The 72,089-nt window shown below is 37.1% G+C and overlaps 1 protein-coding gene across 1 annotated transcript; it reads left to right on the top strand.

Moving 5' to 3' along the window:
* Positions 1 to 19,130: 19,130 nt before the first annotated feature.
* On the top strand, positions 19,131 to 46,338 carry LOC150089503 (uncharacterized). The gene is made up of 3 exons (XM_090368628.1): positions 19,131 to 19,639; positions 39,875 to 40,109; positions 45,859 to 46,338. Exons 1-3 carry the CDS (start codon positions 19,246 to 19,248, stop codon positions 46,220 to 46,222), a joined length of 993 nt encoding a protein of 330 aa, XP_090224754.1. The 5' UTR covers positions 19,131 to 19,245; the 3' UTR covers positions 46,223 to 46,338.
* The last annotated feature ends 25,751 nt before the right edge of the window (positions 46,339 to 72,089 follow it).

Genomic DNA, 72,089 nt, shown 5'->3' with positions numbered 1-72,089 from the left:
TATTTTATTATTAATAAAAAAAGTATTTATTATTATTAATAAAAATATTATTTTTTATTTTTTTTATTTATTTTTATTTCGCTATGTACATTTTTTTTTTTTTTTTTTTTGTTGGCACAATTGGTTGGGCCGCCAAAAGTATGGGACTGTGGCACCTTTAGGGGATTTTACCACGTTCTATAGATAAGGGATTTAGTCATATTTAATATGACAGTACCAGAATTAGTTCGCCTGCCTCTTCGTGGTATGGACGGGTATTGGGAATCAGTTATCCTAATAATCGCTTTTTCCTAGTAGTAAAGTGCCCAGAAGCATTTTGTATGTTCCTTCAACATACAAAATACACACTGTAGGAATATTGCACTATAGACTTCTAGCCCTTTTACAGCGCTCTGTGTCGTCACAGAGAACAACGGCATAGTTGAACTAATGTTCACAGACAGCTTTACACAAGATAAAATACAATCTTACTTTTACTGATGAAGGAAGGTTTGTCGTGCTAAGTGCCAGTATTATGCTACGAGTAGAGTACGTCCACTATCTTCCTTCAGGTTAGTTATTTTTGCTTAAGTAACCTACTGCTTTTGCAGTTCCTGCACAATTTCCTCCTCCAGAGACATCCATTAGGTCTGAATGTATTGAGACTGTCACGTGGCGACACCTTGATTGGAATTAAACCAAATGAGGTAGCCTTTGAGGAGATACTCAGATTGCGCGTGACTGGTGGTCACGACCAGCAGAGAGCTTGATTTAAGTTAATTAGTATTATTCTCGGGAAACCAAACGATTTCTATATTAAAAATGGCGATAGACGCCTACAGACTGGTTTGTTTTAATGAACGCAGAATTAGGAAGGACTGACGTTCCATTCGGGGTGCATCCATTCTCAACCTTTTTGGGTTGGAAAAGTCATCAGAAGATCAATGCAAATTCATAGAAGCTGGATTTGCAGCCTTGACTTATGGAAAATATTCGCAGTCCATTGTTCGCCCCTCGCTCCTTGTGGCCCTTGGGGTTAGCTTTGAAAAACGGACATATCAATATACGAATATTAAAATATTTCCTAACGCGACTGACAGTCATGCTTCATCTAATTGAGCTGTAAAATAAACATTACTAAATAAGTCTTACCTGTTAAATAAAATATATACAGTATATGTATTTAAGCCATACTTATACAAATTGTATAAGCTGACTGAAAACGTATAAACATTATACTACTAATTTTTTTAAAATTCAAAATGTTCTTAGGAAAATGGAATACTAGTAACAGTTAAAATCTTCAAAATACAGTGCCTATGCGCAAGCGTAGAGCCCTGTATTTTTCAGCTTTATAAATATCTGTTCACTAAGAACTATGCATATAAATGAACAAATGTCAAAACATTAACAAATAACTAGAACTCATCTGTTCTCATTACACATGCTCAATTGCTATTGTAGTTATAAAACCACAAATATTCAATCCTTCAACTCTGTTTTACAGAAATTACTCTAACACTATTAACTATACAAAAAAAACATGAGATGTCTTCTTGCTAATCCAAACTACTAAAACCCTTGGAAAAATCAGTTCCTTCAACAGTCATGTCTGAATTCGGGGAGCATAAATCCCCACGAATTCATATTTCGACCAAAGGGATATCAACTAGAAGTTCAACCAGTTCAACAAAAGCAAATCTGAAGCCATTAAAGCCTACATCGACAAAACAATCAAGATCGGGAAGGCATCGTTTAAGGCAAGGCATGATGAATTCACTCAACAACTTAATCCAATCGAATGGCTAAACTACATCACAAGATTTAAGCCAAAGTCAGCGTCAGACCTTAAGAGCATTCACAACAGTTGTCAGCGAGATGTCCTCGCTTCAATCATCATCACAAAAAGAGAGCTTATCCAGGCCATCAATGATATCCCACCAACGTCTTGCACTGGATATAATGGGGTCCCACAATTCATTCTTAAGAGCGTTAGTGTTTTCATCATTGATGCACTCCTAGGTATCTTTAATGGAATCCTCACAACGCAAAGTTTCCCAACAGCCTGGAATCAATATATTGTCCAACCAATCCCCAAAACACAAGGAGCGACATCAATTTCACAATTCAGGCCAATGATGAAAGCCTCATGTCTCCTCAGAGTCATGGAGAAGTGCCTTCTTCCCATCCTAACCAACTAGGTTCTGCCATGTGAATCACCATTCATTCACTATGCCTTGAAACGCAGGTCCACCATTACCAACCTACTGCAAACCACCAACGCCATTCTGGGGGCTCTACAAGATAGGGCTGAGATGGCAATTGTTTATTTGGATATCCAGTCTGCATTCGACAGCATAGACATCCAGCCCCCTCCTGCAACTTTGTGAGGACAGATACCAGATAAAAGGCAATCTACTGGAATTCTTGAAGTCGCTGCTTACTACCAGAGTCCTTCACTTGACTGTGAATAAAAAAATTTTCACAAGGAAAGTTTGTGTAGGTGTTCCCCAGGGCTCCTCTTTACGGCTGCCATCCACCCATTCCTGTGCCAGCAAACAGAATTTATCAGTTATGCAGATGACTTGAAGCTCCTCTATCGGATCAACGGGACCGCCCGACCTGATTCTGTTTCTGAAACCATTATCAACAGCCTTAAGAATCTGATTACATACTTGGCACAGTTTTCTGTTAAGATAAATCCAAACAAATCTGCACAAATGGTGTTTTCACTCAAATCAAACCCAGCGCAACTAAACCTGGAAATTCACGGAACCCCATCACCCCAGTCTCCACGCACAAAGATCTCGGCGTTATTTTCGACCCTAAACTCAGTTTCAAGCACCATGTTGCAGACATTCACAACAAGGTCTGCAGATCAAGATGGTTTGCCAAACAACACCTTCTCCATTTCACTGACCCTGAGTACACGCTCCAATACATATACCGGTTTCTGCAGCCAGTCATCACCTACGGTTCAGAAATCTGGGCGTCGGTAACGAAAACGACGCTAAAAACCATTGCAACCGATGAGTACTGGCTTCTTCGGTGGATCCTCTTCAAGCATAAACTGCCACCACTTACACATACTTCAGATATCACCCAACTTCTAAATTACAGAAAAGTCTCCAAACGGATATTCATCCTTCGCTTGCTCGTGTCAATTAAAATGATAGCGGGTAAAGTCAATACGCCAAATTTTTGGCAGATGTGCAATTGGAGGATCCCCCCGAAACCCTTAAGAGCCCCTCCCCTCTCTGCAGTCTGTGGCGTGGAGGCTCAGGATAGGGAATAGATTCCTGCCCATGGAGATGCTCCACAACGTCCAGGAGATAGATGTGGACTACAAAACGTTCATAGAGGACAAATCGTACAGAAGACGCGTCATCAGGGAACAGCTTTCGTCTTCAACCGAGTGACTGCCATCGTCTTTTCATCGCTTTTCATTTCCCATGTTAATATCAGTTTTAAATGTAAAATATGTAATTATACGTTTTATGTTCTAATATATGTTTTATGTAATTTTTCCTGTATTAGTTATTTCATGTTAAACGCCTAGCATTGTTGCTGTTGTTGGTATTATTGCATCAGACAATCATGTAACCATTCACTGCCTGCAATAAAGATATTAATTACCAACGCCATACTACAGGCATTTAAACAAAGTAATGAGCTCGCAGTAACTTATCTGGATATTCAGGCCTTGTTCGGTGTAATAAATATTACATCTCTTTTACAATCTTAAAGAATGCTATAAATTTCATGGGAACCTATCGTGACTCTTATCAAATCTCCTGGCGAAGATAACAACCATGATGAAGATCGACAACTCAATTATCCGGGTCGTCAAACCACGAGATTCCTCACGAAACGCTTTCTCCGGTGCTTTATTTTCAGGAGCTGTAATCCTATTTATAATATGCCGTTCTGACATCTTAACTTACGCTGATGGCTTGAAATTCCTCATTCAACAAAAATCCATCCTCAACGAAGAGAAGCAATCAGCTCAATGATGCCTAAGTGAACACCACCAGAGACATGCTTTGATATTATACGAAATTTGAAATACGAAGGTGGAAACAAATACCATGCATTACACTTTTTAAACATAATCACCAGGCAAAATGACACATTTTGCCACCTCTCAATACACTTCCACAGGTCTGCTTTGTAGAAGTCCTCTGAGTGTCCTTGTAACCACGACTCGGCAGCAGAAAAGTGTTTTCCACGGGGCAGGAAAGAGGAAGAAATCCGAGTGTGCAAGGTCTGGAGAATAAGCAGGATGCGACAATGTTTCGAGTCCACATTAATGGGCACAACGCAGTGCAGCATGCGAGGAATGCGCAGGGGCATTATCGTGGAGGAGGCGCACGCCTTTTGGCAGCTTTCCCCGTCTTTTTTTATCTTATAGAAGTACGTAGCTTTATGGGGAGATTGAAATAATACTTAACCGTCAGAGTACAGCACTTCTGTAGTTAATCAACTAGTACTATACCATGCTGATCCGAGATCACTAACAGCATCACCATGCCAGCATTTGGCTGCATCTTTACCTTTTTGGGGGAGGCAATTCTGCACGCCTCCATTGTTTTGATATTTCTTCAGTTTCGGATCATAGTGATGGATCCAAATTTCCATGATGACGCGAGTGATGAAAAACAAAAAATCTACTCTTGCTTTTCCTGCCACATCCGACATTTCGTGTGTACATGGTGCCTTTCCTTATCCTTGTTAAGGGGTCAGCAGTGTGGGAACCAATCTAGCAAACACTTTACTCATATGCATGGTTGATATTCTCCACAGACCCTATACTAAGTTGTAACTCTGCAGCTAGTTCTTTTACGCTAATACGACGATCTTCCAGGATTAATATCCTCAATCTTTACATCACTCTCTTCTGTTGTAGCAGTTGTTGGGCGTCTTGGAATTTATTCATCATGCACTGAGGTTCTTCCAAATTTAAATGGTTCATACCAATGTGGAAAATATTGTAACCTGGTTGGTCTTCTCCATAAACAGAGAACTTTTTTTTCGTGTATTGTTTTGGGTGTTTTCCCTTGTAGCAAGAGGAGCCAAATCACTGATATCTTATTGTACTTTGTTTATCCATTGTGACACTTCACTTCATTCAGCACTGCAAAGAAAAAAAATGAATTGTTGGATCAAAACCAAAATTTGTGTGGTTGCTATAGTTTAAGATACCAAACAAACAAAAACATTTCTATCGCAACTACTTCTGGGTGAATACAAATCTTTTTAATATTCCTTCAGGATTAAATGTGAAGGCTCGAGCTATATTTTGTGCATCCAATGGGCAACGTGGCCACGAAGAGGACTTCTCTTCGAGAAGTGCATCAGTAACATCAAGCCAATGGTATCTTTAGTCTTTTGTAGTGTGAAGACAAAGGTGTATCCATTCAACCAAAGAATCTGTCCACATTCGGCACTATGATGATAACAGGCTCCTACGTAGGAGAAAAACTGTCCTGACAATTGTCAGAGTACTAATCGTGGCTGTGACTCCATACTACAGACTGAAGCTTCCATTTAAATTTAACTAAATATCAGTTCCTTGCTGATTAAAAAGAAATACGAAATTCGTGTTAAAATTAAAAGTTCAGTGATAACTGAATCTTTTGTAATCAACATACAAAGTTATCTGAATGATTTAATGAAACATTTTACGTTGTCGGTTTGCTAGTAATATTATAGTTTAATGCTGTATGTTAGGTGAATACTTCTTCAGCTGGGAGCTGGTTTCAGATAAAAACATCTAACAGAGGACCAACTGTTTGGATAACCCGAGTTTAGAGCAGTATTAACCCAGATATGGACAGGGGGTTTGCTCCAAAAGAAATAATTTGTTATTTCGTTTCCATCCTGTTTTATTAGCCAAAGAAACATCTGTCGTTTTGAGGTTAGTTTGAAAATTAATTCCCAAGGAATAAAGAAACATTTAGTTCTTAAATACATGAACATGCCAAACCAACAGTGTGAGACAGGAAACCTATTACATAAAAGCACAAGTCGCAACTTACCAAATTCGTGTTTTATCAGTCTAAGTTTTAGTTAGGGGAAAAGTATATTTCTAACATCATTAACTGCTCCAAGAACAGTTCATTACGAATGCTTCCACCTTCTAAAACACAAGGGCGGAAGCACGAGCTTATACCGCCCACATTTCCTTCGCTCTGAGCAAAGACAAAGGCCACTTCCTATCTAGCCATTCCCACAATTACTCCCTCACCCTCTTGCTTCCAGTACAGCAATTCACGAGCAATCAGGAGCTCCGCTCACCTGTGATTCCGCAAGGCCTCTTTTGTCTCTGAGTACCTCCAGCTTGTATCGGAAATTTAGGCAATTGACCCTGTCACTAGCTATTTCCTATGTTATCCTTGGGCTCGCTGCTTGCTTCCTCTATTAAGAGCTTCTGAGAAATCGGTTGTTCTTGCGATAGCTAAGATTACACCTTTCCAAAATCTTCATAGCCAAATAGCTGTCACATGTTTTCAACGTGGACACGATTGAAATAAGAAAGAGATAAAGGGTATATTGAAAATGGACTAGTAAATTGTTTTATATTTGATTGTGAAATTGCACGATGGGCAATTTAATAATCGGGATGCTGTTACCAGCGTCGAGGTTAAACTTCAATGATGTTTATGTGGTAATATTAAATTTTATTCAGAAAGCTTATATAACCAAATGTAAATAATATAAAATTATTTATATTTGGAATACATTCATCATATTATTATTTATGTTTATATTTGAATTGAATTCAAATTGAATCGAATGGAATTCAAATTGAATCGAATGGAATTCAAATTGAATCGAATGGAATTGAATTTTATAGAATTTAGTAAGAGACACAAAACATCAAAATAAGAGTAAACATAAATAGATGATAATAAACCCCTTAAATACCAGTGTATTTCATGCATTCACGATACTTGAAAAGTTGATACAGTTTTGTCATATTTTCAGAAATTTCCCTCGCCACTAAACAGCAATAACTATCAAAATAAATAAATATAACAGTTTTTTTTTTGTTTATGAATGCTTTATGAAGATTACACTTTCATCATCATTGAAGAATATTTTTGTTGCTTTTATCAATGATGAAAGAGTAGTCTTCCCTCCTATTGCGCAATATTATCTTACAAAATCAAACAGAGATAGTTAAAAAGCCTCCATTTTAAATAATAAATCATTTCAATAGATTTTGGTCAATAAATGCTGAATAGCAAAATTTGCGTCCATGGGATGACATGGATTTCCCTTCTTGTTTATCGCAACTTTTACATTTCCAGGATTTTGGATAAACCACAGAATGCAGCCCAATTTACATTTCGTTCTCAATTTGTTCTAAATATTTAATACCATCACTGGGCCATATTTTCTTTCCTTTCATCATCTACTGTTTCTTCCACATTGAAGATTCTAACCAACGTTTTCCAAAGCTTTAAAATGATTCCAGGAATTCCGAACGATTCATTCCAAGAAAGAGCACATCGTTGACAACCTTGAGGTCTCCTGATTTAAAACTTTCTAGCAACTCAAACGAAAGCACGAACCTCTCTCTCTCTCTCTCTCTCTCTCTCAGGATTCGCCCCTAAACCTGCGTCATAATTTCCAACACTTTAGACTTACGCTATCATCACATGTAACTTATGACCTAAGAATGGCCTTTTCGCTCATAGCGGCAGAGCGTACTCTGTAATTCTAACACCGCTCCAGCTACTGCGTTGTGCGATCGTTGTCCTCCGTTGATTGCGGTCAATGTAGCGTCTCCAAAAGAAGCGCAGTTAAAAAAAAAAATAGGGAGGGAGGGAGAGAGAGAACTTCTGTCTATCAAGGATTATCGTGATCGTTCGCAACGTGACAAACAATACATGATCAGGCCATCTTAAGATAATCACAGCTCGCGAAACCGGTCATTCCCATTTGGTGCAATTATCTACTGTCTCAATAGGAAATAGTGAGAGATCTTATTGCTCATAAAGACATTAAAATGATATTGAGTTATATCATGGGAGTCGATTTGTTTTTACAAAATTACAAAAAAAAACAGAACAAGTGTATAATCACGGGTAATTTGAATATTCTTCTGAATGTTGAGATGATGCAAATCATGTCTAAAGTGTTTTAAGTTCAGACACAGTTCTATTTAAAATAACATTGAAAGATAATGTTTATGCATACATTTGATCAATTTAATAGTTGGCTGCAGGAGAACAGTTACGGTTATAATACAATAATTGCTGTCTGTCATCGTAAAAATGATGGTTAAACTGTTTTTCATAAAATAAGTATCAAGGATAGGTGAACATTTATACAATTAAGATAAAAATTGACACTAAATTTTACTTCATGAATCAAATTGTCTATCGAAAACAGGGTTCATTGATTGGTAGTGAAACTTTAAATTTTCTGAGAATAGGTCAGTTGATGGGGAGGGGAGATCAAGTAATTGGTGATTTTTGAAAGTGAGGGTTCTAATTACGAATATTGTGTTACCAAAAGTATTTAACACCAAACCATAAATTATAAAATGTCGCGCAAATTTGCTGTTTAAACAAATATTGTTCGCAATACTGAGATAACACAAAAGAATAAATTAAGCTAAAAAACTAGGAATGATGTCGTTTGCATGACATCCAATGATCTTATCTGAACTTATTTACATCCACACATAAATAAGTTCGGCGAACTCGAAGGTAAACAGCCATGTGTGTGAACATGTGTAAACAGCCAACCAAAGGGCAAGACAGTGTACAATGGATTTAGAAAACCATCTGGAACGTTGTATATACAAGGTTTGGCTATACCAAAGTTCATCAGGAGACCGTATAGTCTGACAACAAGATCTCCCAAGAATGCATTGTGTATAGGATACTCACACTGCACACAAAGCGCATCAACAGGGTTGTAGGAGAAAATATGCCATCCAAGAAAGCCATCAAAAGCTACTGCGAGTTAACCAACGGCTGCAACTGAATCATGTCGAAAGAACTGGCCACCGGAGGAGTGGCAAATTTCACTGAAGCGGCGAACATACTCACGTTGTTTACACATGGCCATGGTCTAAACTCGAAGAAGTTTTGAAAAGCATTACACCATCCGTAATGCAAAGCACGATGGATTCATATAGGTATGCTTTGCAGAACATGCCGTTTTGACAATGACAATGTGGATGGTATAACATCCGCTCCTGAGGCTTTGTCATCTACAGAAAGAAGGATCTCTAAGTAATAATAATAATAAAAAATATTTTTATGCTGGCTACTATATAATATTTACTTCCATGTTTCGTTCTTCTATTTTAATGCTAATATCAAATTGGAAATATTTGAAATTGACAGTCTGTTATATGATGTTTTAAGGAAATAATAATTTAAAAGTAAATCTTGAATTGGAACCACTTGCAGAAGGAGCCATACTGTGACATCATTCGATGAATTCATTTTTCCAAAAAATGATTTAATATTGTGAAGTAGGACAGTGTTTTTTTTTTTTTTTTTTTTTCTTGTTGAAAAGCTCAATCTCTGAAGAAGCTTGGTGGTGAATAACGGGACATTGATAGACTGACTCTCTGATAGCCCCAAATTGATTCCAACAGAACTACTGTGGGACCAATTTAAAATAGGTTCATGGCTCGTCAATAAAGGCCACATTTAACTGCCCAATCAAAAACTGTTCTGCTAAAGAAATAAGGATATATTTCGAAGAACAGTGTCATAAATTTCTGTAGAAATACGCGACACCAAAGAAATTTAGATCCATAAACAGTTCTCTCTTATTGTCACAATACTTTTGGTTTTGAAGTAAGTATTATAAAAAGTATTGTAACAGTATGACACAACATAGCAAAAGTATTGTCTTACTGTCACAACAGTTTTGGTGTAGTGTAAAGTGCAATACCTAATTTAAAACAAACAAAACTACACTATGCGTTATTCTATTTTATGCAGAAAATGTAATACTCGTTCATTTTAAGCAATCATACAAAGTAAAGTAACAGCGGCCTCATCCAAATGTATTAAAAAAAAAAACTATGTAAAGATATTTGGTTTTCAAATTTCGCTTATAATTCCTAATACTGACAAATCTGGAATTAACTACAAAGTAATTTTCAAAAAAAAAAAATTGTAACGAGGGATATTCGTATTGAATTGTTTAATGGAAGAGGCTGTACTACTGCGTTATGACTCACGAACAACAAACGAAGAGCTGTACATTTTGTGACAGCCTACGATGGTGGCCATACTTCCCACCTAATATAGAACAAATATCATTAAGAATTTGAATTGTTTCCAAAAAAAATGAGAGTAGAATCCAAATTATGGGTTGCACTCTCATTTACAGTACTTTAATTATGACGAATATTTTATGTTATGACATTTTATTTGTATTAGTCTTTTAAATACTGAGAAAAATAAAATAAACCTTTGTGAATGATTACTTTTCTAACTGCAGCAAAAATGGTTAGTATTACTAAGAGAAACGAGATATTTGCTATTCTTAACAAAGACCGAAATATTCTACACCGGATATGTATTTAAGTAGGGGTTCGTGTCTAAGATGGCACCCGAACAAACCTTCATCCCAACCTGTATATTTTGTATCCAAGTAGGACTTCTACGAATGGGCCTGCACTGCCAAATGTGTATATTAGTGTTTGCGGTGTAACAAAATAAAAGCAGGCCTCTTCGCCACCAGGGAGCAGACTCCACCAAGGAGGGTCTGTACGTGCTGCTAGCACCATCTCCGCACCCACAGGAGGTAGTGCAATACCAGTGGGTGCCAACTCTCTTCCGGCTCCCAGGCAGCCCAACCTGGAAGATAAAATAAAAAAAGAAATAAAATAATAATAATAAATTTACTTTAAGGGCAACAAAGTCTTCTGATCCTTAGGATAAATATCCCTTATGTCCGACCGGGTTAATAATCCCATACACCCAATTTAAAAAAAAAAGGGAGGGGGTTACCAGCAAAAAATATTTGCACAGGAGACACTAAGCAGCCATTATTAACATATACATTTGTCTGCGCTTACGAAACACAGATCTAGCAAACTCCTGCATGTGCGTTAAATCTTTCCTTGCTCATTAGGCAATAGATCTCGTTACCACTACTTAATTGTGGTACGATGAATTTTTCATATATAAGGCAGGACATGCGACCAAGACTCTTCACACGAGCAAAAACATCTTAGATCCACAGCTAGTCTAAAACAAAACAATTTAAAATTAAAAGATCCATAACCAGTTAGACAGTATGATGTTTTCATTTCAGGGAAACATCATACATTAACTTTTTTATGTAAACTAAAAGATACCCTATGTATGAAGAGTTTGATGTCACATCCAGTGTCACCAAACCTTTCATACTTCCAGCAGTTAACTTTTTTTTGCCTTTCCATATTCCATCGTTAAATCCCCTTTTAATCCTATGAATTCTAACAACAGTCCCTTTCTTATATTATAAATAAAGGCACTAAAAGCCACATACAAGTCAAGCGGTAGAAAGCCTGAAAGAACCTGCATAGCGTTGGTGGACACTGTTCAGCAAATTTTGAACAATGAAATGATCATTTTTCTCTCAAGTGAAAGAAGTTTTTGTTTAAATTTCACATTTGCAACGTTAACATGCTAAACATTAGAACCATATGTTACAATAAGCAGGAAGACGACCTTGTAAAATAATACCAAGTCCCCCCTCAACCCCCAATTAGTTCTAGCTATCCAGATAATAGCCGAGAAAAAAAAAAAATAATAATTTTTTTTAAATGTTCTAGATGTAGCTTAAAGGACAAGTTATTGTTAATTACTATAACCAAATGTTTTGTACGAGCAACCATTGGCATACGTTTGCCATCTAGAAAAACTATTAGAGGCCTCTCTATATCTAATTTACCTTTGAACAGCATCATGACTGTTATCTTAGCAGATATTTTAAGTTTGTGATTTTCGGCCCACAAAGATAAACTAATCATTGCTGTCTCCTGCGCATCCCGTCTGGACCTTCCAGGTACACAAACCACATGATCATCAGAATAAGCACCACGATGAGAGTTACCAATATTTTCCTGCATCCACAAATTTAACACTGAATTCTAGAATATGGGTCCCGGGACTGAGCCCTGGGGGCTTCCACGACTTAACATTTTGGAAAATACCGTATGCTGAGACCTAATAACCACTTTTCTGCTTTTTAAATAACTGGCCACGACTCTATATAAAATATCAGGACATCAAAGCTGTCGCAGAGAGCAGAGTATGCTGCCATGCCATACACTGTCGAAGGCACCCTCGAAATCAATATACAGCGTAAGAATCTACTGATTTATGTAATCCACCAGATTCTGGGTACAGAATGCATATTCCTGAGCATTTAGCTCATTTAAACTCATATTATCCAAAGAGGTAAACTATAAACTTATTCCAAGTAATAGACGAATTAAATATAACCTTTTCCAGTAATAATTGTTTAATACCATTCTTATCAATATCCAACTTAATTTTAAACACTGTTGATCTGTGGTCACTTGTGGAATAATTAGAACTCACTTTCCATTGACATAATTTTTGTGATAACCTGTACGCATCAATAGGTAGGTCAAACATTGCATCAATGTTTGACCTACCGATCATTATCAAAGGAAAACAGTTAATCGTGCATAAAAATAAATTCTTCAAGGCTCATATGTCTAGTATCAGTGGAATTTGAATGCCACAAGTGTAATCTGGCATTAGCATCCATTGCAATGATAATATTTTCTCCACCTACAAATGTAATTAAAGAATCTATATATTGTAATGCTACCTCTATGTTGTCATCGGGGGAACAAACTGACACAACATAAAATGAAACACTCTGTGTGGTGATATGCACACATGTAGCATTTTGTGTACAAAAACCTGACATTTAAACAGCTATTCAGAACTATTATTGCAGTTTTTGATTTACTACTTTTATCATAGACAACCCAGCTTCCTATCGGAAAGCCAATTACCCTATACTGACCTGACATGTCTTTAATAAAATCTTCCCATGACATGTCGACGTCATATATCAAAATTGAGGGATTATTTAACTTTGGCTTATCATACTTAATCCCTTTGTTAAATAAAGATTCAGAAGTTATAATTTTTTTTCTAAATCTTCAGACCTTTCAGTCTGTACAATTACTCCCTTATTTCTAATCGTTCTTAAATTCTTAATTTTAATATCAATGAAGTCCTGTCTCAACGTATCAACTATTTCCTTCACCTCCTGACTCTCGTTAACTTGTACGCCTTCTGCAGCCCTCAAAATAACTTTATTCATTTGCCTGTTCTTTATAATGATCCCCCCCCCTTTTCCTATCATAATCAGAAAATTTCTCCCAATACCTTAGCATTCTAACACTAGCTTCATCTTCATAAGCCTGGAACGTAAACCAATTCAAATTTAGGAAAGGTAATTGTAGACTGAATGTACGAAAATTTGCCTTTCTTAAAAGTAATCCACCATTCGAACTATCAGCTATATAGAGTGAAAGAGATCGCACCTTATATCTTCGTAGTCTCTACCAGAAAACGAACACCTCTATGCAGGATTTTTTTTCTTTTTGGACAAACATGTTGAGCTTTGCTTCTATACAATGTTCAGTCATTTTGTTACTAATACTAAACCTGAAAAGATAATCGAAATTTACCATAATTTATTAGTCTTCCATAAAGTGTTTTAAGGTAGAAAACGATATTTAAAGGTAAATCTTAAACTGGAATCTTCTAGTCAGTTCACACAACAGAAGGACCAAGCGTGGATTATCACTGCAAAAGCAGTTACCTTAGTCCTCCAGAATATCAAGGTATCTATAGAGAATGGGCGGAAGGGAAAGGTGCCGGATGCCTTCTGGAAGCTGCCAATTTTCGTGCAATACCCGCCTGATGGAACATCGACAAAGATGGGCAAGCTCGGACGGATTCAGACATCGTCGTTTCAACAACGGTGTCCATTTAAGAGTCAAGTCAAGAACTTGCCTTGCAGAGAAATCGCAATTGGGCTTTCTTACTTGCCAAATCCTAAGGAATTTTTCGTCGATGACACTTTGCAAAGTCGCGATATCGAGCTGAGGAGAAACACGAAGAAGGAACTCCGCGCACAATATTGTACTCTCCTGGAAAATGAGATCCTCTTCTTCTTCGGAGTCGCTGTCCTCAACGAAAAGGAGCATCTCTAGACAGAACAAAATAAGCCAACATATACGGCATTTTGCACTTGCCCAGCTACCCTTAAAACTGTTGGAATTTAGAGTCCCTCCCAGTCTCAATAATAGAAGCATTAGAGTGGGCCTCAATCTCATAATACTGAATAGAAATACGTCGGGCACGCGATGACATATAACATCAATGAATCTTTCGCCGCAGCCAAACTCCAATTTATTTTCGTTGGCAGCGCGGTGGAAATAAGAGAGAGGGGATTCCTGCATCCTCGTGCTAAATACTTCTTTTCCGGGCCATTCCCATAAAGGGTATATCAAGTCGGGATAAAAGAGTTCTTGTTTGTAAATACCTTGGAAGCGATCGCAGTCGTACAAACAGATCAGAACATCCCCTATGAGGGTCATATCATCGATTTTCTTCCAGAAGCATACTTTCGCCGGAGCATAAATGAAATAATCAAATTCGTAGTCGGTGAATTCCTCGCGCGTCTCTTTCTTCCACCTGAAATATAAATCCACAACAGTTCGGATCTTGCGTTCGTAACATTGCCGTTTCGATCGCTTTTCGTTTTCAGAGCATCGCAGAAGCGAAAAAACAGCCGAGTGAATCTCCTCTCTTAAATTCCTAAACTTTTTGTAAGAAGCACTGCGACTGAATACCTTTCCCATTCCATAGTTTATGCTACCGGATTCTTTGTTTTCATTGCGATTGTCATTCTTTCAACTGGTGGATTGTTTGGCAATAATTAGAATTTGCTCAGTGTTGCTCGATTCGAAAATATCATTCCCTGGACTGTTTCTGTACACCCAAATCTTTCAGTGGTGTTCGTTTTCTAAATACGTATGTAATAAAGCTTAAGTGGACGCGATATCCATTTTTATAAAATTTATAATAGAATGAATATAAAATAAAATAGGAAATTAAGGGTACTTCTTCTGAGGAGGGAGATTGTGAAGCACGCTACCAGAGAGATTGCATCATTTGTTATCGTACAGATGACATGAGTAAAAGCAAATGCATATATTACAGTTTGGTATAAAGACTGATGTCAAATTAATTTTATTAACCCTAGGGAAAACGGAGAGTGCAAGTTTAAATTATATTATATTTTTCGAACGAGATATTTTCCAAAGGTTACAATTCACTCTTAACTGTTTATCGTGTAGAATTTGGTTATGAATTTTCTTTAATTCCTGAATTAGAATTACATGGTTGCTGCAAATAAGTACATATCTAATCCACTGCACAATAATATTCTTAAGGATCTTCCCAGGAATATTAGAATCCCTGTGATAAAAGGTATGGTAGATATCGATAGTCAATTTATCTAAACGAATTCAAGAAAGCATTCCAATTTCTTATCTGTCAAACACAATCAAAACTCGATCTAGCACAATAACGCTGTACATAATTCCGTTAGAATCGCTCAGTAGCCAGATTCGCTGTCACCTAGGATTAATCGGTGGCGTGGAATCTACATCCCCCAGCAGGGATTGTATAGACTGAGTTCTTGGCAAAAGAATGAGTATTAGATATAAGTATATGAATGGGAGTAAAATGTTTTATAAGTAGAACCAAAAATGGTTTTGTTTCTATTCGGCTTCAGTAATTCTAGGCAAGAACCATTCCTTATGACAACTCCAATCATCTTACAGTAATTTACAAATAATACAACATCCAGAGAGACAGCTAAGTTACAAAGTCCAGCTTTTTTTTTTTAGTGACGTCTCGTGAGTTGCTCACAGCCACATTTTGTTCAATCGGATGATTACAGACAAATGCATTTGACCTTAAGTTGACCGTTGTATCTGAAACTTTACGAGAGCGATTAAGACTTTGATTTATACCTGGATTGAACCTGGGAGTTAAAAAGTGGTTCAAAATTAGGGGGAAATGTCAACCATCATCCGCTGACTACTGTATACCCTTCGGCAAATAGGAACAGTCTGCCGACAAACCATTGATCTCTATTGCCACACAGTCGCCGACTTGTGGAAGGGTGAAGCAGACAGGGAAATTACACAGAACAAATAACAAAATTAGTGTAGAGCAAACGCTCAGCGAGTGAGTTGTAACAGCAAAGCTTGATTATAGAGATGAAAGTTGGGCTTAGCCGAAGCCAGAGGGTTGGGATGTGCGACCCACGTGAGAATTCCCGCACCGCACGGGTGGTCTCGGTGCAGTAAATGACAGGGTGGAATTCACGGAGACACGGATGAATCTGTGACCAAGAGGGACACACACATACGCACACAGACAGAAATGGGAGGGTATTTCTTACGGCACGGCAAACCAATACTGAAAGTTATTGCACTACCAATATTCTGAAGCAATTTCAACGGGTCACGGCCATAATTAGAAAGTCAAAGTCTGGTTTATGAATTGGTAAATTTGAATAGGTTAATTCCCCAATGCAATTCTAGCGCCTAATGTATAAAATGACATACTCGCATTAGACAGATTACCCATTCCCAGAAAATGAACATTGAGTAGGTGGCACTGTAGTATTTGCGTAATTTTCATGGGTGTTTGCATTTCTAAAAAAAAAACAATTGGATGACCTTAAGTTCCGAAAGTAAATTGACATAAAGAAATTGAAATATGATTTACAACTGAACTCTTTACTTGGATAAATAACACTGCTGACGTCAACAAACATTGATTATGAAATATCTCAAAAATGTCTTGCCATCATATGATAAGAATTAATCTATATTTCGTAATTAATTTTTGGGAAAAAACTTTCACTGCAAGCTGACTTTGAATTTTCTTCTTCCATTGATTTTGATTATCCCTACATTAGGAAAACAGTTCGATTTAAGTACATGATAAGTATCAGACTCCCCTAAATGGAAGACTTCACCGTTTTGAGGTCTTTTTACCACTAATTCCAGTGCAGAAACTATTAATAACGTATCTTTAGAATACGCTCGTTTTTCCCAGCGAATTCAGGCTTTCAGTAGTCTGCTTCTGTTGGAGAATCACTATATCTGAATTTGTAAGTGGTAATTATAGTTTCGATGGTCTTGTAGTCTAAACTACTCAAACAAAAAAGAGAGAATGCAGTAGGAAGTTTCCAAGACTTCAGCCTAAACCCAATAATTCAGACATCAATTGCAGGTTCTTAATTCATATTAGGAAAACCATATGTAGAATTCAATTTAAAATGAAATAAATTTACGAAGCCAATTTAATCTAAAAAAAAGATTACATTTAATGTAAGCCAGTAGGTAATTGGGTCAAAAATACGCCGTTCGCACAGAGTATTCTGTTTGGAAATTATTCGTGTCAAAATGGTTCCACATAATGCCACAAGAGCAGATATGGAAGGGCCGGGGTTGCTGAGATCAGCTCCAGGAAAATCAAGAAACAATTCGTCAGTGAAATGGATAATATGCACGTGTGTTCTAAGTATCATTTTAAGTGGGCCCATGTCTGTTTCTATTTGCTAAAAGAGTAACAGGACATGACTTAAGTATTTAAGTTCAAATGATATTGGACTTTAGAATGGTAACTGGAAGTTTAAGACAGAGAGGCATACAGAGAGTACAGTTACTACAATCACGCTGTGTTGAAAAATGTCTAGACTCGTTTCCAGTGGAGACGGGAGGATCTTTTATGGGTCAACCCTCTCTTCCCCTCTCAAATCATTGTGTCGAGTTGTCGGTTTACCCGTCTACAGAATAGATGCAATTTAGAGAAGCTATAGAATCCAAAGAAACAGAATGCCAAAAAAAAAAGGGGGAAAGAGAAATATGAAGCCAGATTTTTTTTTCCCACCGCTCTCTGCTATAACTAAACATTTTACTTTTCCATATATTGTAGTATCTGTACAAATAAAATGAAAGTAACAGATGGGAATTGCAACCAATGTTTGTTAGATCTCCATTCACTTCCAAAAAAAGTAAAGGACATCCACCGGATATCCTTTACTGTTTCTGTATGTTATTGTATTCGCTTATAAGTAAATGAACTATGAAAAAACAGCATCAACATCGATTGCCCAGACCAAAAGTCTCATTGGATTCCCGTTTCATTTATTCAACATTAAAATTCAACCGAAATGTTGTACACACAATGCGAACAATAAAGAACAACTGTTATCATTGATAAAAAAACATAAATCGATTTTATATTTTCGATATTTTTTATATCGGGTAGATGAATGCCCCAGACTGCATTTTCGTTATGAAAGCTTGCATTTTCATAACGATTATGCTTGAAAATATTTAAGTAGTACACAACATCGGTTCTCTATCATTATCCCTTTTTTCAACATCTGATCTTTTTTATCGTTCCATTATACAATCGAATTTGTGCCTTCATTAATATGCATCCGAATTCAGCACTGATCTCCAAGCCCTGCTGTGCTGTATACACATTTAAATAAATAAATATGCTTGCATTTTCTTAAAAAAAAAATTGCCTATTTTGAATGAATGGAGGTGTAGTTAATCTTGCAGTATTTGATAATCCCCCCCCAGTTAAAACAATAGTTGAATTATTTCTAAAGAAATGTCCAAATAGAAACAGCAATAGAATAATTTCAAATTAATTCCCGGGTGGTTTATTTATTTTATTTTTATCCGGGGGAGAGTTGTCCCCCTTTGTTCCTCCCATTCTGTGGCTCACTCCTCGAATCTCTGCTTGTTTATCCTTTCGTACGTGACGCGTTTGTACTCTTCTTACATTCTCCATCTATCCATTTACTCAGCCTAAGCTCACGATGGAATACATGATGCTTGCAGATAGCGTGATTGGCTTCTCTCTGTGGTTATTACTCACGCACGGAAACCCAGGGCAGCCATTGGTTAGAAAAGCGGCCCTGAACCATGGAACGCAGAAATGGTAATTTAAGCGTCACACGTGTGATTTAGAAGCTGGTTTTAGTATTAGTGCCAGCTGCCAGTTCTGTCGGAGTTTAAATCAGCGCAGGACGTTCGGTGCAGTGCCACTTAAACTATACTTGCGGGCTCAGCTCGCTTGTGTACATTACCGTATCAACTAAACTGGATTCAGTTGTTTATTCTTTGCTTTCTACAACATTGGCAACATGGCAGTGGACTTGGCATTGCCTCACTCGCGACTACAGCAACAAACGACCGTGGAACGTCACACGCAACCTCCCCACGAGGCACGTGCTCAGGTTGAAGCGTCTTCCACTTGCATCAATATGTCCATTTCGCCAAATGGGGGTTCTCCATCGTCTTCGTTTTTCATTCGCGATATTCTAAGCGAACCACGCAACTACAGAACGGACTGCATGCAGATGTTGGACTCCTCGGCTTCACCACGAGCTGCAGATTCTCCGGATTTTGAAGAGAGCGTGACTTTTCACGAATCGCAGAACTTTTCGGCAAAGAGTGGCGATGGCACGAAGAAAACCTCGGAAGAAGAAGCCGATGATGAAAAGATGGACGGAAACGAAGATGAGGAGCAAGATACTGGTAAGTCTCTTGAAATTGGGTATTCGTAATTTAAAATTTTCAAACTATTCTGGCCAAATTAAAACAAATTGAAGATACAATCTGTTTAAAGAAGGAATTCATTTAAACGTATCAGGAGAAGAGCCAAAGTTAATTTTAAAATGTGAAAATTTTTACCGATTCTAAAGAGTTGGAACTTAGTTATCCTTGACCCAGAAACGCAGTGGTTACTACAGCTTGTGATGCCTTCCCCTCTCTCTCCCTCCATATACACACTTTGCATGAAGACGTATATATAAATAAACTTCATAGCTGAACTATGATTTAGTATGATTTTTATAAAAGAAAATTGCATTAATGAAATTTAAATTTATTTGCTGAAATATACGACCCACTCTGCTAGTTCTAAGTTAATTCATAGAGTTAATTAATTTAATAAATGTTAATAATTTAAACACAAATTTATTCTAACCATTTTTAAGACAGAACTTTTAACCGGAGGAAAAACTATAAACGTTTACAAGTTTTAGAAAATATGACTATTCAGAAATTAAAATATAAACATATGGAAAAGACTTATTAACAGTGAAAAAAATATGAATATATTTCTAGCATAATTTAAGATGAATTAGATCAATCAAGTCGGTAAGCTCTAGTTAACTGATTGGAGAACAATTTAATAAGCAGAAATATATAATTTAAATCAAAGGTTTTTGACATGGTTGAGCAAGAGAAATCTCTCTTGTCAATCATATCACAAACCTTCGATTTCAACTATAGTTTTCCACTTATTAAATATTCCCAATATTAGGGGTTTTTCCAACTCAACGGTTGAGAACTAAAAATGCAAGTACATCAGTTTTTGGATTTACCATGCTTCGTGTACATGACGAGATTTATGACAGTTATGGGAAATTAAGAACACGCGCTTAAAAATTAATCACATGATAACTCGGAACTGAAAAGATAAGATGGCTTAAAGTTACGAACTCGATACTATGGTAATCCGAAACAGCTTAATTATCACCGATGTTCTTCTTTTCCAATAGATTTGGCCTAATAAGTTTATATTTACAATGGACGAATTTTCAGTATTTTTGTTGAATCCATTAAAAATACTGAAGACCGTAACTGTGGTCTGGTACCGATGACTGACCCAGAGTTTTATGGTGGAAGTCGATCCTGAAAACCGCAGATAAGATGTAGAAAATAACCTTAACCTACTCCACCTTGTCTGTAATATGGTCTATTCAAGAATATTATGGTTTTTGGAAAGAGGCAGAAAATGCCAAGAAAATTACCCAACTGTCTGGTTTGACAACTCAATAAATGAGGCTGTTAGACAATTTAACACGCTTATATCGGGAGGAAGGGAGGGGAGATTGAAATCTAAACATATAACACCAACTTTATAGTTGGCTTCTTACTCTGGCCTGATATTTTCCACCTGTATTTCTACTAGTTATCCATCTGCAATGTAGAACTAATAGAATAGAGGTGACAAACGTTTTCTGATTGTAAACAGTGCTCGGTATATTTCTATAAACACTGATCATTAAATAAATACCTGCCCTATATTTGTGTAGAATAGTAGGCCATGGCCGTGAGCTTTAATCTGGAGAGTATAAACACGTTATCCTACAGGATATGACGTGCCAGTTATAGAGTAACACAGATGCAGGCATTGGCCGCTGTTGTTCCCAGAGGGAAGGTGTGGGAAGAAGATAAGCAGGAATTATAACCGATTCCTTAAAACAATATACACGTCTAAATTTGGCGTTAAATTTATCACTTCCCCGATCAGGTATTCAGTTAAGACACGTTAACGGACAATATGATGAGGTGAGAGGGGGGTTGAAAACTCTTAGATCTTTCGATCAACATGTTCTCATCCATACAGTCGACATCCTACTATTAGTAACAACAATGCGATCCTCCCCCACTTTTCCTTCGCTATTAACCATTTCCGTGGGAACCCCGAGAGCATGTAGTTCCTGACCGATTAGTGTGAGCAACTCCAGCGCCACCTTCCGGTCACGAATTATTTTGATTGTCAAGCGACATGTTTGTTCCTTTCACCGTTAGACCTTATCTAGGTTCGCAACGTGACACGCAAAGGTATGCACTTCGAGCTTTATGTGCGCACGCTTGCCGACACGAAAGTTCGCACGCTCCGTCGTCCGTCACGCTATAAGTGACACCATAAATGACCACTTTTACGAACCTTACGCCCTCTTGCGTTTTTACCTGTTAGAAAGATCAAAGACCTCCCCTCTCTCTCTCTCTCTCTCTTTCAATCTCGCGTGTGAGCAGCGCAGCTTAATTTACTCCATTGGCCCAAACAAACATATTCGGATAAGTTCTAGAACAGCAGTTAGTGTGTTATGCTTCTGTTATGCCAACTATTGTTCATTTATTTCTATTTATTTAATTTTATTCAGTCACTCCTAAATCCTGTCTCTATAGGTGACTGTCTGTTAGGCACCCGAGTTTCCTCGATTTATGTATCCCAGAAATCCTTCACCGACACAATGCAAAAACCTTCTGTAACGCATCCTTCCCCCTTCCCCTTTTCTATTAGCTATTGCTCTCTCCTCCTGTCTGTCCCCTCATTATTATACGCATTCGTATTTTGCCTGCTGCTATTATTGCAGTCCCAAAGGTAGTCTGCCGCTGTTTCATTGACCGGCTGCATTCATGGAAATATTCATCCCTGCCCCTTCTCTGTCTACCCCCCATTGGGTCTTACGCAACTGTTAAGTGTCGACAAGCAATATGTAAAGACAAAGGCCACGTTTTTCAAACTTAACCTGCCCTCGAGCGTAACAACTCCACTTCCCCCCCGAGTCTACCCTCCCTTCTTCCTTCTCTCCGCTAAGCACCTGTCGCAAGGTGTGAGGGAACCTTCACCATCATCAGAGGTGTCGAACCTCCTCGTAGTTGGCACGCTACTCATGTACATAATGGACCCTTAATTGCGGTGTTTCCCTTTCATTGTTTAACCAGTTTACTTGCTGGGTATGAGACTAATTAGATTTAACGCTTTTAAGTAAAGAAAAAATAAAAACGAGCAGATTTGGACATACATGCCCGGTATAAACGTGACGTCAGCCGCGGGCAGCTCTTTTTTTTTTTTTTTTTTCCTTGGAATTGCGACTGTTGCATGACCTCATTAGCGAATAGGCCTCATGCTGATGACGGACGTGGGAAAATCGATTCGGTGCTCGCCAGAAGAGAAATGGTGCTAATTGAAGTTTAATAACAGGTTGGACGAGCCTAATTGGTGCTTATGATCAACAGTGTACCCTTGTCAGCATTCTACAGAACCGCTATGACACCCTTATTATTGCTATTATTAAACAATATACAGTAAATCTTAAGTGATGGGGGAACACTGAAACGATGATCCCTAATAGGAAACCCTTTACCGTTTAGACTGCGTACACAATTATTACGGTTGTGCTAACCATAAGCCCTTAAGGCCAACTTATTGTTCATTACTTGGATCCATCAACAAATTGCCTTCGACTGGTTTCCGAATATACAAAAATAATTTGGATAATAATTCTCTCGTGTTAACACCACATAACTAAGCAATAAAAAAGATGTTTTCTGTCCAACCACAGAACAATAACTTTTTAGTGAAATTTGGAATATAGTGAAGTTTCGTGGGGCTAACATGAGAGAATTATTATCCAAAACGCCAAAAATTTTACATTTATTTCTTAGAAATCAAACCGATATTCCTGTTTTTCTGGGGGAAAGAAAACTTTGGCGTTTTTTTCGTCTGAATCATTTTGTACCCGGACCAAAAGCGAGTTGGTGCCAAAATAAACTCGGCAATAATAAATTTCTTTTTCTAATGGAAGATGAAGCTGTGTTTGTATCCCAAATTAATTCCTCGGATCCACCACTCCACGATACTATAGCGCTAGATTGATCCAGCAATTATTTTAATAAAGTTTCATCCAGCTTTTATTCCAAGGAGGGATGTGATTAGTGCTTTTAATCGATTCATCAGAATAAAAAACATACCTAAGACGTTGAGAATCTCGATATAACATAAATCAATTCTGTGAATCATGACCTCCTTATATTATAAACTATGATCATATGATGTTGGTGAAGCTGTAATATCATGGGTAGAAGTTATCTTCAAGACAGACCAAGTATTTGGTAGTTAAAAATCAGCTGCTTTGTCCGGTTCTAGAGTCCTTTAGTATTCTAGGTCTTCTACCTTTCACGCCTTATATTAATATACTTAATAATAAAGTTTTAATAATAAAGATTTAAAGCATAAATGTACAAAATGTCATAGATATTCTTTAAAATCAAGTAATCAGTGAATGCTACACTAAATCCTCAAAAATTGCGTCGTAGCCTGTATGAAAAGGTAAAAGAAGCAGGTATACACTGAAGTACAAGCTTGAAAACATTTCCATTTCCAGGACTGTCAAGAATGTCTTGAGTTACCGTCGAGTCCATTAAGTCATTCTGTAAACGTATGCAACATTAGAAACTCGGCAGACAGAATGTTAGGCTCATTAGAGAGCAATCATGCATGTATCCAAATTCACATCAGACAGGGCATTTTTACTGTACTCATCATTGGAAATACCTATTTAAAATCAGCTGTTTGTAATCCTCATATCACCACACTAGCAGAAGATGCTGAAAAGTCTGAAAGAAGATTCACGAAATACTTATGTTACAGGAACAAATTGAATCCAAGAATATACGATATCTCGCAGTGCCGGCCGGCCCAATGAAGGGAAAAACAAAAATTTCTGGAAACAGTGGAATGTGGGTAGTGTCACTAAACTGAGAGTAAGAACAGTGGTCTCCTCAGTGGGCCGGCCGGCACTGCGAGATATCGTATATTCTTGGATTCAATTTGTTCCTGTAACATAAGTACTCTTAGATCTTTCGATCAACATGTTCTCATCCATACAGTCGACATCCTACTATTAGTAACAACAATGCGATCCTCCCCCACTTTTCCTTCGCTATTAATGGAGATATGGACGATATCTGTCCAGACGATACAATCATATGAGGGTGGAAGGGAATTTCATGTAACTTGACTTCTTCGAGGATGACTCCAAAAGAACTCGTAGACAATGAGTTTCTAACGGACTAATAATACCTAATTATTTTCTTTAATTTTTAGTTTTCTGTAAATTTTCTTATGTTTAATATTTGCTCAATTTCTGTATAATTGCAATCATGATATTTCATATTATATTATGGTCCATGGAACGATCACAGGTTTCCATTTCCTCGAAAGGGAAGTCTCTAGAATAGAAAGTTACAAACATACCTATTGCCATCCTACGACTACAAATATTAGCTTATGTCATAGTCAGTTATATATAAAAATTAAAATTTATTGTAACCTTTGTGGGCTCTTCGTAATTCAGTGCCTGTGATTCTCGAGTTCATAGATCAGATATACATGAATATCCATATTTACAGTAGCCTGTGCAATTATTAAGCCCTTGTGAGTACACCAGGTGGAAAAGACCAGAGTTCGATTCCTGTCAATGACCCGAAGAATTTTAATGTCTTTTTCACGACGTATTCGTCAGTCTCAGGCAAGAGTAGTACGATGTTTTCTCCCGGAAACTCTGGATTTTCGTCAAGCAAACATAAAATCGACAAAAGAACACAGGCAATTTACAGAAATATTTATATACGGCACAATATGGCCTACGTTGCTGATTCGCCTAAAACGCTACAACAACTAGCAATTAGCTACATAATATATACTAGATCGGTTAGTAGAAGATGAGGCAGGTGTTGGTACTTCGTGTTTGAGGTAAATTTGTCAAAATGTGAACAGATTTTTGGACACCGTTGAGCATCTACAACGGGAAGAGGTTTTATTCACAGTCCCTTTCAAAGGTACCGTCGAGAAAACCTTAGTACTCAGTTAGTTGGTCTAACACAGTACTAAGGCGGTGAAAGCACAAATATTATTTTTTTATGTGAATTCGAGCACCCGATGATGTGTATGTTCCTTGGTTTTGCAGACCCAAGTTACTTAGCTGCCACTTAGCCTTAATTTAAAAGCACACTACCCATTAAATTCGTGGTTCATTCACCAATTGGACAGCAAGAAATATTTGCCATTTTTCAATTTACATACCAGACATCAGTCACAATAAAAGTAAATTAACAACAACAGCCACCAAGAAAAAGACCGATCTCTTAAAAAGCACACAAGAAGGAAGTTACAAACTTCCCTAAGAAATGAGCTTGGTGGTGGCGTAAATAAATTACAAGGCGATGACCTCGAACACTTTGAAAGCACCGTCAGTTTCTCATGTGATTCTCATTGCTGATGCTTAGAATAAGTTAATTTTTGTCCTCTTTACGCCAGGCAGACAAATGGATGGCAAAAGATAGCGGTGTGATTTTAAGAAAAAGAAAATATAATAATCCGTTGTGGGTCTTTGAACTGGCCTCGATGTTTGTCGCCATTGTTCTTGCACAGAAAGAAGTATTTAATGTGCCTATTTAATGGTCAACTTCCTCAGGTAATAGCAATAATACGCCTACAAGGATGGTATTTTATTATTAGTTTTATTTTTTATGCGGTTTCGGATAGCAGGACTTTTGTGCGGATGACGCCTTTGCCTTTATCTTCTGTGTCGCAACCCCTTTTCCCTGTATTAGCATACAAATATAGTTTAAGTTACTCAAGCAGAAAACAGAGGACTCAAAAGAATCTTGTTTACTACAAAAACTGCTGTTTTTTTCTATTCTAGAAGGCTTTTTTCAATCGCAATTTCAGGATTTGTTCAAGATTATTATTTTATTTTTTTCAGTTTGACTGTGTTCATGGAAATGTGGACGTTAAAGGATTATTAGCAATGGAATTTTGAAAAACCCATTATATTTTTTATTGTTCTTAACAATACCCCATTTAAGGACTATAACAACAATACATGATCTAGATTTGGGACCACAGAGGAAGAGTTGTCTTCTAGATTAATAGTAATGAAACTTTTCTACCAAATGAAATCGTGCACTCAATGAAAATGACATTTACCTTCTCTTAATTGCTAAAAACCTATCCTGGAGAGAAAATGTGAGAGAAACACGAAGGCTTACAAGGTTGGCTGCACACGTCAATAGCCCGAATAAGTTATACTTTGTCAATGAACCTGTAAAGAAAAGAAAATAATGGTAGGAAGAAAGAAGCGAGTTAAGAGGATATATATAGAGTTTATATAGATAAATGTCCGATTATATTGCAGAAGCACATTTTGTGGTACTGTGCTTATCTGACAAGTGTCTGAAATTTGGTACAAGCACCGTATTATAAATATTATGTTTGCTTTGTTCTCAATATCAGCGCAAATATATTTTACGTAGAATTTTTATTATTACCAACTCCACAAAAAGACCACATTTCTTTCTAGTTTTCAAACTTATCAAATTTTAAAACATCTTATAAGTTTTAAGATGTTTTAACGTTTAAAACATCTTAAACATTCTTGACAATAAGCTTTTGAGTGACCCAAAATTCCTACCGAATAATGAGGTCTATGTCTGTCTACCCGCAACTTCCAGGAAGAAATTAAGCTCATTGCAAGTTTTATAAGTTCCAGCTATGTCACGAATTAATAATAAAATTCAGATCACGATTCAATATAATACTCGCTATTGGCAGTTGTGTATTCAACGGTTTTTCTCATCCTGGAAACATCTGCCAGGTGTTTCAGTCACATCAACTCTACTCAGTCAAAGCATTTGCGCCCTTTTACAAAAACCATCCCGATGAGCACATTATAGAAAATATCAGATATCAAAGTTTCACAAATCACCATATGATCGAAACATAAGAGGCATTTTTCATATTCTTTCTTGTAGAACTGACCCCGTTTTAAAGAAGCCATAACTCCTCTCGCTAGCCATCTGCCTCCCAACGTTACCACGTTTGGCAGGTAGATGGGGGGAAAATTAAACAATGAATATTCTCTTGAATCGATAAGAAGTTCCGATAGCATATACTTCACTTTAATTAAAGCTGAAGCCTTGTTGAATTATAAAAATTTATTTTAAGGTACTTTGTTGGAAAAACAAACCCTGAAACAATCATGAAATCAAGACGATTCATTCTTTTATTTAATTATTTTTACTTTATTTCCGTATATAATGGAGATGATTCAACTGACTAAGTAGAGTTAATCCAACTTCAATTTTAAGTTCTTTACTGTGCCACCACTATTCAATTGATCGTCAACTATCACACAACATATGGTTCGTATTACAGGCCGTTTTTTAATGTCTGTGGTCATATGGTTCAAATAAGCCTAACATTCCACTAAATAATAAATTAAGCAAGTAAATGATGGTGGACATTACCCAAATAATCTTCCGTTATTGCGAAAAATAATGGTTCAAGTTAACCAAACCAACTAGTTATCTACTCTTTGAAATTTTGGTCAAAAAATGATAGCCTCGATATAACAGAGAAGATATATGTTGTCTTTAAAAGGGAAGAAATCTAGAAGTGATCCTTATCAGAGTTAGTAGGCAAAATGAAATGTTGTTTTAGATCTTGATATCTTAGAATTTATGGCGATGGACAATTGAAGATGTTATGCAAAAGATTTGTTTGTGAATCGTAGATTTCCCTTTGAGTAAGACGTAGCAGAAAAGTAGAAGTATTACTGTCGATTGTGATAGCTACCTGCTCTGTAAAAGTTACACTCGCATCTAAACTGACCTACTATAGGTCAAAAATATGAGCAGAATGCGGATACGTCTTATAATTATCTTCAAGAATTCAGAATTAAGCAACCATTTCACAGTGGGTAGCCTTTAGTCCAGAAATTTACATAGGGAATGGGATGACGACCCACTTTAACACACCCTGAAAGAGCAAATAGCCTTCCTATCCCACTGAATTGTAAAAAAATGGATTTTCTTAACTAAAACCTGTCTATAGGATTCGTAGTTCACAGATGTATACTGCATAAAAACAGTCACGAAAGTAACTTGTACGGTGTGATAACTCAATACACATTTAACCCCTTATTTCACATGTGATAAACAGAGCTGAAAAGTGGTTTCCATGGCGAAAAGCAAAACAAAACAAAACTATGGACTGAACATCCTCGAAAAAATTATTTAGGAGAAATTGCTCCTACATCTACATTTCTGGCAATCTCATTTGCTGTATAAAATAAAATGAGGAAAGTAAGCCGCAATTAACCCAGAAAAGTCACAAATGTCCTTCATCACTGCTGTAATTACAAGTTTGTTTAATAGGAGACAAATCACCAATTCATTTATTCTGTTTGGATTATTCAGAATTGGCACATACGCAGTAGTACCGCGCTGATTTAACACTCCAACGCCCATACAGGTCCATACAATTTGTAGCCAACAGGATGTAACGCGAATTAGTTTCAGCATGTATTCTGGTTACAAATGAATGAAACCCTCAATTATATTCATTACGACACGTCTTAAATGGACAATGAAGCTTAACCCCAAGATGAGTCAAAGTATTATAGAGAGTAACTATAGATTAAGATAATTAATAGAGTTAGAAACACGCCACAAAGAGTGGAGGGAGTAAAAACTAGAACGCTGAGATAAATAGAAAGTGGATACCGAACTGGAAGTATTGATATTATTTTAAATGTACAACATCCTGATGAACAAAGGAAAGTTGTTCCATTTTTGCAGTGATATTCTGGTAACAGAAGAAAGAATTCATTTAGTTAAACCAAAGAACACAATAAAAAGTGTTTATAGTAGAAGCGTTCTTTTAAATAACGTTGACAGCCACTTCAGGATCAAAGAAATGGTTATATTGATTAAATGAGCAAATCTCTCTCTCGTCCTAATTTTTGATCTTCGTCTTTAAGAAGGCGAAGAAAATAAGTAAAACTGTTGCCAAATTCAACATTTTTCGAAATACCCTCTTTGTTGAGTTAAATATTCTTGAAATTTGCAATTCTCTCGATACCACTGGGTCGACTGATCATGGGAACGTTAGTCCGTGCTAACTTCCTCGAGAACAAAAATAACAAAATCTCTAATAATAAAAGGGAACAAAAACAAATGGGAAATCTTCGAATTCTGTTGGAAGACTTTCTATTCAATATGTCACCAGAGATGTGGTATAAGCACGACAGAGCACCTGTTCAGTATTATGAAAGACGGCCAATGTCCTGTGTGAACTTTAAATGAAAAGTAACAAGTTATTTTCCTAAGAGTAAAAAGTCCAATAGATTTTTATTTGTGATACAGCAACTTGTGATTTCAGCTCAATCAGCTTATTTGAGTGATTATTTGATTAGTAATATTTAAAACTTCAACTCAACAAGAAGACGAGTTGGACACCTGAGATTGTATCTGTCCCAATATGAATGTACCGTCAACAATTTAGTGTGTCTCAAAAACATGTTCCCATGATTTTGAGACACGTGGGAACATTTTTCCCATCCAACTCAATTGGTCTCTACAATGCACTCGCTATAGATCCCTCACAAATTTTGCAAAGAGAACAGGTACAGGAAACACGCACTCATGAACGCTTACTAATTCATTGTGATAATAGCGCAGCAACCACTGCCGGTGTTGGACAATAACGAAGTAACCGCGATGACCAGTTTATCATAATAAAGTGGTATCCTCCAGCCAAACTTCCATTAGGAATACTGCAACACGCCTTGCATCCTCAAAAGAAATAACTGATAGCAGAGAGTATATTTTATGGTCATTCTATAAAACTGTATGCAGTTCCGGCCTGAATTTGTAAATACGTTTATAATCAGTAAATAAGTATTGAAGATATCCCGGAGTTAGTCATAAATATCTGTAAATAATTATACAAGTTTTCATCAGTCAATTGTAATCTTTACCTGAACGTATCTTCTTCTGTCAAAATAGGAATGTTACATCAAACCTCCCGTTAATTAATATTTTGAATGGATATGCGAATGTCAGTGAGACAGATGCATTTTAACGAAGTTTTATGCTCGAATTGAGAGCATTTCTTTTTTGCGCACCTCCCGGTACAATACATGGTACAGTATACTGTACCTGAAGGGTTCGATACAATGCATGTAACACGCGTGAGAAAAATTATAACAGTTGTCAGATTTCTAGAGGTCCGATTTAAATAAATTTAGGAAGGCTCCACAAATCTTTCTAAACGGCCCAAATATAAATTTCAAGAAAATCTATCTACTGGAAGTGGTGTTATTACATGAGTACCGAAATAATAATTATTATAATTGCTGGATTTGTATGGGTTGCATCTAAAGGACACAAAAACAGCTGGAACCAGAAAAATGTAAATAGACTCCATTTCGGATGCTTCGTTTTTAGATATTATCTCGATTGAACTTACATCTACAGCGGCCTCCTGGACAGTTGGGTCTTGCTTGATCTATACCAGGATATGACAATCAACTTAAACTTTAAGTGGGTGAACAGTTAAATCAGTTAAATTCACCCCAAAATAGTTCAGGGATACCTTTAAGTACTCGAGAACTACGTAGGGATAAATATTCCAGCTTGAAAAAATTGTCCTAACCTACTACCACAAACTAAAACTATAAATCGTTTGAAACTTAACTACAAATCAACCTTGGTTGCAGAAACAACCTTTTTTTGCTGGAAATTATTTATTTAACGTACTGTACATACTAATTTTAAAAGGCAAACGTATGTTTCGGTACCAGGTAATGTATTTCAGCTTTGGAGAAAATTACCTCGCGTGATTCATTGCATGTTCACTCCACCAGCAAGATAACAATTGCTAAAATGAAGTCTATTGTTGATAACTAACATGTCCGGTTTTGTGACAAAATTACTTACTTCAGAAGCTTTTTCTATAGAATATAACCTAAAGAACATGTTTGTTGAATCGTTTATTTAACTTGACATTTGTATGACAGCGTCCAATCGTAAAACTAACACGTCGGTAGCTTTGTCACGAATTGGTAATATTATGAAAAGAAGTACATACAAATTGGTTTCTGATGATATGGAACAAACTGTGTTAGAAAATGCGGGTTATTTCATTGTGTGACACCAACCCGCTTTGTCAGCCGTGCGGCAATGACGTCATTCTCCGTTGTGCGAATTTAAGAACAACTGGAAAGTGACCAGGTGTGCGTTGCTCACTGAGACGGGTTGGCAGGGGAAAATCGGGGGAGGAGGGAAGCAATTTCTAATCATGTGCACGCGTTCCGTTTCCTGCCCATGGAATCAAAGGCAAGGGCTGTTTGTGCACCTTCAGCTGGTAAGAATGGTTCGATCCGACAGGAAATGTAGTACAGTTTATTTAGAACCAATTTTCATATTTCACTATTGACAAACTAGGCAGGTTTAGACTTCTTTGTATCTTCTGAATGTGTGGAGGATTGGTATGTTCAAAGATTCCGCAAAATTGCTCATTGTTATGTACAATACCACGCTTGTTACCACTGGAATATAATGCATAACTGTAAGAGGCAGGGGCGTATCCATTTACGTCAAGTGGCTCTCAGGGAAAGCGTGTTAGAGGTATAGTAATCGAAATCACATCTATGTCCCCCCCCCCTTGTGTTCTATGTTCTTTCGTGTTTCTTTTTTCCACGAGTACCGTTCGAGGCTGCATACCCAGCTGAAGTAGCGCTCAAGAAATAGATGTCATCGTTCATTTTAATTATAACAATTAGAAGATTGTTTGCTATGACGTGCCAATAACTATTATCTGATCACTTATTATCCAAGTTTCCAAGTGAGCACATGCATTTACTCCTTAAGGCGGGTGTCCGTGGTAGTATAATGGTTTCACTTCTTTGGAGAGGTCTGGGTTCGAATCCCATAGGACACGGGTGGCCAACGAGTCGATCGCGGATTTAATTTCGGTCGATCACGACGAATTATAAATAGTCATCCCTCGATTTGTGCACCTTGTGCAATTAAGTTTTTGAGATGGTAGATCGCGGCACATTTTGAAGGAAAAAAGTAAATTGCATCGCAAATTAAGGTGGCCACTCCTGCCACAGGAGATACAAGAATTCTCGAAAGCCTCTTCTCAATCGTTGCTATTTTTAGCCGATCACAGGCACGGGGGACCATATGAATTCTTCTGATATGCATCTTCTTCGTGTTTTTCAACCAGCACAAAAGGAAAATCGGCTCTTGAACACCCACTTATACAGACATAATACACGCAGTGCAATATGGCCTTAGATGTTAATACGCTATAAAAATAACAAAAACTTTTGGGCTGCCACTCTTTGACACGCTTTATGTGAGAGTGGCTGGAAATGCTGAAGTCATCTGTATACAGGGCAGTGGGAGGGATGTGCTGTGTTACGAATTTATAATTTTGGAAGGTTATCCCTCAGAGCTACGTTATCTACGTCGCTTTAGTATACCATACCGCCATGGTATGACATAACTTTCTAATAAATGTGTCTGTCTGTTTCAAGCTGACGCTTTAAGGCGTGTAATACCATTGACTGGTCAAAAGCTAAGTTAAGCCTGCAATAAAGTAAAAGCTGTAATTAACAATATTTACTTTAAATAACAGTATCGTTTCCAACATCTGATATAGAATACTTTATAAGGTGAGGAGAAGATGAAAATACACTCTAAATATATACACACACACATCTCATAGTATGCTGATAGTGGCCCCCAAAGTAGCACATACGCAAACAGAAAAAAACAAAGGTACAACCACTCTTTCCACTGGATTGTCGTCTCGGAGCAAAAAACAGAAACCAGTCTTTAATTAAGACTTTGCACCGTTCCCTCCTTGTAGCGGTTTTTTTTTGCAACCGAATTGAGACTCAAAAAGAAGAGTAGAATGCCCTTTGCTTTTAAAGAAAAGGGACGATTTCTTTTCGCTGTTCCCAGCGAAAGCCCAAGGGATTGTCGTCTCGAAGTCTCTTGCTAATAGTTTCCAAGAATTTTATTTCGAAGAATCTTCTCTCCTCACTGTGATCAATGTCACGTCTTTTTTTTTTCTTTGTGTCCTATTCCAATTTCTTCTGCCGTAGAAAGCCAGGGCCAACATTTCATCTAACTTCGAAGTAACAGCGTGATCTTTATTAGGATTACGTTCATTTTACGTTTTCCACTTTCCCACGTAACAATGACAATTCAGAAGGGATTAGGATTATGAAATGAAACCAGTTTGGACACAGATTTCAGCGATGTGGCCTTTTGTGGGAAGACAGAATTTATGGCATTCTCACACTGATTACGAGAATTGCATCATTATTTGTATAAATGGGACAATCTGTGACTATGATTTAAATTGACTTTTCCTAATTCGTATTGAGACGACCAAAATCTTTGTTAAAAAATAAATAAACGAACAAAACTCGAAACAAAGTAGTGGTGGTGGTAGCTTGTGTGGTTAAAGGTGTTAATTTTGAAGATAGTGAGGGGGGGGGGGAATAATTGGTATTTCTCATGTGCGGAATATATATATCCCACACATTTCTAACTATAAGATAGGAATTTGGGCCAACCTATGTACCATGAATTATAATAACATAATTCATGCAATTATAATATCTAAATCAATAAAGAGAACCCTTAATAAAGCTTCCAAGTTGTCAGCGTGTCTGAACAGGACTTCATCAACATTCACGCCTATTTCCAATTTCGTACTTGTGGCTTTCCGTTAGCATATCAATGGCTTCATTACTGCCAGAACGGAAAGGATCAGATAGCTTCCTGCCACCTACCGATTGAAAAAAATCGTAACCTACTTTTTTTGAGGGCAAATTCACGCGTTGACTGCTACTCCTACCTCACTGTAGAATTCCAAAGAGATTAGCATGGCGAAATAAAGCTTCTAACGACAACTTTTGGGTCAGCGTTGGTTCAAAGCAAACAGTAGAGCATTCTCGCAGTCTAACCACGAGGCCTGAATGCCCGAATTCAGCTGTCCACCTCCTGATAACATAATATCTCATTCTATGAATGTTCCTAACAGATGGTTCCTTCTTAATCTGAGAAGATATTCGAATTCCGTGTGCATCAATATCCAGTCAGCAAAAACAAAGCGGGCTTCAATACGCAGAAAATACACAAGTAGTATCCCAATACACTACGAACGTAGTGGAATACTACTTGGGCTTTATAGGTATTGTAGTATCATTCTGATAGTAGGATAGAGTAGTCAATTGGAAGTACGCTCCAATCCGCTTGATGATACGAATACGTTTAAATTCTTGTAGTAAAACATCTTGTACTAGAAAATTTTATGTTTTAAATTACTGCAGCCAAGTTAGTATGAAAGTTCAAAACAGTAAGGAGAATTTTAAAAACAAAAACTTCTGCGCAAAATTGTTTTGAACAACTGTCATGTAATTCTTCACCAAAGAAAACAATGTTGCAAATTTCATCATAAAGCGGTTACTCATAGTGTGACGAAAAACTTCTAGAAACAGTGTATAACTTTACCCCCCCACACACAAAATGTGTAGGGGAGTCCTTGAGCAAGTGAAACAGGTTCACGGTTCCACTTGCTCAGCTTTTCAATGCGTCCGAAAGAAAACCGGCTCCCGACTAATTCTCTGTGACGTAAGATACATACGATCACCCCCTCACTCACACTTCTCTTGTGCACACAAATTTAGCTGCCATGTAACAGGTTTCCCACGATGTCGCCATCTGTAAATAATCGAGGTGAACGAGTAACGGGTCAAAACTTATGCGCTCTGCTTAATAGAGTCGTGAGTGAAAAAATGAGACACCGATGGCTCAATAAGAAAATGAAAGTGTATTTGTGGCAACAATCCCTTAATGAATACCTTGAGTGGACGTCGGTGTCATTCACCCGATTCATACGGAACATTAATAAGGAAAATTGAAATAATGGCTGCCACACGTGAAAACTCTTTTGACATTGGTCTAACATTTGTGAAGATAGAGCTCCAGAATTATTTTTGGTCCCATCCAGGATTTAAAATCGCCCATGCAGAATTCAATTTCTGAGCAGTCTTTTTGAATTATAAATTTAGCATCTATAGATAACGTACTTAACTAATATTTCAAAAAGACTGCTCAGCAATTGAATTCTGTATGGATGATTTTAAATCCTGGGTGGGACAAAGGACTAATTCTGGAACTCTATCTTCACAAATGTTAGACCAATGTCAAAAGAGCTTTCACGTGTAGCAGCCATTATTTCAATTTTCCTTATTAATGTTCCGCGTGAGTCAGGAATCATAATACTGAAGTAATATATTAAGATATATAAACGCTTCTAAGATGACTTACAGAAGGTTGATCAGCGGTATTTAGCTCTTAAGAATTATTTCAGATGTGATCCAAAAAGCTTTAAAAACAATGTTCACTTGAAAAAAAAATCTTCTCTATTTTGTTCTTGGTCTCTAAGTAATCTAATTGGCGTCAGAGATAGTCTCAGACTGCTAAAATGTCAGCTTTAGGGTACCTTCCCCCAGATTCTCTCATCGTTTTCAGTAAACGCGTGAGGAAGCAAATTCTTTGTCAAAAGGTGTCTGTCACTTGTAGTTTTCGGTAACTGTTATTTGATGAATGTTTTCCATGGCCTTTAGCCACGCCGCTACGCATATTTCTACTGACCCGAATCTGCTGAACATACGATACATCATTCCACCAAGTCATGTTTATTCCTTCCAACGATCGCATGCTCCATCTGTTTACACAAGGGAACAGCTGATGGAGGGGGAAAAGGGAAGGAAAGGATAGCGTTGAATCCTCCCACGACTTCGACCAACCCTTACAATGTAATTTAGCTCCGTGCCGCTTTCCAACCTATGATCAGTGGCTGACGGTACTGAAGTGGCACCTCCGGCGACACACCTAACTTCCAGCATTTTACGACGGAGCTCATTTCGTGCACCTCTGAAATTCTTATCTCCCCCACTCCCCTTTTTTCCCACCTCCACCTCCGTCCGTCGCTTTTCATCCGTTCGTGCCGACCGACGCCCGTTTTAAGACCACCGCGATTGACTCGTCTGGCTGGTCTGCTGGACCCTGTAATCAGAAGCAAAGGGACGGCGCCGATGACGGCCACTCTGACGGGTTTTTAGACTGCTACCGTTTACCGGATGAAAGGGTTAGGGTAATGGGAATACAACCGGCAGTAAGACCAAAACATTGTCTGAAAATAAATCCTCCTGCTGGATCAGACGAGAAATGACCGTGTTATCACTGTACATGACTCTTGCCGACATCTAATGATTAGGGTGGGATATTTAAACGGAAAAAAAGTAAATAAAAAAGAGGGGAACGCTCCTGAAAATTACATGAACTGCCGTAAGGTGGCGTAACTGGAGATATGCGAAAACTATTTGTGGATATACAATAAATGAAAGGACAGAGTGTGTAATACCAACTTAAAACTTTTGTTCAAAGATCACCGTTTCAAAAGCACACTATTTATATGAAATACTGTACTGTACACAATTTTAATAATTAACATTTTTTAGAAATACGGGACAGTAAATATAACTTACCTTGAACTTGTACGTAGTTTTATTTCTGCGTTTAATATTTAACCTATTATTTTTTCGGGCATTGATATGAAGATTGAACTTTAGGGCAATAGAAAATGTATGTATTTAGGTTGCACTTAAATCTAATTAAATTAAATTAGGTTACTAATTCTAAGACTTTTTTTTGTTTTCTTCTGAAAAATCAGTGAACCGTTTTCGAGTTGAGCAAGTTTTTTGGGGGGAAAAAAGAGATTAGTAGGAGTGCACGAATTCCTGTTAGAGATCACATCATCCGCTACCTTCCCAATTGGATTTGAGCATAATAATACGACAATGTGGAAGTTTAGCAAAGAGTGTGAAACTGGATCAGCCACATTTTATAATTTTTTTTTTTTAATCTAACTCTCACACAGCCTTATTCATAATATGATGGTTATTCAGTGTCACTCAATTTTCACATGTATTAACCCAATACATTTTAAGCATAAGTGAATTTTGAAAAACAATTCCTTGTTTTGAAATTTTTCTCCGAAATCTATACATCATTATTGATAAGAGAAGTCGAGGATCTGGAAGCCAAACCTTGCTATATTTCCATTATAGCGGAAGTTTATTCAGAACAAAACTTTATACAAAGAGTTGCACTCAAATACGATCTCTGTCCAATCGTGTTTTTTTTAATTAAAATTTTCTACTGAGTAAAGGTCCTGTTGCACTGCAGTTTCATAACATAGTGCTTCAGTCCTCAGAGCGTAAAATGTTTCGAATTCCTCGTAAAATTAGCAGATTTAATACGAGTCAGATTCTGTCTTCATGTATTTCTTTTATTCTTTATTTTCTCCTACTTTATCTAACACCCCCTCTTCACCTAACCATCGTACTCCATGAGATGTATATTGGCTTTTCCGTCACTATGTAATATCCAGCCTCATCTTCTTTTAGCCATGTCCTAAATTAATTTTTTCCACCATTGTGCAAACATTTTCATACTCTTCATATCTGATTCCATCTAAATCAAGCACACCATCATCATTTGATATTTTTCCCATGCACTGCTGTTGTACTCAGCTCTGTTTCATTTCATCTGAAAGGCAATTTTTTCTTCTTGTATTCTGCTGAGTCGTAAAAAAGACTAATGTATACAGTGCGTTACATTTCAGGGATGTTAGCATAGTAATGATTCATGATTATAATAAAAAACAATTCTTGTCACTTTCATGCAGTTTTTATTCAGGAGCATAACTGTCCCACCCTCCGTCCTTTACTATCTCTCACGAAAACATTCATCGAAATGAAATTCATGATCAGTAGTATGATGTCTGTCAGCCCAACTATATTATTTGATTTGATCAAAAACTCAAATTCGTTTAATTTCTTTTTTACAATATTACGGGCATTATTATTCAGGAAAATTAATTTTCTGTTTTATTGCTTTTTAATAAGCCCTTATAATTACATAAAAATGTTTTTGTGTGTGATCTTCGATTGCTGGTGGATTTTGCTTCCATTGCCATTTCTCTTTCAATATTTTTGATAATTAATAGTTGCGCACAAGAACTGTCAGAGAGTGTACAAATGCAATTTTGTCCCATGCCAGACTTGAGTCGTTTTCTTTTCTAATAGTTTCCCTGAACCCTTAATAACTCCTCAATGACATCAGAAAAAAAACCTCTTGCACTTTAACTTAAAGAGTTTAAGTTAATATGGTCTTCTTTACGAAGAAATTCCGTCTATCGACTAAGGCCAGCCACTGAGAAAAATATCCCCCATAAGCTTTGCAGAGTACCTCAAAGGCTCAAGTTAATCCACAAAGCTTTGATAATAAAATCCCTCCTTCCCTGTCTTGGTAGAACTGCAGACACAAGAACATTTTTCCTATCTTGCGAGACTTTTTCAATATAAATTCTTAACCTTTGTTTTAGCTTTAATTCATTAATCCTACATGTATTATCATGCACCCACTAGGAAAATTAGGAACCATTACCATGTACCCACTAGAACCATTCACTGTAACATCATCAAGTTTTGCACCAATTAGATATAATACTCTCGTTCTATGCCGTCCGTCTTTCCAAGAAGAAAACTTTTCGTCCCCTCTTTCTCTCAATTGGATCCCCAGTTAAATCTATGTATGGAACCAAAGCACTTTTTTATTGCTTGAATTTAGGGCCGAATTTGCAAGTACGTCGCCTGACATTGCATCAGACACTTGAGTTCGTGACAAGACTCCAGCATGAATTTAATCTAGGCCATTAACTGACTTCCCTAAAGAGTATCCTCTCTGTATACTATTTCAAAAGATCAATTAACCAGTACAACATTAAAAAAATCTTTACTGTGGATGATATCGTAAGACAGAGGGCATGAGCAAGAACGCGTTTCACATTCGAAGTAACAAACCGCAGAGATTTAAAGTGTGATTAATTGTAAGTAAAAGTGGTGAGCTGCCGGAAGAACAATGAAGCTGTAAACATCTCATGCCAGTTGGTGTTTTCCCGGTGGGTGCACAAATAAGAAACAGTTTCCTTCTTCTGAATTTCGCGATAAGAAATAGCATGTTTACCACTGTGTTTATTAATTGGAGGCCTGATCGTATCTCAATTTTTCCAAATCCTAAAGACACTCCAAATTTACTTCTAGTTATTTCCATATAAAAAATCATGCAGTTCTCAAAAATCTCAAAATGTATTCAACTTATAATAATGCATTTTATTAAAATTATGCGCTGTATTATTATATTTAATAATGTACGAGCGATTAGAAAAACAATTAATTGTAATTTTATTTTTAGATAACATGTCGCCACCGGGGAGCGCAAGAAGCACGCCTACAGAAACCAGCTGCGCATATTCCCTGCAGCTGAAGAAGCAAAGGAAAGCCAGAACAGCTTTCACTGACCACCAACTACAGACGTTAGAGAAGAGCTTTGAACGTCAGAAATATCTCAGCGTCCAGGACAGGATGGAATTAGCGTCCAAATTGAACCTCACAGATACTCAAGTGAAAACCTGGTACCAGAACAGGAGGTAATTATGAATAGTATTGTAGATCGTGGCTTAAACCTTTATTATTTATATTTTAAAAGGTAAATAAATTCTGTTTTTACTCCAGAAGGCTACATATCTATCTCCACAGGAATTTACGAGAGAGAGAATTTAAGTCTTGTACATTTTTTCTTGAATTCTTAATGGAATGTAGTAACTATGCCACTTTGTTTTTCTATTTGAAAGGATCTGGTTTCGATTCCAGTTCCTAGAAAACTGACATATCCTTGATAGAACTTCTCCCGAGCTTGTTCAAGGAAACCTACTTTTGATTAGAGGCGTAAGATTTTATCATCTTTGGACTTGGCGCTTATTCAACATAAATTTTTCCATGGGAAACATTTTTCAATCAAAATGGGAAAAATTCCTTAATGGTAATCTTAAACTACCCACGCCTATATCTATTGATAGGTTAAGATATCCACGGTATATAATACCGGGGATATCTTAAAAGTTGCAAACATTGTGTACTTTGGACAGATTTTTGCAGATTTTTAATTTACAGGAAATGCATATATCCTTCAACACTGGTGTTCAAAGAAAGTGCATCACCTGGGAATTTCACATTTCTAACCCTTTTTCGCCATGGTATGTTACATTAATGACTAGCATCACAAATAGAAATATAAACAAAAGATGTTTATTAACAGTTAAGGCAAAGCTAAGTAAATTTGACAGGTGCTCTCAAAATATTCCAAAATGAGCATTTGCAACCTTTATACAACAGTTTTGGTAAACACGACAATTTTGGCTGAAATGTTATCAGAAGCCCTCAGTTTGCTTCAGTTTATCATTTTAAATAAAAACTTCACCAGGTTCAACGTGATATTTAGTTGAACCGTCTCTGGCCCTGATGATGACAGCAGCACACAGTCGAGGCATTGACAAGATCAATTTCTGAAGATAATCAACTGATAGTTCGTGGTTCCAAACACCAATTATTTCCTGAAGTTCACCAAGGGGCTTTGGTTTATTTCTGGCAACTGCACATTACACAGGATGCCAACAGTTCTCTATAGGATTCAGGTTCGACAGGGCTGTTTCCTGGACAGCTAACAGTTGTAATGGACCTTTCTTCCAACCATTTTTTCACTTGTAACAAAACACATTACTTTCGAACTTCTAATGCAGAAATGAATCTAAACTAACTACAGAAGTGCCTATTTACACTTTTCGCTCCCCAGATGACAAGGAGCAGAGTCGTCCTGAAAGATGTAGTTACTTGGCAGGTTGAAATGGTCTCTAATGGCTGGCAGCAATTTGCCTTCCAATATAGCCAGGTATCCATTGGCATTTACGGAACCTTTTATAAACTGCAGGTGATACGAAAAACAACCCCCATATCATTTGGCTGGTAGGGAATTTCACTGTAGACACCATACAGGCTGGATGGTATTCTTCACCACGTCTACGACGAACCGTTTGTCTCCCATCAGAGCCTTGCAGGTTGAATTTCTTCTCATCCGAGAAAATAATTGACTTCCCCTGCTCGGGGGTCGATTTGACATGCTCTTACACCAAATTAATCGGGCCTTTTTCGTTTTTTGTGTGAGGAGGGACTTCTTCTTAGGACGATGGGCTACGAGTCCATTTTTGAAGAGACGTCTTCTGACTGTTACTACACTTGCTACCACTCCTGTACGTTTTTTCCCATTCTCTTTTCAGCTCAGACGAAGAAGCTTTGGGGTTTTTAAGGCATAAGCCCTTCAAAACACGGTCCCGTTTTGGCGTAGAGACTCGTTTGCGCCCGATTTCTTTTTTCCTATCAGCCGAACCAGTATTCTTGAGTTTGGAAAGGAATATACTCACTGTCGACTGATTACAAAACACTATATAAGCAATACGAGGGGAAGAACATCCTTCGTCACGTAAAGCAACAATCGCACTCTTTCTTCTTTGGCGTTAACTGCACGTAACTCGCAATCCTGACACAAGCAAGGAATGACTGCAACTCTTGCAGAAAGTACTTATATGGCTGAAAGTAACAGCTGATGCAATATCACGTCATCACCTAGGCGTGTCAATCTTATCTGATGCAATCTGTAAGAAATATTGCCATATACTTATGTTATTCGGAAGACAATTACAATTTTAAGGGGGTGATGCACTTTCTTTGAACACCAGTGTATAGAGCAGTGGTTTTCAACATTTTTTTTTAATAACGGCACTCCTAAGTAATTTATTTTATTTTGTGACACCCCTACTCAGTTTTCTGCCTGTTAGATCCGATTCTCTCTGTATACAGGGTGTCTCAAAAATATTGGTACCAACGTTTAGGGGAGATAGGTAACATCTAAAGGAATGTGAATCGCACAGGAACCCATAACCGGAAACGTCACCCTAGGTCGGTACACGGTGCTGTTCATCAGTTCGCGAGAGGGAAAATTTCTGCTTTACTCATTCATGCAGTAGTCGCCGCACGAAGAGCATGCATCGATATATGAACTGTGAGCTGGCAGACATGCACCTAGTGTATGGATTAGCAGAGGACAATGGACGAGCCGCTCAAAGAATTTATGAAGATCGCTTCCCAGACAGACATGTACCGGACCACCGTTGTTTGCGCGTGTGCATCAAAATTTGTGCGATTGTGGGTCATTTATAGGTAACAGGAGTAGTGCGGGCAGACCACGTTTGACGCAAACTCCCGCCATGGAAGAAAGTGTGTTGAATGCCGTCCAGAATAATCATACTACCAGCACACGTGCCGTTGCCTCTGCCTTAGGAGTGTCTCGTTGCAGAGGACAGCGTGTCTCACGACGATTCCTTACACCCCTTTCATCTCCAAAGAGTTCAGTTACTGCTCCCCAAGATCATCCTGCACGTGTGACTTTTGCGCAGTGGTTTCTCCAAGAAAGTGTTCAAGACTTGAATTTTCCAGCCTATGTTTTGTTCACGGATGAGGCTTATTTCACTCGGGAAGGTTTATTCAATTAGCACAATGCTCATGTGTGGGCTTACGACAACCCACAAGGTGTGCACCCCCATGCGGCACAACATCGTTTCGCTATAAATGTGTAGGCAGGTATGGTCGGTGACTGCTTAGTCGGCCCATACCTGTTACCATCCCTCCACTAAATATCGGATCTTTCTTGAACAAGTTCCACCAGGGTTACTTGACGATGTTCCAGCAAATGTGAGACGCAACATTTGGTTTCAACATGACGGGGCGCCTGCCCATTATGGAATGTGTGTTCGTCACCATTTGAACAGGCGTTTTGGGCGTCGATGGATTGGCCGTGGTGGACCCGTTGCCTGGTCCCCACGCTCACCTGATTTATCGACCCTTGATTTCTTTCTGTGGTGGGGCCCTCAAATCTATCGTGTATGAATCGCCTGTGGAGACGGAAATGGATCTCGTGGCGAGACTCGTCTGCGCTGCTACTACTGTCAAAGAAACTCCAGGTGTGTTCGACCGTGTCCGCCAATCCATGCTACGTCGGTGTCACGCATGCATCGCGTCTCATGGTGGAACCTTCGAGCATCTGCTGTAACATCATGAAATGCATCCATCTTGTACTCCATTGTTAATATTATGTCAAATAAATGTTTGCCACTGATTACTGTCTTGTGTCATTTCTGCTTCTTGTGCCTCTGCTACTACTTTCCCGTGAAGTTTCCGGTTATAGGTTCCTATGCGATTCACATTCCTTTAAAAAAAAATTTTTTTTGTTTATACTCCGGCATGACAACCAAGTCAGTAGAGTTTACAATAAATCATCAATACAAATATTTATCGTATTTAGTAGTCACGGGCTTGAACCCCGGTCCAATCAAGGAACGCGTGCTATGCAATCTCGCTCCTGACTACTCGGCTGCGTCAGGCCTATATGTTACTTACCTCCCCTAAACGTTTGTACCAATATTTTTGAGACATCCTACGTATATATGTATACAGTATATATATAATATTAAAATATATATATATATTATATGATATTTATTACAATAATATAATTATAAAAATTACATTTCATAATACAAATTATATATATACAGTATATAATAATTTTATTCTTTATATAGAGGTACTAAGTAAACATCAATTATAGATCACCACAAAATTAAAAAGATACTCTACACCTTTTTATAATGAAATGAACATTTAAATTAAAAAAAAAATAATAAGTTTAAGTAATTTAAACCCAAATTACGTGGCACCCCTGGAATGTTGTTCCGGCCCCCTAAGGTGTCGCGGCACCCGTGTTGAAAACCACTGGTATAGAGGAAGGCTGTTTCAGAAATCAGAAGTGGAGGTAAATGAATAAACCCACTTTCTGTGAGTGTGAAATGGAAATATGAATGCATTCTCGCTAGAGGAAGAAAGTTGCCCTGGAAAATATCCATACATTAGGGAAATCAGTAGAAGCCAACTCGTATGTGGCAAATCAATAGTGATCATTTTATGCTACTTCAGCCAGTATAGATTACTGGTGTATACTTGTATTTATTTTTGTAACTGGCTAAAATATTGTGCTTGATACACTGCCTGCCTACTTTATTGGCATCATGGAAGTTTGAGCTATGTGAAGCAATCTATGCAAAAATATGAAACTTAAGATTTCACATGGCAACGTACAAGTTAGTGCAAACGCATCATATTATTACGCAGCAAACTCTGACGCTCTCAGCCTGAGGCTTAAGCCCTTAAAGTGTTCCAGTCTGATTTCACATGGCCTGAGATGTGTGCAGAAAACCACTATAAAGCCTTATGACCCGACTAGCGCTCGAATCAACTCACGCGCAATGAGAAACGAGCAGAATCTCAGGGACAACTTACGATTGTCAGTGCACGTTTATCCGCCCTGCAACAGCAGAAAGGACAGCTTGACTTGTCGAGTGTGGAATGCTAGTGTCATTCGCGTATATAATAAACGGATAAACGCTGAAAAATATTCTTCAACAGGAAGAACCAAAGTCGGAAAAGTAAGGTTTCGTAGCGAGATGTTTCTCAACTAGAGCGGTCTATCAAGTAATCAACTAATCGTTGTTAAGTGATGGAACAATTAACATCTACATTTCAGAAGGAAACAAAGACATCGGCACCCGCATCACACAAAGAACTCTACAAAAGGATTATGAAGCTATCAAGGAAGTCACCACTGATATGAGATGATAAACAGAAAATACAACCGAGTTGGTACCAAGAATGCAAAAGATGCGCAGTCCAGTTAGTCCTGATTTACACTTTTAAAAGTTCACATAGGTAAGAAACCACAAAGCACACTGGAATATCCTGCTTGAATTAATTACCAAAAGAGTATTTTATCCACACTCCTTGTCATTTCTATACTCGGTTTCCTTATAAATGTTATAGAATTTATCCTAAAATATTAAAGCATTCGAACATTTCTTAATAGTTCGATTAACCACTTCCTCCCTCTTTGCAACTCTCCCTCCCTCAACTCCACGGATTCTTTGTATCATTCGGATTTCTGAAGATTAACGTAATAATTTCTTCTTCTGGGATAAGTGAAGTCTTAATAAAAACTGCATTTATCCCAGAAGAAGATAACGAAGATTTCTCTCCATAAATGAAGTAATTTCAGAAACAAAATTGTCATTTATGCACAAGTTATACGTTTGATTATTTCTATTTTTATAATATTAATGAGTAAACCTTATATGAGAAAATTACTAACGAATAGATAGTTGGATTTCTTATTTTTATAGGACAATGCATTCAGCATTAAGAATATTTCTTTCTCTAAACAGAATTAATTATTTGCAGGACCAAGTGGAAGCGACAAACCGCCGTTGGACTTGAATTATTGGCTGAGGTGGGCAGCTATGCAGCCGCACAGCGGATGTTCCCTCCCGTTTCTTCTCCCTATTGGGTCAACCAGTACAACTCACTTCCTTCACACTCATCGTACAGCAGCATTTCGAACAACTACGACATCTATTACAGACACGCAAGTGCCGCCTTACAAAAGACACCTCTCTACAGGATGTATCCACCATCATTCGGAGCAACTTCTAACAACATAGCCGTTCATACTTTGCCTTCATCAACCTCTGTTTCTCTGAACTCCTTGCCAACAGCAGCATCTTCATCTCTAGCGCCATATTATGCGAGGGATCTGAGGTGCTGATATCGTGAAAAGGAATATGACAGGATTTTAGTGTTCAAAATGAAGTATGTGCTCCAAAGACTGCGAGAGATAATTACCTTCGTTCCGGGATGCAGATCGAGAAAATGTGTCAAGATTCTAATCAGCAGTCGATTAGACGTTGTTCTTCGACACGCGGACTGTCAACATCTATTTGCGTGATCTTCAGATAATATTTATTTGCAAACCGCAAGAAAGTGTACAGAGATCTTTGTTTAATAGTGTAAGTGGATTTCATCCATTTTATTCCTTCTGAAATTGTACTATTTTGATGTTTATGATCAAGGTTTTTTTTCCCTACGCGAGTTTGTTTAAATACACAAAGAACAGTAACAGGAAAAGCGTGGCCATTTCATCTTACATGTCTAGAAGCAACATAAAATTATAAATAAATTATTTCAACGCAAATAAAGTGTGGGTCAGTTATCATTCAGAAGTGTTTTCTATTCTAATTGAGGTATTTAGACACGTGAGAGTGGTTACACGTGTGTTAAAGTGGTACTGCTTATACGTATTTCGAATATGCACAAGAGATTGAACTGGACTTCATTGATTTTATTAAAGTGTCAATTTTATTAATAAGGGCAAACTATGCAAATGAAATTCGTAATCGTAAGGAAAATGATTAATCTCCCGAATTTTTAATTGAGTTTAAAATATGGTGTTTCTTTCATTATTATGTGTCGCGTGGAAGGCACAAGTTCTTTGGTATCCTGTCCATCAAGAGAAGATTGTATAATCATTTCTTAGGAATTGAACTTATTTTAATACAAATAACAATATACTCCTGCCATTTTTTTGTAAAAGTTTGATAGTGCAATGAGAATATCATAATTAAATGGTGTCCTCTATCGAATAACTCATTCAGAGTTGAGCCAAATTATCATGCTGACGGGCGTTGGTAAAATCCTTATTTTTCAAACTAAATGATATCAGGGTACAAAAAAAGGCCCTCGGAAGGTCCTGTCGAATGATAGAAACTGTACATTCCTCTCAATGTTATGAGTTTCGGGAAGTAATTTTACTCATATAATAAAAAAGGCTAAACGCATAAATATTTTAGACATTTATTTATATAATATTCTAATTTCACATAAATATTTTAAAGACATTTATGTAAAATTCAAATTTCTTAGAGTTATAAATAAAAAATCAAAAACGCAGTAAATAAATATGAAAATAATCTACAGAACAACGTTTGCTGAAATGTGAAATTACCGATAGTATTTATAAGTCACTAGCAAGTCTGTGATAATCTCTTTCAAATCTTGGAAGTTTTTGTATAGCTTAAGAATTGAAAGTATTGCTGTAATTATTCTTTGGTTTCGAAAATTGAAATAAAGTTAATTCTCTGAAAAATACTTGAAGTCAAAAAAAAACAATGACAGCTGTCTTATAGTGACGTTCTTGTTATAAAATATGGACAAAATACAGAATGAATCTACAACCTAAATAGTAAGAAATGTGTGTGCAGTGAAAACCCTTTTTTATTACCAGGAAATCAAAAACAGATCGTTTCACTCGGTGTTTCAGCACCTGGTTTTATAAATAATTGTTATGTAGCGATACAGCAGAATGAAAAAAATATTTGGTGATGTACATAAACAAATGCCTGTAAATGTCCTCATCTGCTTGTTAAATAAATGCTATTTAATACCTGAATTCTGATAGCGTTTCTTTTCAATTCTCCATTAATAAATGAAGCGCATAATTTTTGAAAAATCATAGCAAAATTGAAACAGTTTGCTGTTAATTAAGAGTTTAGTTTTATTTATCTGTCTGACTCTTGGTACCCAGTTTGTAATTAGAAAGACTCGTAATCTATTGCTAACACAAAAGGTTTGCCATAATCATGTGATTTCTCAACATAACATGAATCGGGAGTGTTCACTTAATTCTCTCAAAGGTGATGTTACAAAAAAAAAACAAAAAAAAAAAAAAAAAAACACAACATATTTTTATAAAGTTTATCAGCTAAGGCACATTTGATAAGAAAGGAAACCAAACTACTATCTCAACAGAAGCATGTGGTCACGCAGAATGTTGGCAATGGATGTCGGGTTATGTTCGCTTTCAGGTCCAATGACCAAAGCATTTGTTGCTCAGCAACCTCTGCTTTGATAATTTGGTAAAGTCCTAAGGTCAAAAGTCACAAGGACTGAAATTGGACAATTGTTATGGATTCACCTTTGCTAAATTGCTGCTGATAATTCTGGTTTGTGAACTGTGTCCGATGCAGCTGAGTGACACGAATCTCCGGTATTCAATAGTTTCATGGCTCAAGAAAAAAAAAAATATATTCATAAAAGTATCAATGTTTTTGTAAAGTTGGAATGATAAATTGGTCGAAATCAAAAGGTGGAGATTGGTGAATTCTACAGTAAATTCCCACCCTAGTAACTTCAAGTGAATGCAGCGGAGCTGCGTGGAGATCGGCCTCTGGCATGATTCTGTGGTGGTAGGCGCTACTTCCATTCAAATGGACTTACTTCACTTCTCCGCACAGAATGTTTTATAGCCTTCCACAATTAAATTCCATTCGCATAAGAAACAAAAATATGCAAATATCATTCGAATTGTCAAATCTCGAAGTGGAAATTTCTAAACACAGAAATATTAAACGGACAACATTGTTCAAATGTGCAACAACATGTATTCCAATTATCAACTCCCTTCTATCATCGCATCGATATATATTGTACCTCATGTTCGATAATTTTCTAATGGCATCTATATTTTAAGCTTAGTGAATCCGTTTGATCTTCGCTTTCATTTTCTGGCATCCGGGCTTCGCAGCAAGATAACCCTATGGCAAACTCCTAGTACCACTTATGTACTGCCGTTTTCCTTGGTAAAATCTTGCTCCAACAGCAATATGCACTCGTAAATGATACAGCCATTCTCTGAGTAAGCGGTGTCGCTCAAAAAGTAGTCACTACCTCGATGATTTCTTTTTCTTTCATTCTGGTGAAACTTCGAAGACGTGTGTGCGTATGGCGATGACATTTGGAACTTTATATATAAAACTGTTCTCCATTGGGTGACAACTAGTTTTTCACATTCTTATTGTGTAATAAAGAGTGTCTGGGAAGGATCTTTATCTAAAACATGCCTAAGATGAAATGAAAACTATTCTCACAACCATTGACTTCGTCTATTACAAAGGATAAAATTGCCATTTTATGGATTTTACCAGAATTTAAGCAAATTCATGTTTGAAATGCACAAAAAAAGATTTAATTAGTTGAACACGATCAGAACAGAGGGGGATGGTGGAGATTTATAAATATAAATATGCTGTTATTGTAAGTTATCAGTCTAGATGTCACTTGGATAGATGAACTGAACAATATTCTAGAGATTAAAACCTTTTTAATAATCCCCCTCCCACAACCCATCACTTGTACAGATCAGGACAGAGTTTTTCTTTCTACTTATCACAACGATTAGGAATTATCACATAATGACGTAGGTTTAATTGCGTGAGACACGCCTCAGTTATCATTTTGAATAATCTACTAATATACCAAATCAGCTTTCAGCTACTCGTTTAACAGCTCGTTTAACTTTAAGAGATTTTATTTAATCGCGCCGAAAATTTTAACAGAGTTCTAGATATGAGGAATTAAGAAAATGCAAATTACTATTAAAAATATTAATAGTTATGGAGCAACTAGCGGCCATTAAGCTTTAGCATGCGAAATAAAGGAATTGCTATTATTAAGAGTAAACGTTAGAGGTTTCATTTTCTTAAAAATGATTCATTAGCCTTAGACATATTCTCGTTCACTTCAGTGGGAACAGATGAAATTTTTAAGTGACAAAAGGATAAATGGGACATGATGGGGAATTCAGAAAATAATTCTTAATGCCACACAGTTCCATATCTAAAGAAAGGATATGACACACTTTGGAGACAAAATGGACAATCAAGCTTTGGTAAAATTAGTACGGGAAAGAAATTTGCTTGGAATATCAACATATTTTTAAAAGACTTTGTTCAATATGTGAATGTATGAAGTAGTTTGGAATCGTGTTATTCGGACTAAAGCAAATTATATAAGAGGATTTGGCGAAGAGGAAAGAGAGTGAAGAGTTCTTTGCGTATGTGAACGCTAAAAGAAAGGGAATAAACGAACGACACTGACCCAATACAGGGAAATAACAGATCAGTACAGAAGACATCAAGTCGATGAGTTATAGTTCTTTGCATCTGTATTCACGCAGGGATATAATTTAAGGGAAGGAAACTGCTAAACTGTTAGTTTAGTTAATTATGTAGAATTAAATAAATTTGTATTTAGAGAACGATGGTGATAAAATTATTACGTTCCAAAATATAAAAACTCATGGAGTTGATGGTATCTATACTGAAAAAGCGGTTAAGGAGACCACTATACGTCATCTATACTGAAAAAGCGGTTAAGGAGACCACTATACGTCATCTATACTGCTCGACAAAATTAGCAAAACACGTAGAAAACGTCGTGTAACTCGTGCAGCTTGGGCTGAAGCTTGATAAAATTTGGTGTGGTAGTGTACCATAGAATAACAGTGAAATGAGGAGACAGTGAAAAACTTCGGGTAGGTATAGCGGACATTTATAGTTGTATAAGAATTACCAAAAAGGTCACATTACAGAAGTCGATACAAGATGTTCGAAAATATGGTCACAGGACATCAGTACGGCGTATGATCCCCTCTAACAGGTAAACAGGCCTGAAAGCGGTGAACCATGCTCGTTTTCACCCTGTTCACAACACATATTCGATCAATTTAAGTCTGGTGATATTGCTGGCCACGGCAGTCTTTGGATATCTTCAGTTGCAAGATATTCCTCCACCACTTGAGCTCTGCGTGCAGTGGCGTTGCTGTGCATGAAAAGAAAATCTGGGCCGACCGCACCCTAAAAAGTAGTACATAGGGTTCGAGGATCTGATCTCGGTACTCTGCACAGTGACGGGATCCCTATGAAAAACATGAAGGGGGTGCGGCCGTTAATCATTTTTATGCCCAAAACGAGAATACCGTCTCTACCATGTCTCTTGTTGGAGGGATGGTACCGCATTCTTCGTTGTCTCCAGATGAAATAGCCTCTAGGATTTGTTTGTAGGCTAAAACGAGACTCAGAGAACGGAATACCCCATTTGTCAGGGCCCCAGGTCACATGTTCATGGCACCAGTTTAAAGGAGCTCTGCAGTGTGTTTGGGGTTAATGGGTTACAAACCACTTGGCTTACTTTCCTAGAGTCCACTTTAAGTGAGCCTTCTTAACAGAGTCCGGTTGGAAATGTTTTCACTGTGGCCGCAGCAACCCCAAGAGACAGTTGATGACAGGATATCGTAGGATTCAATCTTGCTGTTAGAATCAGATAATGATCTGTTCTGGTTGAAGTAGTCCTCCGGCGAGCTTAGCCGGCTCTTCTCGAAACTGCTTCCATAGTGCCAAGACGACTCATCCAACGATGAAACTTTAAGCCAATGTGCCCAACATCTCAAACAATAATCTAAACGACGATGACTTGCCATCCTGAGTACTGGAGATGTGGCTATTCCACTGAGCAAGCCAAAAAACAGGAATGAAGTGATGTTGCAACCCGTGATTTTATAGGCATGAATAATTTGCTGCTATGTAAGGTGGTAAGATCGATTTCTATTGGATTCTCGGAATTTGCACACCGGGATGTCTAATTTATCAAATATTCGCCTTCGGCGACACTGTTCACAATAAAATATTCATGAAAAACATTTTGTTCTGTTAATTTTGTCGAGCAGTGTATGATAATGATTGATTCCTTAAACTGAGATGAAGTTTCAGAAGGTAGGAAATGCGCAAATATCTCTATTGTGTACGAAGGTGGTTCCAAGAGTGATCAGAGAAATTATAGACCTGTCAGTCTGAATTTTGAGGCAGGAAAATTACGTAATCTATGATTAAGTATGCAAGATCGCTTCAACAGTAATAACATTATAAGAGAGTCATCGCAAAATGCTATTATGTGAAGAGCTTTTCAGACCAAATTGGTAAGGCGTCATGAGGTAGTTAAAGGAACTGAGTGCGAGGAATATTGAATGCGATTTACTGATATTTTAGAAAGGCTTATCACATAGTACCTGTTTTGTATAATAAGTTGGAAGAGTACGGTTAAAGGTAGTTGCTGTAATCAATGAAGGAACAGTTAATTTGTAGAAGAACAGAGTGGAGTGGTTATAAGTGGCCAATGATTCCTTTATAACCACTGCCTTAGTATCTCATGTTTCCGATTTTGATTAATGGCATCATCATTCATTAATGACGGTATTACATTTTGTATCCAAATTCGCTGATGATGTCAAAGTGGGCAGAGTTGTTTAAAAGGGAGAACCAGAGAGCGTTACTAAATAAGACTTAAAATTATACATTAGTTTAAAAACTAGGGAAAAAATATAAGTAAAGAGCTTCGGACAAAGAAAGACAACACGGCTGTGGTGGCTTTACACATCATGACATTACAGCAGTTTCGCTATTTGTTCGGAGAAGTCAGAGTTGGAGTCACGGAAGAAATTTAATCGGAATTGTGTTTAGTCAGTCTCGGGCGGAGGGTGGGGTTTCGCTTGAATTATTTCAGATGATTCAGTCGGCACAACAAGGAAATTGACACTTGAATGCTCATTTTTATAGACATAATGCTGAAAACCCCCCGTATAAACTAGAGTATTGCTCTCAAAATGGTACCAACTGAAGTAATTGTAACTCATCTCAATTCATAACCGATGAACCTATAATTTCAAATACAACGACGAGCGGATTTTAATATCTAGATTAAAAAGACGAATTATTTTTCAGTAACTGTGCATGAAAGTTCCACACGATTTGCAATGAAGTTCACGATATCCAGCTGTGAACCAGTAATCTCTAAAACACAGCCATAGCAGAGTTTTCATTTAAAGTAGAGTTATACGCGGCGCATGTTCGAATTCATGAGATATCACGGAGTGCGGGAATATTCTTCCTATTCAGTAAACTCCTGACCTTATATTGACAACCAAAGCTAAACATAAATATTAAATTTTGATACATACTGCATAAAAGCCGGTGATACAAGAGTTACAAATTGTCTGCAATGAAGCAGAGGTAATGCGCGATATCCCCATTATAACCGAGCGTGCTTCTACATCCTTGTACTTCTAATGATATTGTGGATGTGTATATCCACTCGCACACATACAGTGTATAATTTGTTTATGACGTTTAAATAATGGTCTGTAAAAACTTATGCCCAGTTTACCACATGTTTGTGAACCTCATTTATTCTGCGATTGAAGAAAAAGTAGAAAGAAAATTATCGCTCCGGAAATAGGATTTGATGTCAGTAGAGAGTCCAAGGTAGTCTCCTCCATGAGGTAGGTATTTCAGACAGTTTTGAAAGTAGACTCATAGTAATTATATACTTTATGAACATTTTTTTTTGGAAAGATGTACATAAATGCAACGATGTATTGATATAAAGACCTTTTGTATCAATACCTCAATATATGTAAAAAATAAAAATAAAAAAAACACGAGAATACAATTACAAACAGAGTCCAAAATATTTTAAAAATATTGCGTAGCCTTCGAGCAGCAGGTCACGCTGCAGTTTTTCATATTTCGAGCTGAAATATGAAATACTTTGGACTTGGTCAGAGAATGTTGTAGTGATTATTCCGTTTCCGATAACTTTACGCTGAACAGGCTCCTACAAGACTTGTAGAGTGCACACAAAATGACAAGCCAACGTGTGGTTGCAAAACTGGCTTTTAATTCAAAAACAAAATACACAAGCAACCTTTAGTCATCGTGACAGCTTCAAATCTCCTGGGAATGCTATCTATCAACTTCCAGTACGTATCGGCGGAATTCTCTTCCATTTCTTCTTCAAAGCAGTTGCCACAACTGGTATGTAAAACGCCGGTTTGACCACAGTTTAATCTGGTGCTCTAATTCGTTCCACAAGTGTTCAGTTCAGTTGGAGTTCGCGGTTCAGTCCCACAAGATTTATGTCAGAGCCAATATACACTCGGAGATTTCTGGCATAGTATAAAATATTCATGGCGGGCGTGTGAATGCATTTGGTCACAGAGTGTATAGTTCCTGTAAGAGCCAACGGTTTAGCCAATTTAGGAAATTGGACCTCTCCAACTTTCGTTTGTCTGCATCCATCCTTACGAGAATTCCTATAATGAGAGGAGGCAGACCAACTGACACTGAACTGCTACTCCTCAAATTCTTAAGAAATGATGACTGCATTTGAAATTCGCTCAAGAAGAAAAATGGCGTAACAACTATTACTGCGAACTAGTGGACAGTGGTTGACTAGCAGCTGCTCAATAACAAAAAAAAATCATCCACTTGTGAACAATTACCCATCATAACTCTTTCCCTTTGGACACATGCCGTATTTTATGCATTCAGACTATTAGCTAAACACGCAAAGTTCTACTGCATGAAAGCTTCGACAAATGCTTTCAGGCTAGGGTGGACATATTTAAAGCAGTCAAGTATGTTGTTCGCGTGACGGCCTAGAAACTTGCACTTTTAATCTTCTGAACAGAGACTCTAAAGGTTGTCTCATTTTATCACCTTAACAGTCTCTCTTTTCAAATCGATTTCAAACACATGCGACATTTTTACTTTTACGGTAATATAACTAGCTAAAGAAAGTCGCAGATATAACTGAACAAAGCTGCAAAAATGAATACTATGTGGATGAATTAGTGGCAGTCTGAAAAACTAGAGAAACCGGAATGGATGCATCCAGAACTGTCAGGCTAAGGGGATATCCCCGTTCAGCATCTGCCAAGATGCTGAACGTGGTTTTTCTGTTAGCAGTTTCCTGTAAAAACACAGGCTACGTGTCCCTTTGTACACCATGTAATTAAGTACTATTCATCTTAGAAATATATTTTAAGAATATAAAACAGAATGGAAATTAAGGTTCATCTACTACAAGATATCTGCAGAGAAAACCTATTCGACAAAAAGCTTTCGTTTTATACTCATAAAAAAACATGCAGATGAGAAATGAGCGAACATTTGCTCCAAAAATCACCACCCACGTATTTTATCTTATGCAAATGAAGTTGCTGAGTGGTATAATAGGCGCCCTTCAATTTCGCAATCATTTCTAAACGATCGCTAATAATTAATATGTTTTTATTTATTGAATTAAACGGTTACCGTCAACCTTTGCCAACCCCGCCATGTATTTACAATAATCATACACAAAAGCCATAAAAAAAGATAGTTTCTCTGATGTCCAGATCAGGAATGTAATACTCGCAGAAAATTCCTGTTTATACTCTAGAACGACCACATATCGTCAGACTTGACAAGCCAGAAAAGAGAAAGAATATTGCCGCGTTTGGCGGTTGTGCCTGAACCACAGTCAATTGAAACGCGTGTTCTACTGTACTCCGTGTTTAAGCGCTCGACTACAAAATGAGAAGACCGCGCGATAGTGGTGACTGTTTTTCCAGAAAAACAACAGCCCACCTACAACACAGAGAGTTGTGTGAAATTTGGTATTAAAAGGAAACTAAAGTTCCTGTCTGTCAATGGTACCAGGAAAATGACAGCGAAGTTCAAATAAATATGCTCTTTAAGCATAAATGGATATGAATGAAAAAAAATGTGGCGTGTCGCATGCCACAGTCCAGAATTTTAGGCAACAATTTTACGCTATTATTTGTATAAATACCTCTCTGGTTTTTAACAGTTCGGAAAGTATTTGTTTTGCAGTTTACTGCACGAATGGACGTTGACAACGAATGGCCAAGGACCGATGGAGCCTGTTTCCACTTGGACAGATGTATTCACGACCGTAACTAGCGTGTAAATATAAAAGCACATAGGCGCACGTTCGAATCAGTAACAGCTTCGATTCGAATAATGAAATTATAAATAGCGAATCTTGGGACATCATTATCTGTATTTGGATCGTATTCTTTAGTTGCATCATTTGGGTTATGTCTACAGACACAGAAATGAACCCAAAACCATTAATCATCGAGGTCAAATCTCGTCGGTGCCTACTTTGTTTCTCCCACCAAAATGTTCTGTTAATTAATAACAACAATTCTGTTTATACGCGAGCGCGAAAATTAAGCCAGTGGAATTTACAGTTAATAATTTCGACAATGAATATAATGATTAAACATATTCAGCAGCCATGTGGGGTTTTAATCACGGTCCACTCAAACGCATATGCCATTGCATTGTCGTGCTTTATCACTCGGCTAGTAACTCCCTGATGAATATGTGGTGGCATCCCATCCTAATGAGAGATCGCCTAGTTCAATCCTTCCCTCTTTCTCTCTCTCTCTCTCTCTCTCTCTCTCTCTCTCAAATCTACAAAAACATTTTCCGAAGTATATGCACATTCCTGTCCATTCATGGATTCGATAACAAAGTGTCACTTAATTACTTGAATATAAAATAAGGTCGAATTATGAAAATGAATGCGAAACCGCACCCAGTGTTACGTTCTAATGTAACGGTTGTCAATTATTGTGTGTGGGGGGGGGGAAGTTATATGGTTCACACAATCAAGTAACGAGTATTAACAGTGCCATGATAAATGGACTTCATCGGACCACAGAACTCAGTCTACTCAGATTGAACTTTGAGATACACAGATGTGTAAAATTCAGACGGACTTCTCGATTAGAGGGCAACAACTGTTTGGCTGTTTTGAGCTTATAAGGGCGTAGTTTCAGGTTCTCAGTTGTTGTTTTGAGATGCTTTGAGTATCCGTGTTTTGCATTGAATTCTCCTAAGAGTGAAGTTGAGCAATTCCTTTACATTTCGGCTAATCTCGGAACGGTTTCTGCCTATAACGAAAAAGGCTTTTCGTGTGTGTTTGTGTGTTTAATGAGTAACGCATCCAGTATGTTGAAACTATACCTTCAAGCACTGGAGTGAGCAAGAACAGAAATGCGTTGTTTCAAAGAGAGCATTATTTTAACTATGAATTCGTTGCTTATTATTATTATTTTTTTTTTCTTATATGCCAATCGTATCATACGATTAGTGTTAACAGTAGTAAATGAGGCAAGGAAGTAAGCTTACAAAGCATCAAATTTAATTATTTCTTTTAATTCGAACTACCCACTCCCACAACACCATATGGAAGTTTGTCCCAACAAGCAATCGATAACTTGCTCTCTGTCCGAAACAAATTTTCGCACATCTATAGTACAACCATCCGTTTCAATTTAAAAATATCTCCTTATTGTGTGTCGTCTGAGAAAGAAACATTTAGTTTATTCAGAAGCCTTAAACACTACAATCAGGTCTCCTCGCAGGTATCTAGTTTCCAAGCACTGGAAATTGCAGAAGGGAAGTTTAGGGTAAGATTACCGTTTGTGTCCTTGACCAATCTTATTGCTCTTCTCTGCACCCGTTCTAAAAAATCGATATCATTCCTCATACGATTCTTCCAGACCTTATGCAGTATTTAAGATGTGGCCTAATCATTGCCTTTTTCTTGCTTGCAAAATCCGGTACATCATTGGCAGAACCCCAGGAACTGTCCTAGCCGCTTGTCTGCACTGTTCTGAGAACTTTATGTCATTCGACGAAGTGTTTTTAGTAATATTCATAAAGTTAATTTGAAAAACATTGCTCAGTTGCCTTATTTGGATATTTTCCTTTGAAGCCCTTCAGGTCCGAGTCAACTTCCATCAATCTCGTTTGAGAGAAATAATTCTGATGAAAATTTCAGTGCAACGAATTATTTTAAAAGTTCGTTTATGCCTAAAATATATTGATTTATCTATGTGAAAATTACGAATGGCTCCTTGCGTATTCTAAATACGAATATGGAAAGTTTTAAAACATGCGAAAAAAAAAAAAAATCAGTTTCACGCCAAAATCGAAAACCCAAAAGCAGGAATCCAATTTAACTTAGTGCAACTTGAATACATATTTTCGTTTGAGCGAAATTTAAATTTTTTGCGTTCATTATTGAAATCAAAAATTACCATAATGCGTGGACACTTCGACAAGTGAGAGTTTTAGTCTTGCAGAAATATGCAATTTATACAAGTACAATCCTCTTTCAAAGCATCATCTCTGAACAAACATTTTTACTATTGTAGATACATATTTCCCTATTTTTTTTAAAACATTACATATGAAATCTGATGATTTGATATCTCATTTTAAAGTCAATGTTTAAGCAAAGTAATACCAAACCTGATACTTCTACATATTAGAAACTTGTAGTAGAATTTATCTGAAGGAATATCAGTTCTTTTGAAATAACTTTCACTCCAGAGAAATTCATTGTAATGGAATTTTACTGTATATATATTTTAGGTTCAGTTACTTTATGGTCATTCTGTATTACTTTTTGTGCTCTCATACATAAAACTGAAGAACTTGGATTGGATACTTAAAAGTAATCATTCTGTCCATCCCTTTCAGTGCAATCCTGTTATTTGCTTTACAACTCTTAAATAAATATGAACTCCTAAATCAGTTGAATTTCTGGACATAAAGTTGCTACCCCACAAACATACGTCCGACCACTAGCTGTCTTTGACTCGATACATCAATTGCAAGTATTTCCCAATTAAAACAAAATGCCCTCTGTTTAGCATCTTCGGTCCAACTTAGCATGTCTAAGTTGGACCGAATTATTTCAAGCAATTATCTCCTGCATTGTGTATTGTCCATTTGGCATAACCATCACCTTAATTTGTCTCGAACTGGTGTTTAATTTATACATTTTCTGTTTTACTTTTATCTTGCATTTCCTCATGCTAATGCGGACCCTTCTGAATAAAACATCGTCTGAAATTAGACACCTGGGGAACCCTTTAATGAATACCAACTCCAGTAGTACTTCATCGATTGACAAACATTGTTTTCCCAGCTTGTTTTTATCACGACAGGACCTTGTGACGGCGACCAGGGTCGTTTCAACTCGCGTGTTAAAAAGCTACTTGTTCCCACGGGGGTTGATGCGTATCGCTAAACGCTGTCCACACCACACGACATCTGTTAGTGTTTTAGTATCATGAGGATATTTTCCGCTTTTGGAAATGCCCTTTAAAAAAGTCAGTAGCGTGCAGCTTTGCCTCACCAGATGTCGCCAGAGAGAGAGAGAGACTAAGCTACATACTAATCTCTTTCCACCATCGATATATCATGAATTGTTTTGTTATTTCATTTCGAAGACAGGTGTTTGTTCCTGAAATGGAACGAAGGCTAATGGTCGGAAAATGCCCCAAGAGTTATTATAATTACTGAAGATCAGTGGGGGAAAGTATTTTGTTGCGCAAGCTTACATTTTATACGGTTTTTAAATCCATGTATAAGTAGTAATAAAAATTTGTGAAATGGTTGTGTGCAATGACAACGGGGGAAAAACTGTCGAGTACGCATATCCACTAGAATTAATTCCCCTTAAAGGGACACCGATTGTCCAATTGTTAATCTTCATTTTGATTATTTTTATACCGCTTGCTTGAAAGATACTTTGAAAGCTTAACCCTTAGTTCATTATCGTGATGTTATTTGGAAAAAAAAATGCACATTTCCATATTTAATTTATGGTTTCTATTCCTAGCCTTTCTAGGTTGCTTTATATCAATAATGTTGGAAGTGTCTGTAGCATCAATACTGCTAATCATCTTAATTCGGAAGATTATACTGGATCCTGCAATTCTTGAAACTTTGAACTCAAGGTACTGAAGTAGTCTATTTTTGAGTTGATCAATAGATATTTTAATTTCACGTTCATCCATCTGAGTAGCCAATATTGAAATGCATAAATTCATTTTTGGTTGGCTGATCCCAAATGGTAGTCGCATACATTGAAAAAGCATGAATTATGTTTTGAACACTGATTGTCAGTAAGATATTTTCCAGTTAAGGAGGATATTTTGTAATTAATATACATCCAGAATGATTTATGGAATTATTTGTTAGATCTCTGTAAGAATGACTGAAAATAATCTTTAGAGATACTTTATTTTTTTATTATTAATTTAATTGTTATTGGTATAATCGTTAACTGAGAAGACCTTCCATGAAACTCCAGTAGCTATATTCGAGTTTCCATCGACTGTACACAAATATTTATGCAATCCTGTTAACAACACGGCGATATTAATACCATCAGCGAGGTATCTTCAAATGTTGAGCCAAGTAAGGAAAATACAGGATGAAAAAAGTTAAGCCCAAGAGAATACCACAGGTACTCCCAGGAATGTGTGCGGTCGCAAATCACCTACTTTTTTTTATTTCTTATATGATATTTCATTGTTCATTCGGAAAAAGGAGTCAAGTCTTACCAACCCTAGAAGTATTAGGAATTTTAAGCGTTTTTGGATAAATGATGCGATATTGAGAGCTGATAAGATCAGTTCAAGGATGATAAGATCTAATTGCATTTTGTTTTGTTTGAAGTGCTTCCTGAATGTGATAGCTCGATTTGTTCACAGATTTTTTTCTCTGTGGACTGAGAAAAAGTAATCCATGTATCTTGGCTCGTCTAAGAATAAGGAATTTGTTATGCAAGACAGTAACTTGCCTTTCCGATGTTTTTAAGAATAAATTCGTTACTGATTTGGGCTATTTTTTATTGTTATGGTTGGGTATATGCTGCAGGTATCATTAATGAAATATTCTGTACTTCATCGCTTGCAACTATTAGCGATACTTCTAGTATACACAGGGACTAGCAAATATGAGCATGAATCTTTGGATTTTCCCTATCCAACAAGATTAACAAGGGATATGGAAGGTAAATTCAGTGAATTACGCAAGGCAGTTAATACACTTTAAGTTCACTGGTTAACTTCCATTAAAACTGACGGAGCAATGTGGATACTTCAGAAACCAAAACTTCTTTAAGCTGGCTTCCAAATGTGCGATCTTTCCAATAACATCATTCAATTATTTTACGTGTTACGATTAATTATGGACTCCTGCATGCGTACTAAACGCGAAATTTATTAATATTCGGCATTATTGGACACGCAACACCTAAAATAATTAAGTTACTTATGCCAATGTACCTTTATTTTATTTTTCGCCTTTATTTTTCATTTTTATAGCTGATGATGCACATCACATTCCATCTTCCAGTTTTAGAAACCTTTGCTCTGCACAAATAGTTTAAACTTCTTGACTACCAAAATATTCTTAAATGCTGATCTTCAGGAATTCTCCAATGGGGAGAAAAAAATTAGTTATCTTCAGTCATGTCATATATCTCGCAAAAATGATCCTTCTGCTCCTATGCTTATTTTAAATGACACTCAGATTTCTAGACAAGATCACATTATCTCTATTAACGATTACCCTGACTTCTATCTCTTGGCATAAGCATATCACAAATATTTCTTCTCTGCATCTTAAAAAAAGAGAAAAAAATAGCGTTTCCCTTTTCGCCCTTTTTTCAGCATGCTTTTCTTCTGAACTACTGATTCTGTACAAATCTCAAATCCATCCTACGATGGAATATTGTTCCCATATCTGGGGTCGTGTAGTCCAAACTCTCTGAAGCTTCTTAACTCCATTCTAAAGAGGATAGTCAGGTTAATTAATGATCCTTCACTTACGTACTAAGTCTCTCCACCATCTGCCTCATATATTTTCTGTTTCTATTGCTTGCCTTTTCTGTAGACATTTCCATAGCGTCATTATTCTTCTGGATCGGGATCTTTAATTTTATCACTCTCCTCCAAACCAGACAGGAGCTTTTTACTGTTCAACTTCAAACTCACATAACCAAATTTTCTTCTTCTTCCTCATTTATCCCTTCAACTTCAGCTTTCTGGAACAATCTTCTTTCACATGTATTTCCGAAAAATTAAAATCTACAGAAATTGAAGTCTAATGGCCACAAGTATCTTCCGTCTTATCAGTCTTCTCTGAGAAGCATGGATTTCCCATATTTGTTCCCGCATTTGCACAATATGGATAAGCTTGCCATTACCATTTTATGCATATTATTGCATGATGTTTAAAACTACGTGGTAAACAGGAATGATTATGACTAATCAATAAACGACAATGCGAAGCAGGATCTCACCAATAATGCACCAGTACCATATAATGGTCCCAAATAGCACAAAGCATACTGTCACAACTAAGAATTCCGCAAAGAATTAAGTAATTAGTAACTTACCAAATATCAATATTATATGCTAAATCATTGCTTCCTTCTCAGCGAAAAAAAATTAATAATAATAACGCTCTAAACATAGGATTATATTTGTACTCAAAGAACCCATAAATACGAGATATATTCTGTCTTAATTGTTCTGCAAATATGTCATATTCAAAGAATAATTAAAATGGTTAAACTAATTTCAATAAAGTGCTTTTGCTAGTAAAACTCAGAAAGTTGGGTTCCCCTTTATAAATAAGGTCCAATAAACAGATCCTCCAAAGTCCATCAAGTCGTACGTGTTTTCCCAATCATAAAAACAATGTCGTTCATAATTTTCCAAATTAATGCGCTTGTTTCTGAAAGAACTTTATTGCTGAAAAGAAGAGAAGTTGTGTGGTCCATTATCTTCTTCCTCGCGCATTGTACAATTAGAATCCATTACTATTTTGTCGTAATGAACGCGGGATACGGTCGCGCGCTCTCTCTCTCTCTCTCTCTCTCTCTCTCTCTCTCTCTCTCTCTCTCTCTCTCTCTCTCTTTCTCTCTCCTTACTTCAAATCTTTTGTTTGCCAACAAAAAACAAAACATAAGTACGCAATATGAAGATCACTTTAACGTCTGCTTTGCCTGGACTACTTATATTGAAACCGTATAATTTACTTTACATTATATAACCTCTTTCCCTCATCCATAATTACTACAGTGACAAGTGCTTACTCCACTTGTGTGTAAGTTTGTAGAGTGGGCCGATAATGATTCAAAATTAGACCAATTTGCCGGTTAATGTTACACCGCTGTTCTCTAGATGGACGGTACATCTGTTGAACTTTTGGGGTGACACTTCCGTGCATCGTCGAAGGCACACCGGCAGAGGGGAGGGATTAACGATACCCGAATAAAAACACATCAGCGGCTTTTTCGGTCGGGGATTGCGGCACAATAAATGTCGGGGAAAATGTAAACCATTATTGAACTTCAAGAGATTATTCCCCACCTACCTTCTTCGGGTAGCGGAACTAATGTGCGATTCATGCTGTACCTGCCGCGGGTGAAGTTACAAAGCTGTATTATTTCTACGCTACCTTTATTCAACGGTAATGATCTCAAGACTAGGAGTTAAAAGATAACAGTACGTCTGTTCCCCATCCCCCCACCCGCCTTCCTAACTGCGTTATAAATTTATGGATATCCTACCAAGCGGGTAATCTAACTCCGATTTATGCCGCTTAAATATATTTTTCGAGCGAGACAAAACTGTTTTGACGACGAGTTCAAAATGCAGGATATAAAAATCGAAGTTGGATTTCATGAATTCGACAATTTTAATCTGAAGAAACAAAGGCATATAATCCATTATTTTCTTCCTCAAAGTATACAATTTGAGTCAGTTATTATTTTTATGTTGTACATGAAAAAACTGATAGAATATATTTCCTAAAAGAATATCAGACACTTTAACTACTAGTGTTTCATTGTAACCCTTGCAGTAGCTGTAAATAGCAGTGCCATTCTCTGACTGTAAGATGAAAAATCTTACATGTTAATATTTTAGAAATGAGTGAGATTTATTTAAAATAAAGCTTAGGAAATAGCAAAATAGGACAGTAAACATTTTCAGTCACAAATATTATTCTAAGTCACTCACAAGGAATTAAAAATTAGACAAGGTTGAATTAGAGAAGGGAGCGGTAAGCTATTAGCAATTAGGGATACATTTCAGTTCCCACCGTGGCAAAGAACAAACAATAACAACGGGAATAGTGACAGCACTACTGGCGAGCAGGTGCGAATACTATGGCTCTGAAGAACATAGGGCTGTAGACTGAACATTGTCGGACATCCCTTTGTCCGGTGACACCTAAAATATCGACCAGCTAGTAAATACGGGTCAAATTGCTCCGGATAACAATCTATTTGCGTCTGACTGTCGGCGATGGCAAGGTCGTTAGAGCATGTAAAATAAATCTGCTAAGTTTAACGAGGGGTGGCGAAGGTGATGGCGTATTTCAAAGCAGCGGATTGCCTAGGAAAAATTTGGAAATTTATTAAAATGAGCTCTGAATATACAGCTTGAGAAATTTTAAAGGACGAATAGGAAATGATGAAAGTTTGACAAAATGAGAAGATTGGGTAAATCTGAGAAAAAAGGCAGGCCCGACATAAGGAGGCAGTACGTCATTGAGATGACAAAAGTGAGTGAACGGGGAGAGACAGACACACACAGTTGAGAAGATTTCGTTGGTGTTTGTGGAAATGGGTTAGTAAAAACATAGAGTTGAGTTTTGACGGTGTTAGGGAAAGAATGAGTTAAAAGTTACTGAGTTGAGTTTTTGTTAGTGTTTGTGAAAATGGGTTAAAAAGAACACAGAGTTGGGCTTTTGTTGGCGGTTTGTGGAGATGAGTTAGGAAAGACAGACGTGAGTTTTTTTTGACAATGTTAGTGGGAAAATTGAGTAATAAGTTGTGTGGGGTTAAATAAGTCCTGTCCTGTCAGCCAGTTGAGAATGTTCTGACAAAGTTAAGATGGAGTAGTGAAGGGTTAGATGAGTTTCATAATAAAAGAGAACAATCGAGTAGTTGGTCATGGAAGAAATATAGTAGAGAGAAATAGCCTAGTCCGTCATCGGAAGGAAGTGAAAGTGGCCAGAGTGAAAATAAGTGAAAGGAGGAACCTTGGTTAACCGAAAGAAGCAGCCTTGTGAAGCTGAAAGTAGGAGCCTTGGTAAGGAGAAAATAAGCCTAGTCCGTAATCGGAAGGTTGTGAAAGTGGCCAGCATGCAAATAAGTGTTGTGTACGGAGAGAAATAACCCTAGTCGACCATCTGAAGGCAGTGATAAAGGCAAGGCGCAGATAAGTGAGCTGAGAAGATAAAGTTGTAATTCCTAGTCCGCCAGAATAGCTGAACCGAAGATTAAGTAGCAGTATCGAAGACGAGTCCATAAATTTCCTAAAAGACACAATGATGCCCTGTCCAGACGTAGACTGCAGCCCATGGAGAAACTTGAAGTTCTGAGATGAATGCAGTTGGTAAACGATGATGCCATTCCCAGACAAGGAGCTGAAGGAACCAAAACGGAGAAATCCGATTCGTAAAATTAAGTAAGTGACTAGTTATATAGTATTGCCCCTCACAAATAAAGGACTGTTGGAACTCTAATATCAGATTAGATAATGTTTAGAAAGATGTTAAGGAAAGGATATACAAAGATATAAATACTGTATATGCATAAATATAGAGATAAATTAGTTTTGGGTTTTGATTAATGTATAATTAGACATATGTAGAAAAGCAAAGGAGAGAAATTTGAAATTTGATATTAGTTATTGTTTAACATATAGGTATGATATATTTTGGAAGGGAAGGGTAGGGAAATACAGAGAAAGAAATAGCCTTATGAATGTAGCTAACCCTTGGGACCAGCATTAGTCCAGAAATTGATGTCAAATGTACTATCTGTCTTGATTAAAGAAAGTTGTGAAGTTATATTCCCCAAGACAAAATGGGGCACTAATTAAATTAGAAATTAAGAGTGAAATTCCTAAATCAATTTATAAGGTAAGAATAAGATTTACATAAGAGAAAGAGTGTGAACTAAACCTCTTAAGTAATTATTGTTCATGTGTGGAGAAAGAAGAAACTAAAATAAGTTTATGTAATGATATTGATTGAGTTGTATTGAAGTGGATAACCTTGTTTAGAGTAAAACCACTGTATATAATTGTCATATATAACTGATAATACATAGGCAAATTTGAGAAATAATAATATGTGCTTGAGAGTTGATAATTTTTATATTGTGTATATAAGTGTAAATAAAATGTTATGTTATATATTAATGTGTGTGTGTTGTTTGTCATTCTTGAACACTCAGCCTGTCCGAAGGGAATTATAAATAATTGAGAAGTTCCCTCGAATTTGGAATTCTCCTGTAAAGTAAAGTCAGATGTGTAAGTGGGGAATTAAAATTAAAATAAGGTGGATGAACATTATAAGGGAACAATTAAAATAAACCATTAAATAATAAATAAAACTAATAATAAAAAGAAATATAAAATATATATATCATCATTTATTTTTGAAATTCCACCCCCCACATGACAAGATCTGAGTTCGATTCTCGCCGGGAACTGTGTTGAGACATACTTTTTCGGGAGGGAAGTTTTTATTTTTAACTACATATTAACTTTTCATTTACTTACTTTCCTCGGCACAAATTCTTTGCAATCCAAACTTGCATATTTTAAGGTGGCCTCCACATCAGTTCAGTAGCTTGAATAACAGCATGGTATGACCTTTAATTGCTCGTTGGAGCCAAAATAAACTTTCTTTCTTTCTATCTCTTTATTTATTTATTTTTTTCTGTGGTGGAACACAGCGCACCATAGTTGGTTACTGTGGTACGTTGTATTGCACAAAAACCGCTTTCTAAAATCCATAATTCGGAAAGATGTTGGATACCTATATGTATTATGTTCAATACCTGACAATTGGAAAACGCAAGGAGCGCAGCTTCTTCAAGCAAAAAAAATTCCAAGATCCTCTTTAATCTGCATTTCTACTTTGTTACGAGTCAGGCTGTGAGGCTTTGATTTGACTTTTAGAGGCCATTACATTGTTCGTCCAGAGGCTATGAAGAGGGATTCTCCTTCTTCCCGTCCCTCATTGACAGGAATTAATTAGCAAAAACTTTCACGAAAGATTAATAGGAGTGAAAAACACTCCTATTGGTGAATTCTGTTGTATTTTCTCATTTTACGAAAGGAAAAAGTCCTAGAACTTTTGAAAGAGTGATGCTAGGTTATAGAATTAAACGAACAGGCAGAAAATAAAATTTCTGTTCAATGGATGGAAAATTCTAGGATTAGAATCCTGAATTTTCTACCCATTGGCAAAATTTCTTGGCATCTTCCTCTCAGAATTGAGTTAGTCGGTTTCAACTGTGGGCATGTTTTCCCTCACAAGCAGATTTTACAATTGAGCGTCTTTCCATTATTTTTGGGAAATTTTCGACTACTTAGGCCACAACGTGCCAATTCTTATGGATTCCGGTTGACAGATTGTCGTGTGTGTGCGTGTTCAATTACAAACGAAAGCACACACGTCTGCTTCTATAGATTTAATTTAACATAATTTAAATAAAAATATTTTAATAAAGATCACTGAATTTTTAAAAAATAATATTTAATTCTGTAATAAGCAACAGTGCCATCCCAAAATGACGGCTCATTCTTGGCTTGAACTCATCCTCTCCTGTCCCTTGTGGATCACAGAACGGCTGTTTTTTTCGACAGCCAGTGTCTCGCTATTGGCATCCTTAGTGCTAAGAAGTCCTCCTCTCTTACTTGACCTTGTTCCAGTTTTTATATAGTAGTCCACCTGCAGCGATTGACTTTCAATGTCATCCGTAACATAGCCGAGGATAGAGGAAAAGTTAAAAAAAAAACAACAAAAAATGAAAGAAAGCACGTGGCAATGTTTTTACTTCGTGTTTTTAAGAACTGAGACTCTTGAATCTTTTAAATATCGTTTCATGAAGCAAATTTCTACGCGTCCTTCGAAAAACTCGTTAAGGAGCACGAAATCATTCGACTCGTTTCCCAACTGCAGTGCGTGCTGCTGAATCATCAGGCGTTCAGTTTAACTCGATGACAGCCTAATTCTAAGCCGAAATGGGCTGTCAAAGCTGTCCAATTCCCAGTGGGCAGTTTTGTTAGCCGAGATAAAATTCCCTTTACTTCTGCTTTGATGGATATTTTTGTCCTTTCTTCTTAGAACTTACCTCGTTCTCCTTCACAAATAAATTGCCCTCAAAACCCACAAAACATAAGTTCCAAATATCAAAATAATAAATAAATAAATATTTATAATTCGTCCAACCATCCGACTTGCAGACTTCTATACCTTCACGCCCTTCATTCGTCCACCACCATTCTTTTTACCGTACTGCCTTCGTTCATCTGCAGATGCCACTGCAGTCTGGAAATGAACTGCTGGACGGAAGAAAACGTTATCCTAAGTACAGGGGTAGTTTAGTCAAGTTATCTTCCGAAAATATCGTACCTTTGTCTTCTACACAAGGAAGACATTTTAAGTTTTATTAACTCCCTCTCCTCACCAAAAGAAAGCTTACAATCAGATTACTTAAAAAAGCTTTACTACAGATTACTCGAAGGATCTTAAAAGTTGAAGGTAGTGGCGTTCAGAACTTATCCAAATATAATAAATGATCTAAATGGACTCGCAAAAGCATCCAGGAAACTACAAAGACCAAAAGCTCTGCAGCAATACTCCCCCTCATAAACAGACAATGTTGCCTATTATGTATAGACTAGTACAGAGTAATAATCTTTGGTTAGGAAAAGTATTTCTTCCTGAATTATGCTTTTTAAACAATTCTGAATGTTTTTTTCCTTTATTTCTATCTGCAATGATCAAAGCTAAAGAATATTTATAAGCACTGCACGTAGAAATAAATGCCAAAGGAGATTGAAAGAATAATTTAAAGAATCGGATCACTAAGCAGACCGTGAAAATGTAAGCGGAAAACATACAAAGATAATTTTAATGTTGAAGGAAAACTTAAAGAGCGTAAAATAAGCAAAACAATAGCTAGGAGCAGAAGTAAGAAATGTGAACCCACAATTATGCAGTATTTAAACCCTCAGGTGAGTAAATCCTTGCGTCTTCAACTAGGGATACGGATAAATTTTTAACCACATACATTTGTATAAGTAATTTGTGGGGGGGGGGTAAGAAACTATTTTTATTACTTCTGAAAATCCTATTCCTCAAGGAGGCCTACAATTATATTATATTATGTTATATTTTTTTATATCCCCTTATTTTAACCCCTCCCACTTTAACACCTGACTTGATTGATTTCAGAAAATTCCCAGACTCACGGGGACCCCTAATATATTAAGGTATTCTTCCACTGGACTGGCTGAGTTTAGAAGTGACAGACACACACACAAGAATGTAGAATATACAAATTTGTTTTTTATTGTCATATTATATATAAGAAAATTACAATAACCTTTAACAGAATACAGTATTTAGTTTGACACTTGTTATTTTACTAATTTTTAAATGTGTATATATCTTGTAATTTACAGTCAACCTTGTTATCAAAAGAACTACTAAATCCTAATACTTATATACATCTACATATATATATATATATATATATCACTGTGTCTCTTCATGTTGCTCTACAAAGATTTCAGTAGGTCCGGGCATTTATTACCCCTCACAACGCACAATCTGTCTCTTTGCTCCTTAACAGTCCATGTAAGTCAATAAACCACCATCAGCCAATGAACAGACAAAATATAATTTCATAAGTGCTCGTTTCCCAACTTATTAGGAAATACATATATATTCATTCAAGAATCCTTCCTTGCAAACATGTCACCAGTCAACAATATCCAACCAATTTACTTAGTTACCTTTCCGTTCAATTAATCCACTATTTCACAATTAGGGCTAGATGCTCATTTAATTGTTTACCAGTTTAATCATTTTCTACCCCAAATAAGTCATACTCACAGCAATTTAACATTCACAATAATTCAAGGACAAAATTTTTACTTCCTACTACAGATTAACTTACTCTTAAATTGCATTACTCTGATCTCTATACTAAATTAAATTATCACTCCTTAAGTATTACACTCGTTCAAATATATATGTATATATATTTAGTACTTTGACATTCTCTCTTAAACTTATAGCGTCCTCCTAGAGTCCTTTTCATTATTAAATTAGTTCCCCTTTTTTTTCAAATTATATTCTCAGTACTTATTCTAACACTTACGCAATGGTCTGGTATTCCTCCCTGCTCGGTCTCTCTTCCTATCTGCTCGGGGTGAGGACTGGAAAACGAAAGGTTGCTCATCCGGGGAACACAGTAATCTATCCTGGGTTTCTCTACCGGGTACAGCACAGCTGAAGATAACACCGGATCCTATTTCCTTTCTTCCTCCATCTGCATTGCGTCCGAGGACTGGGATACCTTCCGGGTCGACTAGTCACTCAACTGCTCAATCGAGAAATTTGGCCTCTAGGGCGTTTCACCATTCTTCCTCCATAGACTGCATTAACTTCTTCAAGGGAACGATACTTCCGACTCTAGACTTTCACAAAATAAATTCTTATAATACATTCTCCCACTACAGCTTCCATCTCCCCAGGACTGCATCCACCACAAAAACTCCTCTCCGAATGATCAGTATCAATTTCTTCTTCCCTTCTCTCCTTTCTCTCAAATTTCCCACCGCTTTCTTACTGGCCAATCGTTGACTTCCACATCCTTTCATTCGTGATCCTATTCGTCTCCCTTCATTTCCGTGGGCGTGCTTTCTTTTTCCTAGTGTGACCGAACTTCCGATAATCTGGAAAATACTGGTAATTTCTCGAAATTAAACGTAAGTTCCGGTCAGCTAAGAGTTTCAGGCTTTCTTTGTGACCTCACCCCCATATCCATTTCTAGTCGCCCACACCTGCTAGAGGTCGAACCGTGAAATCTATAATAGGGCCACTTCCGCACTCAGTGCCCTTTCTATAGAGTATATGCTCCTGTCTTAAGTGGGATTTGTTTCGGTCCATTATGATTGCTTTTACTGACTCGCTTAAGGAATTTTTCCATACAACCGAGATTTAACTAACTGGGTGTGTTTGGACTAACCTTCGAATTTCAGTGTTTCTTAACAAATGATACTTGTCTGAAACTAACTATATACGCCACAATTAATTCTTCCAATATTTAACAAACTTTATAATTTATTGTAAGGCTGGGACCTTACAAATTATTCCTATCGTTATTTTTATATTCTAATCAGAACACACAGTACCCACCGGTGCACTAAGCCATAAAAATAGGTGCTACGTACTGTTCAAAACCGGACATGCACTTGATAAACAGATATTACTGAAAGTCCCCTGTGTGGATTCAAATTTAATAAATATCTTTTTAAAATATTACTTAACTGTCAACTTATTATGTAAGGTAGATTAATAACAACACTGAAGACAACCAAAGAAGCTGATTTGTCACAGACTACTAGCTGTGATTTGCAGTACATTTACGAGAGACCTAATATAAATCCTAATATAAACGCCTAATTCGGACTTACTCGTGAAATCTTGAAGCTCCAGAAGTGCATCTTCAGGGGGTTCAGACATGTGGAAATCAGGGATTCAATCGCATGTTGATGGGGCGGCGGCATGGAAAAAAGCATTTTCCTGCTGCTGCTGCTGGTAACTTTGTTGTTATAGAACTTTTCCCTTTCCACCATGCTTCAAGCGTAAAGAAGTTTACTGTGGAACGCCCCTATCTTCCTAAAAACCCTTCACTGGAGGGCCATGCCAGTCCAAATATTGTTATCTTCCAAGAAGATGGTTAGATGGGCTGAAAATGTGTGTCCCACAGCGATTTGTCATAACAATAGATGTTGAAATTGACCTTCACTGATATCCAAACAGGCATGGACACGTTTCATTTTATTTTCAAAAACCTTTAGTTCTTTTTGTGCGATGCCTCTGATATAAGTAGTTTTACAGCAGTTTGGAGTGAGCCCTGAAGTGATCGTGAGTTTTCTTCGTAAACTTTATTTTTTACTGCTCCCCACAGATAAAAATCAGATAGATTCAAGTCTGGTGAACGACGGGACCACAGACCTTTTTGAGATTATTCGATCA

This window comes from Mastigoproctus giganteus, chromosome 2 (assembly GCF_048544385.1).
Source record: "Mastigoproctus giganteus isolate SK-2022 chromosome 2, ASM4854438v1, whole genome shotgun sequence".
Lineage (NCBI taxonomy): Eukaryota > Metazoa > Arthropoda > Arachnida > Uropygi > Thelyphonidae > Mastigoproctus > Mastigoproctus giganteus.
The sequence above is the reverse complement of the archived record's forward strand: the minus strand, read 5'-3'. Positions and strand labels throughout refer to the sequence as shown.

Bases quoted from the DNA above. Each gene is read 5' to 3' on its own strand.
- LOC150089503 (XM_090368628.1), top strand. From the start codon at position 19,246: ATGGCAGTGGACTTGGCATTGCCTCACTCGCGACTACAGCAACAAACG. The intron at 19,640-39,874 runs GTAAGTCTCTTG...TTTTATTTTTAG, and splicing joins AGATGAGGAGCAAGATACTG to ATAACATGTCGCCACCGGGG. The intron at 40,110-45,858 runs GTAATTATGAAT...AATTATTTGCAG, and splicing joins ACCTGGTACCAGAACAGGAG to GACCAAGTGGAAGCGACAAA.